At 36.8% G+C, this 71,911-nt stretch overlaps 3 protein-coding genes and 2 long non-coding RNA genes across 16 annotated transcripts in view; 2 read left to right on the top strand and 3 right to left on the bottom strand.

Annotated features, from left to right (window-relative positions):
• LOC114473822 (uncharacterized) overlaps window positions 1-9,775 on the bottom strand; it is a 28,785-nt gene extending 19,010 nt beyond the window's left edge. The window contains exons 1-2 of the long non-coding RNA XR_003675299.1: window positions 9,405-9,775; window positions 4,533-4,634 (exon numbers count right to left, since the gene is read on the bottom strand). This is a non-coding gene — a long non-coding RNA (uncharacterized LOC114473822). The remainder of the gene's footprint in view (window positions 1-4,532; window positions 4,635-9,404) is intronic.
• LOC114473821 (alpha-synuclein-like) lies at window positions 9,550-20,242 on the top strand. The gene is made up of 6 exons (XM_028463646.1): window positions 9,550-9,862; window positions 10,134-10,280; window positions 10,905-10,934; window positions 13,294-13,436; window positions 18,507-18,578; window positions 19,741-20,242. Exons 2-6 carry the CDS (start codon window positions 10,160-10,162, stop codon window positions 19,756-19,758), a joined length of 384 nt encoding a protein of 127 aa, XP_028319447.1. The 5' UTR covers window positions 9,550-9,862; window positions 10,134-10,159; the 3' UTR covers window positions 19,759-20,242.
• LOC114473823 (uncharacterized) lies at window positions 12,514-13,213 on the top strand. The gene is made up of 2 exons (XR_003675300.1): window positions 12,514-12,581; window positions 13,071-13,213. It is a non-coding gene; the product is annotated as an uncharacterized LOC114473823 (long non-coding RNA).
• Window positions 20,243-24,622: 4,380 nt separating the features above from the next.
• nop14 (NOP14 nucleolar protein homolog (yeast)) lies at window positions 24,623-41,754 on the bottom strand. 3 transcript variants are annotated; one of them, XM_028462752.1, is made up of 19 exons: window positions 41,602-41,754; window positions 40,385-40,567; window positions 39,168-39,302; window positions 38,940-39,081; window positions 37,586-37,731; window positions 37,304-37,441; window positions 36,098-36,308; window positions 35,901-36,049; window positions 34,964-35,291; window positions 34,752-34,882; window positions 33,069-33,154; window positions 32,855-32,990; window positions 32,641-32,742; window positions 31,765-31,918; window positions 31,049-31,208; window positions 29,201-29,348; window positions 27,938-28,056; window positions 25,742-25,897; window positions 24,623-25,075 (listed from the first exon to the last, which is right to left on the bottom strand). In XM_028462752.1, exons 2-19 carry the CDS (start codon window positions 40,565-40,567, stop codon window positions 24,979-24,981), a joined length of 2,721 nt encoding a protein of 906 aa, XP_028318553.1. In that variant the 5' UTR covers window positions 41,602-41,754; the 3' UTR covers window positions 24,623-24,978. The 3 variants fall into 3 exon arrangements, with proteins under 3 accessions (XP_028318553.1, XP_028318554.1, XP_028318555.1); XM_028462753.1 differs by lacking the exon at window positions 41,602-41,754 and having other exon boundaries at window positions 24,979-25,075; window positions 35,901-36,032; window positions 36,186-36,308; XM_028462754.1 differs by lacking the exons at window positions 24,623-25,075; window positions 25,742-25,897; window positions 27,938-28,056; window positions 29,201-29,348 and adding an exon at window positions 30,158-30,200.
• Window positions 41,755-42,936: 1,182 nt separating this feature from the next.
• Window positions 42,937-70,944, bottom strand: add1 (adducin 1 (alpha)). 10 transcript variants are annotated; one of them, XM_028462337.1, is made up of 18 exons: window positions 70,808-70,944; window positions 63,531-63,739; window positions 62,497-62,659; window positions 62,157-62,308; window positions 61,681-61,761; window positions 61,249-61,398; window positions 61,004-61,147; window positions 60,444-60,542; window positions 59,991-60,164; window positions 58,856-59,206; window positions 55,682-55,777; window positions 55,492-55,584; window positions 52,022-52,178; window positions 50,842-51,177; window positions 49,290-49,361; window positions 46,698-46,713; window positions 45,928-45,981; window positions 44,412-44,547 (listed from the first exon to the last, which is right to left on the bottom strand). In XM_028462337.1, the coding sequence occupies exons 2-17, from the start codon at window positions 63,723-63,725 to the stop codon at window positions 45,930-45,932; spliced, it is 2,331 nt and encodes a 776-aa protein (XP_028318138.1). In that variant the 5' UTR covers window positions 63,726-63,739; window positions 70,808-70,944; the 3' UTR covers window positions 44,412-44,547; window positions 45,928-45,929. The 10 variants fall into 10 exon arrangements, 9 of the variants coding, with proteins under 9 accessions (XP_028318144.1, XP_028318137.1, XP_028318143.1 ...); XM_028462339.1 differs by lacking the exon at window positions 45,928-45,981 and adding an exon at window positions 47,616-47,649 and having other exon boundaries at window positions 44,434-44,547; XR_003675211.1 differs by lacking the exon at window positions 46,698-46,713 and adding an exon at window positions 47,616-47,649 and having other exon boundaries at window positions 44,460-44,547.
• Between the last annotated feature and the right edge of the window lie 967 nt (window positions 70,945-71,911).

Raw genomic sequence — 71,911 nt, 5'->3', positions numbered from 1 at the left:
GTCTATCATTTACAAATAAAAATGTAAAGATTATTGCTCTGAAAGGAGAACTTTAAGTCATAAAATATTATAAAATATAAGCTGGTTTTTACAGTAAAAGTATGAATTAGAGGTCGACCGATATTTGGACCGATATTTGGACTTTTTTTTTTCTTTTTATTTGGCACTTTAGAGTAGCTATTAAAGGAAAAAAAGAAGGAACATAATAAACGTCCATTCGGATGTATGAATATACAGAAACAACAAAAAAATTATATTAATAATAGCATGTACATGGGAGAGGTAGAAGCCAATAGACTTCCAAATAAAAAGCCAATATAATAGGGTAAGGATGTAATATAATAGTGGCTAATCAAATATCCTTATCCCATTATATCCTTCATAGGATAAGGATTTTTGTTTTACTTGGTTGTGTACAAGTATATTTAAAGTTCAATAAATGTTAAGAGTTCCATTGGTGTATTTAATTTAATTTCTAATTCATTTCATTTATATTATATGAGTGTTTCAATTGTCTTTCAATGTGCTTTAAAATAAAAAAATATCGGCTTCCAAAATCGGCTTTAGATATCGGCCGTTGAAAATCCCATATCTGTCGACCTCTAGTATGAATTAATAAGACTTTTTTTTGTATTTCCTCTTTTGGTTCCTTTTAATGTAACAATAATGTAATGTTGGTTGTTCTCTGAACCTTAATTAGTTTACTATAACATTTTACTCAAAATTGTACTTTATGAGCAGTTTCAAACCCCTGTTCTGTATTGTTTGTGTGCATACCCTTAATTTTGGTCTTTATTTCTATTAGTGTAAAACTTTTTTTCTTTATGTTGTGAAACGGTTACACCATAGTGTCAAACTAAAATAAGAAATGCAGTCACGCTAGACGCTGCGAGCTAATGAATGAATAAATGTGTACAGACGTAAATGCATGAATCAAAATATCCATTTGATCACAGCTTAGTAATCACCCCATTCATAATAGCCTCTGTACTAATACGACGCAGCCTGACGACACCATTGAGTCAAACAAAGAACAGACCGAGTACCAGAGACTAAGCAGATGATCACTTTTTACATTTTTTGTGTGGCTGCACCCACTTCTTCGTTAGAACATCCACCAACGCCCAAACAGTGACTAACTGTCATCTTTTCTCTATCGTGCTGTGCCGTGTGTGGGATGATTCAAAACATGGACAATGTCCATGCGACAAATGCAGCGCCGGAGAGAGTCTGAAGGTTATTACGTGGATGTGTGTGTCATTGAAATGAAAAGAAGAAAAAGGTTTAGAGATCACCGTGTTTTTTTTTTTTGCATCTCTAAAGAAAAAAGCTCCATTAAACTTCCACAATGAAGTTAAACACAAAAGGATGAAAAGCATGAATGTTCATTTCATTTCAAACTCTGAGTTTTTCTATTGAAACCTTCAAAAACAAGTGTTTGTGTGTCTTTGCACAAATCTTTGAATCTCAGCTATGAGTCAAATAATCCCAAACATTCAAATGACTCATCTCGCTTCGTTTGCAGATTTGAGTCATCTCCCTGCATTCTGAAAAAAAAAAAGTGACAGTAACAGTTATCAACATTCCCCTCAGCCAACAGTGAAATTAGGATTTCTTGCTCACATTCTTGCAAAAACAGTGTGTTTTATGAAACAGTGATGTGGATTCTTGGTTTTTCCAGTTTTCTTTGTAGAAATCATGGGAGTTAGCAACAGGTTTGCTTACAGTGGCGTCTTTGTGAGGAGTTTCTCTGGTTCCTCTGGGTGTCACGGTTTAATAAGAATGTGTCTTGGCTAAGAGATTATAGGTTGGCTCCTACAGTCATAGGTTGATTTTAAATGCAGGTGGCCAATGTGGATAAATGTGTCAATTGTTGCTGCCTCTTGCTACTGGTTCTCAGTGACTAACGTGGTAAAACAAATATGTTAAAGTTTCATTTATTCAAACAGTTTTTTAGGAAAAGTACTTTGATCTCCTGACATATTTCAAAGGTTTTCTTCATAGGCGTCTGCTGATCGCCTTGATGTGTCCTCAACTTCCGCATAGTAATTCCAGCAAGTTGTTTTTGTCTTCTTTTTGAATAATACGTTAAGGTTTCATTTATTCAGACGACTGTTTTTCAGGAAATTTACTTTGATCTCCAGACATGTTTTGACTGTGGTAAAATAAAGGTTAAATAAATACTGGTAAATGATGAACTACGGCCGGGCCACGTCCCGCGGCGAATAGCACGTACCACGTTCCCGAGAATTAAGTCAAATGACTCGGTTCCTCTAAGTAAAACAAATGAAATTGTGCGACGTAAAATTGTAATCTACGTTGAATTGCCTTTGAAACAATATATTGTTACTCCGTGGCACATACAAGTAATGGGCCCCATTCATATATTGGTATGTGTCAATATGTGTTTGTACCACCAACTGTCGCAATAATTGACTGACAAATAAATGAGAAAACGACTTTGATGGAAATTGCCAAATAAAAGGGGGGTGGGCCCTCGGGCCCCTACTCGAATTGCGCGAGGCATAATCGTAATCTACATTGAATTACCTTTGAAACGATATATCACACAACTATGTTCCCATGGATATGGAAATAACGGGCCCACCCCCCATTTTTGGTAATTTCAAAAATAGGGCTCTGAGCGTCTCTTCATATTCATTCATAGAGTATCCATACCAAACTGGATTCTGATCTAACAAGAACTAAGGAAGGAGTAGTCATACGGGGTACTGGGCCCCATTTATATATTGGTATGTGCCAATCCGTCCACGAATAACAGAGGAGTAGCAATTTTAACTAGTGTACAGTACAACAACAACAACAACAAGAACAAAAAGAAGAAAAAGAACAATAACAAGAAGAAGAAGAACAAAGTAAGTGGCGTTTTGGGCCTAAAAATAGTATATAGTAACAATAGATTAATTAGATGCTGTGTCTGTTTTGAAAGAAATGTGTTCCTACAAAATACTTCTGTTTATTCACACCTAACAGCAGTAATGAGCTACATTTTGGCATTTAGATTAAATAATACATGACAGTTTAAAGGACAATGAATAACACTTTTTGAGTTTTTTGAAAATACTGCTTCTACTTTTCTCACTAAAATGCACTTTTTTGGATTCAATACACTCTATAGATAATAAATCCATTCAATAATTTAAACAGCTTCCTTGATTCAGTGACACCACAGCTTGTTTTTAAGGCACAATAGTGAGTTAGGCAAGACCCCCAACCCCAGATCAGACCACAGTGGTCCTGCATATTGTTCCCTGAAATTCCCCAGGATACATGGGTGAGAAATATGCATTGAAGGAATGACTTCTGACCTTTATAAAGTGAACTCTTACAAGCTGATTGTAGGCTAAAACTGAGTTTAGTGACCTCTGGTTCTTAAATGAAAACCAATAGATGAACTGAGTTCTATTGTCAAGATCGGTGTCCCTAAGCCATTACTAGGAGTTTACACTAGATGGCACTGCTTGATTAATAAAATAAGACCAACACCCTATGAGAACCAGTATTACCATCACATACAAATAAAGGTTGTGATCAAGAAAGACTGACTTTTTCTGAGAATCATTTCCAAAATAACAAACTTTTAACACTTTTAGCATTTATCAGTAGACACACCCATAAGACAATTTGGTTCCCAACCTTTTTTTGCATCATCATATCAAATTTTTAGCGACCCCAAAGACTTTATTTACTTCTATAATTATTTTTTAATCATGTTTGTTATACTGTGTCACAAATACAGAGTAACCAGGATTTGTGCACAAAGTTTCCTCTTTCTTCACTTAGAAAGTGAAAGTGCAGAATACAGTTGTTTAACATTGTGTGTTGTGTTTTAGTTTGAAAAAGAATTTTTTTTTTTTTTAAATTAAATATTAAATATATTCTTATTCAGTAAAACATTTTATTAATTACTAGACATTTCAGGCGACTATGACTTTACCTTACGGGGATTAAAAATAATTTATTTTTAGGTGATTGCACGTGAATTAATTGGAAATAATACTCAATAAAATGATTCTTTAAAAAAAAAAAAAAAGAAAGAAAAAAAAGCAACCACCTACATTAACTACGTGAAATATTATGACTTATAGACACATTTAGACCAGGGGGGATTTACCAAAGTCCATGTTTTGGTAGCATCAGTGTGAACTCCATCAGGGTCTGAAATTGGATGCGTATGATACATCGTAGTGATTTGAGGCGTTCAAACACAGACACTAATGATCCCGACACGTCCCCAGTAGACTGTGATAAATGACACTGGCTGTAATGGCTCGGGCAGCTGATTGACTGGACAGTAAATTGCAGCTTGGTTTTGTTAACACTGGTTGCTTTTGAACACATTGTATTGTTGTTAAAACATGAACGGCTCTTTTATTATTGTGTATGTATTATTGATTTAACAATGACTGATGTCCGTCTCACTTTATATTAAGGCAGATAGTATATGAAGCCTTCTAGACAGACGAGCAGAGTTTGAGTTTCTATGTTTCAACGTTGAGTGTTTTTTTTACCTTGACTTATAGACGCCAGGCTCTACCACAGCAGATCAAACCCACAATGCCTCTGAGACACTCCAGCACATAGTGGAACAGGGTGGAAGATGCAGGCATGATCTGCATACACGGAGAAGCATTTTTAATCAGTATAATTATCAAAATGCTACAACAGGCAGTGACATGCATCTCTCTATAAAAGCAAGGACTCGCTATCAAATATCTTTGTGAATCAGGATCAGAGTGACCTGAGACTTTCAACATGGCTGCTGCTTGGTTCAAGGGTGAGCAACGTCGGATTTGTTTGGACGCCCCCACCCCTATGCCCCACCTCCTGAGTCGACGGACTCAGGGATGATGTCATCAGTACTACCTCTACAGTGATGATGTCATCAGTCCTACCACTACAGTGATGACGTCCCACCTTCAAACACAACCTCAATTGGCCATCCATGAAAAAGCCACTTACCCTCCCACTTTTTTTTTTTATAGCAATACATACTTCCTACGGGCACTGCAGTAGTTCAGAAAAAAATGTTAATTATAAAAGAGAATAACTGTTTATATTTGTCAGCTGATATGTATTATAATTATAAACCTTTTTTCCATTTTTGAATCCAATATTAAGTTGTTTTTTTTTTTATTTTATTTTTTTAATTAAATTAAAAATAGCAGAATTTTCCCCTGTTCCATTCAAATATAGGGCGATGCACCGTGAGGCAGCACTTTGCTGTGCCACACAGTGGATTGTGTATTTTCTCACAAACTGTGCTAATACTGTATGTGATACAAATAGTGCGTCACTGTCCCTCTGTAAATCGCAAATAAAAAGCTTTCAAACACTCTGATTAAATGCTGTCTTTTCGTAATGTGGAATAATTATGAAATGTATTTCTGTAACGTGTTTAGGCTTGCAGGTTAATTATAAAACCGTAGTAAAAAAAATTTTAAAAGTCACTCGGTGAGGCAAACAGTCTTCTTCATTCTTGTTTATATATATATATATTTTTTTACAATCTGCCTTTTAAAAATGGAAGATTAGATTTCCAAACTGAGAAAGTTCGCAAATCTGGACTTTGAAGAAAAGGTAAGACCAAATACTTTTGTTATTTCCAGTTTGAAATAGGCTTAATTGGAATTCATTTTGACCTTAAATGAAATAAGACCACATGTCTGTGTAAAGAATGCTGAAATGAGATATAAAACATAATCCATTGTCCTGTTATTAATCAAATAATGAATAAGATACTCTTTTGGGTTCATTTGTATTTGTAAATCTGACTCTAGAAGAGTCAGTGGCTCACTAGCTATGAACCTCACCACACGTCACTGACAACAGGAACAATGTTTATTGTATAAAAGTTAAATATAGACCACGCCTTGAAAACATCAGAAACTCTGCAGCCGTAAAAACTGCAATGAGCACAAATCTATAAATGTTTTTTTCAATATTCTAACATGCCTATTCAAAACGTGCAGGATATTTGATATTTTACTTTTTGCTTCTTTGATATAAATTGTGGGCTTAGGGCATTTTTATAAAAAATAAAATAAATAAGAACTGGAACGTGATGTAAATAATTCCAGTAAGTTAATTTTGTCTTTAAAATTTACTTTGAACTCCTAATTTGTTTCGACTGCCAAGTGTCTGTCTTCCTCAGAGGCGTCTGCTGAGCACTTTGATGTGTCCTCACATCAAAGTAAATTTTGAAATAAATTTCCTAAAAAAAAAAAAAAAAGTTGTCTGAATAAATGAAACCTTTACATATATGTACATGATATGGTTTGCTTATGTAAAGAAATTTGTTTGATTTACTAAATTTCTGCGCGAAAATATCAGACTGCACCTTCACATGACCTACTTAATGTGTGTTACAACAGACTGATCAAACCAGCTGTTTTTACCTGTACTTTAGCACTTTTCATATATCAGTAGATAGAGAGTTGCATTTAGAGTGTTTGCAAAATGCTGAGTGGTACAAAGTTTATCAATGTGCAAAGTGAAGCTGTTGCATTAGCATACCGGTCATCAATAATGTCATTAAACTTCTTTAATAGAAAGCATGCTTGTGTCATGTATGAGCAAATAAGTAGAATTCAAAACGTAAACTGTGGTCTGTAAATGTCTTGATGTAAATTGTGATTTGCATGATTTACATCGACATTTACATTCACAGGAAGTGGTTGTTCTGAGGCAGGAAGCAGCCTGTGGTTTGCTCTCAACACGCGTAACACGTCCAGTTTTATTCTACGATTAGATTCAAGCTTTAAAATTGAAGGACCCAATTACAATTATTACACTATCCCGTGCATGTTTGTGTGTGTCTGTGTGCGAGTGATGAGTCACTGGAAAAATACATAGCAACAGACTTTGGCAGTGTCTGCCTCTGTGCAGCATGAAGAGCTCTTACTTGGGGAAAGGCCATCTGGTTTCTCCACAAGAAGATGCTACTTCTAGCTCTGCCTCAGCGCTCACAAAGACACTGATTTCATTTTATTTGTAGTGCTTGAAATAGCAGGAGTTTATAGTTTTTCAGGGAAAACCTTTGTATCTTTATGTTATTTACTTTCTTACCCATCATACCTCGTGAATGGTATCAACCTCTTACGTCGCCTTGATTTAACGTGATGAAATAATCACATTTTCTAGATTGGAATCAATATCATCAACCAATAATGGACTATGACCAGGTGCAAAAACCTGTAGCCTGCAGTTCGGGGTGGCGTTCAACTTTCAAGGCGGCGTTCAACTTTTCGGGGCGGCGCTTAACGTTCAATAAACCAATCGCGTTAAGACTTACTCTAAACCTAACCGTAACACTAACCCATATCTATTTTGTATGCCTATAGAATTATGTAATTATGTATGTATTACTATGGAACGATTTATTTATTTTGAGGTTGATTATTTTTAACTGTATAAGAATCACACAGCACAATAGCAAGCCACATTGAGCTCCACCCCGAACTGCGGACTGCAGTCAGGGATACTTCAATTGACCGGTAGTCTATCCGTACGCAGCGCCCCTCACTGGGCAGTTTAGGTGACGTGATGGATGCACCAAGTGACTTAAAGTACCGTCAGTTTTATTTTAGTTTTTTTTTAGCTACCCTGCTAAACCTTTTATTTTAACCCTATCCCTAACCCAGGAAATACCCTAAAATATTTTTTTTAAGGGTGGAATATGCCATGTTAAATATGTTAAAATGAAAAAAATATATATGTCAAAAGTGGGATTCAAACTCACGGCAGCGGAAGGAAGAATCCTTGAGTATAGACCACTCGGCCATCCTGACACGGTGAAATCACAGGCACATTACACGTATGTAGAAAAGGTCCGGCAACGTCATCTTTTGTACGGATAGACTGCCGGTATATAGATACATATTACGAGCTAGGAGACACTTCCGTTAAAGAAAGAGTTATGTATTTAACTAAATATTGAATTGTCTTTCTGGTAAGACTTTCTTTTTTTTTTTTTTTAATTATTGAGATTTATATCACCATTTTGAGAAAAAAATATTGAGTAATAAGCTCTGATCCATATCGCCCAGCCCTATTTAGATTAGCCAGAATTAATGCACAAAGTGACAAGTGCACCACCTCAGATTTTTACACTACATTTTATTTGAACTAGATTTATATTTGAGAAAGTTCAAGTATAGGATACAGTTATTTGATATCTATTGTGTGTATATGTATTTGAAAAATATGAATTGAAAAAATGTCATTTTTTTCTTTTTTTTAAACTAATTACTAGACATTTTAGGCGACGCCATTTTAATTCCAGGTGATCCCGCATGGGGTCGCCTGGAATTAAAGCTGAAAAACACTGAGGTAAAAACATTCATTTCGTGAATTAAAAGGAAAATCAATATTTGGAACTGAACTCTTGAATTATGAGGACTTTAATTTATCTTTTTTCTGTCATTTCGGCTTTAAAAAAATCCTCCCGTGGGCCTAACAGGATCAAAGCTCTGGCGGGCCGTAGCCCACGTGCCTTGAGTTTGACACCCCTGGTGATAGTCTAATCCAGTGGTTCCCAATCGTTTATGTCCCGTGTACCCCCTTCATATTTTACTCAAATCACCACCTCTTCATATCATAAGTTCCCCCCAAAAGTAAATTCAGTATCTTTTGTAAAATGTTGCTAAATATTGTCTCTTATTGTCCGAAATGTGATAAAAATGGTCTCTACATTATTAAAAAATACAAGAAAATATAGTATTTTTTTTTTTGAATAATATTGCTGTTAGTTTTTGGTGAATTTATTAAAAAAAAAATTGTAGAAGAAGGAACTAGGAATATTTCCTGATTATTCTTTTAATTACTTGTAAAATCTTCCCAAGTACCACCTGCAATGTGCTCCTGTACCCGTATGGGTACACGTACCCCTGTTTGGGAACCACTGGTTTAATCTTTTAAAATCAGCTATAAATTGGTGCTCATTTTATGATTAAAAAAACAAATATATGAGGGTTAGGGTCAGTATCTTTTGTAAAATGTTGCTAAATATTGTCTCCTATTGTCAGAAATGTGATAAAAATGGTCTCTACATTATTACAAAATACAAGAAAATATAGTATTTTTTTTTTAATAATATTGCTGTTAGTTTTTGGTGAATTTATTAAAAAAAAAAAAAAAAAAAAAAAATTGTAGAAGAAGGAACTAGGAATATTTCCTGATTATTTTTTTAATTACTTATAAAATCTTCCCAAGTACCACCTGCAATGTGCTCCTGTACCCGTATGGGTACACGTACCCCTGTTTGGGAACCACTGGTTTAATCTTTTAAAATCAGCTATAAATTGGTGCTCATTTTATGATTAAAAAAAACAAATATATGAGGGTTAGACACTAGAATATTGGGACCCACATCTGTAACTTACTGTGACATGTCATGCTAGCGGTGAACGCGCCGCGTGCGTCAACTCGCTGCTGCTGCCGCTGATTGGTTCTTTGGCCGCAGGTGCGTTCGTTCAGACTCTGCACCCACGCGCCGTGTGGTCAGGTGGTCAACCCACATCCTGGAAAAGTGACGTCATACCGCGTGTGTATTTGTGCGTGTCGGAGCCGCTCGGCTTGTCTCTCTGAGCAGCAGAATCGCTCTCTCCATCCTCCTCTTCCTCCTCCAGGGGCGCCTGTTCGTCCAACCTGTTGAGCGTCAGTCGGTCTGTTTCACTCGAACTACCAACAACACCGACCTCATCTTTGCTTCTGTTTTGTTCTGTTACTGAGTGAAGTTAGGAGACAATAAACCGGTTTGTCCGCTCCTCCGGGGGGAATCTCAGGTATCATCGCGGAAGACTCGCCTCATTATCGGCTTTAAGGAAGTTAAAGGCAACAGGTGGGTGAAACACAGCTTTGCTTTTCTCTGAATAATAGCACTTTTTTTTTTTTTTTTTTTTTTTTACATTTAGGCGAACAGTAATGACCAGCGTTGTATTCTCTACAATAGAAGCGCCTTCTGTTTTTATTTTTATTTATTTTATTTTTAATTCATTTAATTTATGGTTTGTAAAGCAGTTGCCACAGGTGGGGCTAAAAATGATAATAAAATGAGGGCGGTGGCGTCGTTTGTGAGTCTCAATGCGTATGTTTTTGACTTCCCTCCTTAGCCTTTTGTGCCTACAATCAGAGAACCATGGATTCATTAAGAAAGGGTTTGAACAAAGCCAAAGAGGGGGTGGTGTTGGCAGCAGAGAAGACCAAGCAGGGAGTGACTGGAGCTGCTGAGATGACCAAAGATGGGGTCATGTTTGTTGGTGAGTCCTTCATAACAAATATTCATCTCTATTCATTTATTATTATTATTTTTTTTTTTTTTGTGCAAAGAATGAGAAAATGTTTCTCATTTGAAGTCACTGGCGGATTCACCATTCTCAAGGTTCAACCAGAAAAAAAAAACTATGCAAAGAGATGCACAATCATTTAAAATACATATTTATATTACACCAAGCCAGTGGAATCGCCAATTGTTTTTATTTATTACTGTCACTGTAGCTTTAGAATTATTAAAAGAAAAAAAAAACTATAGATGTGTATGTTATATAGCTATGTGTGTAAACCTATGCTTATGTATGTATATGTCTGCTGTATTTAGTTATTATATGATGTATGTGGATATATATACTGTAAACACGTACATGTATATTCACCCTGAGATGGTGGGAAATTGTGGTTTGTGAGCAAAACTATCTTTTTGTCCATATTGGTTGTTTTTTTTTGTTTTTTTTTAATGTTTTGTAATTCGCTGTATGTGAAATGTTATATGTTCTTGGTCCCCTCTTGAAAATTAGATGTTGCATCTCAAGGGGCTTTCCATAAATACATTTCAAATTATATTATTACATCTGTATTTCTTAATCTTCCCTTAATCTTTGTTCCAGGTACTAAAACAGTGGATGGAGTCACAACAGGTAACAGCCACCATCTTTGTTAATTTCTTGTACTTTTCTATTCAAATCATTAATGAATACATGTACACAACATCAAGGACATGTTTTCTTAAAGGATCATCTGCTCACACGATGTGATAAGAGTCACGTTTCCTCACCTAAATCAGCTGCTCAACCTTCCCCAACTCCCCCCGGGGCCACACTGTGCCATTTCTCACACATAACAAGCAGGGAAAGCAAGGGGGTGTGGGGGGCGTCCAACAACATGGCCGCCTTGGATTTTTTTTTTTTACTCCCGGCTCACCGCAAGCAAAGTGAGAAACAGTATTGTTAAGAGAAATGGCGTGATGATTCATTCAACCCACACAGGATCCGACTACGCTTAATTTTCTAATCTTTTTTTAGAGGTCGACCTAGTGTTTTTGACTAATATCAACAAGGAGAGAATATTCTTTTTGTCTGAAAAATCTTAATAGTGTCAGCCTTGGTTCAATAATGAATCCAAAGCTTGATTTTCTCGCTCGTCACTTCAAACACTTGTAAAATGAGTGCTTTGCTCAACAAGTGAAGGCGTGGTGAAACCTGATAATGAAAGTCCATACACAAAGCTTTTAAAATGCGGAATTACCTCCAGGGTTATCCAAATGTGTCGGTTAGGAAAGAACATCAGTGAAATGTTTTGAATAACTTTGCTTGTGTAAAAGAGAACACATTTCAGCAGAGTTGTAAAGAGTACTGATATATACTACACAAGTAGAAGTACTGTTAGTTGAATGAAATTGTGCTTGAGTAAGTTGTACATAAAATACTCAAGTACAAGTAAAAAGTAGCTCAATTACATAGTACTCAAATTAAAAGTTACTAGTTACTTTCAACCCCCCCCCATGTTTATTTTTGGTATTACATCTCGCCACGGTTCCCTTGGTTACATTAAACATCCCATGTATAAACTTAAAAAAAGAAGACGAGATCTTGCACATTTGCAACTTAATTTATTTTCCACAAAGGCATCTGCATAAAATAAAATTGTTTTAAATAAAATAACACCAACGAATTCATTGCAAAATAAATTGAAAAAGTTCCCAGGCTCTAAGTAGTGCTGCACAATTAATCAAATTTATGTTGTGAGCACGATTTTTGTTGCCATGATTAAATTAACCCTAATTGTCTGCAATATTTACATTTAAAATATGGCTCTGTAATAGTGTATTTATTCATTATTGGTACATTTTTAATTCTTGGGTTAATTTATTTTGTATTATGTTTTTAGTATAATTGTTATTTAAAGCTCCAATTTGCACCGTAAACTGTACATATATTGTTAGTTTTAAAGTAGTGTAATAAAAACATTTTTTTTCCTAACATGATAAATCATTGTGACTATAATCGTGATTACAATATTGATGAAAAAAATCGTGACTATTATTTTGGCCATAATCATGCAGCCCTAGATTTAAGTATATCTATATTTATGAAAATAACCGGCATTAAATGCTGTTTTTGGTAGGGATCGACCAATATGAGTTTTTTTTTTTTTTTTTTTTTTTTTTTTTTTTTTTTAAGGCCAATGCTGATACCAATTTTTTTTTCCCATCAGCCTTAGCCGATGACCGATATGGACTGCCGATATTTAGAGCTGATACTACTACACAATGATGTCAACAAATGGTACGAGTTAGGGCTGGGCAAAAGAAATTGATTTATTGAATTTGTAGATAAAACAATTTTTTTTTGCACTTTTGACAATATATCTGATGTCTGCAGTCATTTTTAAGTGCATTGAAAAAAAAAAGAAAAAAGAAAATCGAATGGAAACTCAAATTTTTTTTAGGCACAATCACCCAGCCCTAGTACGAGTCTCAAATTTTAAAAAAGGAACATTTATTGAAATTAACAACGGTGATGTAGACCAAAAACAAGTAAAAAATATTTCTGTTGATGCACCGGCCGATGCATCGGTTTATCACTAGTTTTTGGCGCCGTGCATTACGTTTAATGTGGTTGGTCGGCTTTGATGTGTTGCATATGATTGTCATTCATTCTTTTGTAGTTTCACAATGTCCGTTGATTTTAAAACAAAAAATAATAATTTAGTTACTCAGTAACGGTTGGTAACGTGAGTACTTGTAATCTGTTCCTTTCACTTCTGCATTTCAGGGAGTCCATATGTCTCCTCACTTTGGGCACAAAATGTGTGAAAACAAAAACAAGAGTCCAGTCATTCAAAGAGCAAACAAACACTTTCCCAGAGGAGCTGTGTAGCTTTTCTCCACCCATACAATATAAAAGAAAGAAAAGAAGAAAAAAAAAAGCTTTGACTTGTTGGGAACGAAATGCTGTTATTTATTGATTCTTCTCCATTCTTCTCGTCCTCCCATAGTTGCAGGAAAAACAGTGTCCGGAGTGACCCATGTGAGTGGAGCAGTGGTTACCGGGGTTACCACCGTGGCCCAGAAAACTGTGGAGGGTGCTGGGAATATCGTGGCAGCCACCAAATTAGGCAAGAAGGAGCCTGTCAAACAAGTAAGAGCAATGAGCTGCTTCCACACGCCTTCTCCTATGTTATATAACCTACAGTAGTTGGAACATCACAATATATTCTCCATTAAATCTTATTTTATTACACACATTTAACATAATCCTTCTAAATGTTAGTGTTTTGTGTAAATTCTTCCCAAAAAGAAGAAATGCTCCCAGTTTGCTTTACTTGTTTACCTTTATACTCTGCAGTGCTGCAAAAACACCATTTTAATTACTCATGTGATCCTTTGTGCCAACATGTGAGAGATAGAAACATTCAGTCATTACTCATCACTCACCGAGCCAGTTTTTATATGACTATGAAAATGTGACAGGGATTAACCACCAGATCATCATAATCATTACAATTGGAGCAGTTTACCTGCACTGGTTAAATACAAGAATTAAAAACACTTGGTATTTACATTAATAGGGAGCTTATATGATATAAACACTATATGGATCTTATTGGGTTCCTTCTTTTTTTACTATGGACCATATATTTTGTTAAGCGCACTGAGATGACTTTGTTGTAATTTGCGCAATAAAGATAAAGTTGAGTTATATATCTATGTTCTGTAAGGAAAAAAATAAGGTACACCCTGAACTGGCCTATAGATGACGTCACAGATAATATTTGGGCTAGCAGGGCTTGGAATAGCCATATCTACCAGTGAGAGTCTACTGCACATAAATAAAAAATAAACATGTAAATTAATAGATCTATGGGTCTGCGGGTTCAATCCCTAGATCTCTAGGGCCTGAAATCTTAAAAATTCATATCTATATTTGACCAAATCTGACTTAGTTATGTTAGGTTGGTTTCATCTGAATCAGATCTGGATTATTTATTTATTTATTTAATGGGGTGCCTTTACATTTAGTCCTACTGTATAATTTTTCAATTCAACTTTATTTGTATAGCGCAAATTACAACAAAGTCATCTCAATGCGCTTATCAAAAATATAAAATTCATAATAAGAAAGAAAAAACCAACAAGATCCACATGAACAAGCACTTTTTTTTCTGCCGAATATATATATATATATATATATATGTATATATGAATATATGATTAGGTATGAAATATTGTAGTTTATTCATCCTAGTCCCACTCTTCACATTTTAGTCAAAGTATTAAAATGTATTGTTTTTAGTTGTAAAATGTCAGAATGACTGCCCTCTATGGGTTGAACGCAGGCTATTACAATTGAATTTAGCTATTAGCTAAGATTAAGATTAATCACTGTTGGCCCTGCCCCTCCTATAAAAGATGGGAGGAGGGACTAGGTTTCCTCAGCATAGCTAGGGGTGTCCCAATCCGATATCAGTCAGAAAACTAATATCGGATTTTATCGGACTGCATCTGAAATCTCCGATGTAATATATATTGTTTTTTTGGATTTATTTTTTCAATATCTTCTATTTAATTCATAAATTTATTTTATTTAGTCATAGAATGTTCTTATTTAAAATGTTATATATATGTAATCCATTGGTTTATAATAAATGGGTCTATTTTTTTAATAATAAAGTATTTTCTAACATTCCACACTACATAATAAGTAATAAAAGTAGGTATGATTTGTGCTGATATTGTATCGGATCGGTATCGATCAATATGCAAGGCTGCAATATCGGTATCGTATCGGAAGTGAAAAAGTTGTTTCTGGACATCCTACTCATCGTCCTCAGTGAGCATTGATTGACAGCTCAATGTGGAACTGTGCAGCGCTGTGGGGGCGGGCCTGCTGTGAGTGGGCGTGTCTTAACTACTCTAGGATCAAACAGAAAATGCCCATGATCAACTCTTTTTTTTCGTTTCCCCCTAGTGGCAGGTCAGCAAAAACCTGGGGGTGTTTTTTGCACTTTAATAGTGATAGAAATGTCATTTAAACCAGTGATTCTCAACTGGTGGGTCGGGACCCAAAAGTGGTTCGCAGACCTGTACTGGGTGGGTCGCGAACAGCTGGTCAAAAATAAACAAATACTTAATGTCTCTCATGATGGACTTGTCTCTTATCTTGAAAAAACCTTTTCTTTTGACAAGCATGCTGTAAAATGCAGGAAACATATAGAGATTTATGTTTTAAATATATAATATATAAGTGTATGTTTTCAACAGATATTTTTGAAAAACTACTGGTACGTTTAGTTTTTCTAAAAAATAAAAAAAAAAATGGTTGTGGTTTAATGACCGTGAAAAAATGTGGGTCCCATGGTGATAACAGTTGAGAAGTGTGAATGATCACTGATCCAGATTACTGCCAATATCTGATTTTTTTTTTTTTTAATTATTAAGTTGGACATTAGTAAGCACGTGTCAAACTCAAGGCCTGGGTGCCAAATTCTGCCCATCAGAGCATCCGATTCGGCCCGCTGGAGGAAATGAAAATGACAAAGAAAACATGAATTATTGTGTAAATTACCGAATAATTTTGTAAATTGTTGTTGGAAAAAAACTCTTAAATTTTTCTCCAAAATCCTGCAATTTTTTTCCCAAATTATTCCACAATATCTCCCCAAATTAAATAAAAAAAAAATTGGTCAAAAAATAAATAAATCAAAGGACATTTAAGTATCTGTCACTTATTATTTAGATATTCTTGATGCCTTCTATACTTAATTTATAACTAGAAGTGCAAACTTAACATTAATGTTGAACTTTGTTCTTTTATTCAAACCGCTCCGTATTTGGCTCTTGAATTAAAATGAGTTTGACACCCCTGGTCTAAAGTAAAGTGTAGATATACAATAGATGGTCCTTAGAATTACTGTTTTTTTTTTTTTTTTTTTTATATATATATATCAAATCAATGCAGTTCTTCCAAACTTTATTTATCCCTAAGGGGAAACTTAATTTAACAATCTACAAGTCAAAGAAATCCAAAGAAGTAAGAAAGGAAACGGGTCATATTCCAAGCCTTTAACCACCATCCTACTGTATATCACCTCCCTGCTGGAAGTTGTAGGATTTAATGAACCTTTTTATCAAATATTTCCCACAGCAACACAAACACAAACACGTTCTGATGCACAATAATCCAACACCTCTTAATTAGCCACGAAACCCAACGGGAATCCGACAGCGCAATTATCAACCCTACAGTCAAGCATGAGCTGTTTTTCTACCCCAGCTTTTAATCATCAATTAATAAAGGCCTCATTAGAAATAAAAAATGCAGCAGGTCAGGCTGCAGCTTTGCTTTAAACACTTTTTTTTATCATTACACTTGTGTACGACAGTGAATGATCCCCAGGAATGTCTATCCTGGGGTTCCCACTGAGTGAGTGGCAGCAGATTGTTCTCATTAAACCATCATTGCCATTAATCATCATCAATATTTATTCCATCTTAAAAAATGGATGCCAGGCTGAAAGAGTCGGTGGCTCCTCTGCTGAGTCTGACACACTCACAGAGGATCGCTGACTCCACATAAATCACTTCATCTAATTGTTCAGTTCATTATCTGTTGCTGGTGGTGACTCAGCGCAACACAAAGCAGGCCGAGAGGCTCAAAGACTGGAAAATGAGCATATGTGATTATGGCTGGGGTCATACTGAGGAATATAATAAAAAAGAAAAACAATACATGGAAACAATCACTAGTCCTTCCCGACCACAACATTATAAACAACTATAATAGAGTATAATGATGGAATAAATGAGTGATAACACACACACATTTTAAAGAATGTAATTTTGTAAATAAGTGGAATGAAACTGTATTTAGCACCTCCTGAATAGATTTATTTCTAAAGTTTCTCTCATCTACGATAATTTTTCAGTTCATGTTCAAATCAAAATAATTTCTATCATCATTTTGTGTGTTTTGTTGTTGTCCTTTTTATTATTCAGTATATTTCGCTCATATTTTGTGTTTTGTACGTTTCTGTTGTTTTTGTGTAATTTGTAGTGATCCTGTATGTTTTTCTCTCATTTAGTGTGTCTTTGTTGTCGTTTTGTGTGTTGTTTGTAATAATAAGTATGTTTCTCTCTTTTAGTGCGTGTGTTTTGTCTGTTATTTTTATCAGTCATTATATTTCTCTAATTTTGTGTGTTTTTTGGTGCCATTTTGTGTATTTTGTTCTTGTACTTTTTTATTATTCAGTATAGTTTTTTCATATTTTGTTTTTTGATGGTTGGTATTATTTCAATTATTCGCTCAGCGTGTGTCTTTGGTGTTGTTTGTCGTTTTGAATGTTTCTGTTTTTTTTGTGTATTTTGTAGTGATCTTGTGTGTTTTTCTCTTATTTAGTGTCTTTGTCGTTTTGTGTGTTTCTGTTAATAAGTATTTTTCTCTCTTAGTGTTTTTTTTTTTGGTGTCATTTTGTTGTTTGTCTGTTCTTTTTATTATTCAGTATATTTGTCTCTTGTTTTTTGTGTTTTTGTTGTTGTTATAGTGAGTAATAATTAGTATTAAAATATAATATTATAAAACCCCATATTTTAAATGTTTTCATTTGTTAATTTTCCTCTCTCGCAAGTACCCCTGTAGTGCCATCACTCATTCCTAGGGGTACACGTACCCCCATTTGAGAAACCCTGCTCTAAACCACTCGGTCATTATCCGTTCTTCATTACTGACTCACTTTAAGCAGCTCACTGCTTAATACAAGTGCAGCAACTGTCTTACAATAATAAATGGATATTAAAAAGAGTGGGCAGATCCTTGTGTATCTTTACATATAAAACTTCCCTCCAAAAATATCTCCTCCTCCTCTGATTTTATTCTAACACGTAGCTGAGCTACACTTCCTGTTTTTCCAAGAACCAAAAAGGTCCAGCTTCTTATTTGCAGCTCCTAAAACGACTCAGAGCTCATCAGTGTAATTATGGTACCGTTTTCTCTCAATCTGTGTTTAATGAAAATCCAATTACAGCTGCAGGTTAATCTGTGTTTTAGTAGCAGATTTATTTGCTCCAGTGATTGCGGTGGAGGCGCAGAAAGAAGTAAAAACATGGCCAGGCTTCATTAACAACTGGATACACGATCTTCGAGAATTTAAACGCAGCTGTTCACAAGAAAATTCTCATTAACTGTAAAAGTGATTGATTTTGTTTTTTCTAGAACAATGATGAATCGCCAGTGCAGAATCCGGCAGAAACGCCGACTGACACCGACACAGCAGATGTTACAGAGGTGAGACTAAAACAAAGATGGTTGGATTTAACACAAACTCATCACTGTTTACTTTGGTCATTTAGTATTTGTTCATCAGTCAGATTATCACTAAATCTTTTTTATTAGATATAATCATATAGTATCCCTCATTGATCAATAAATCAAACATCATTTACTCCAAAAAGAAAAAGGTTGGAATTGCCGTTTTGAAGGTTTTTCACTGTCAACACATTTTTGTGCATTGCATTGTGGGATGTGGAGTCCCATGAACAGATGCATGGAAGTGTTTTTACTTCATACTGTTATTTCTTGCGTTTCTTTTCCAGACAAGGAGAATAATGGCCACGTTTACATGAGAGGTTTAATTCAGAATAAAAGTTAATTCCTCTTTAAACTGACCTTGCACACACTTAATTCCAAATTCAACTTAAATCCAAATTATGTGACTGGATTATTCCGATTTTGTTTATTCTGCTCCGCGGAGGAAAGTGAAACCATGTTATTGTCGAGCTGCTGCTTCAAAACTACAATCAAATCGTGTGGTCTTCTATGTTGTAGCCGAAAAGTAAAAGTTTGTGAGTTTTTTCCGACAGACGTGAATATGTCACGTTTGCCCCCCGTCCAATCAGATCCCTTCCCAACCCCCAGACCTCAAGCAAAATTAAATAAACCTGTTTTCCATTCAAACATTAATTCAGAATGACGATTTATATGTAATGTAATAATTCCAAATGATTTTTTTGTAATAAGCAATTAGGAATTAGAAAACATCATGTAATCGTGACCACGCCTGTGATATCAGATTAAAGTAAGAACACTTCTATGCACCCGTCCCCACGACTCCACATCCCACAATGCAATGCTCAGGGTGGAGAATAAAACTAACTTTCAAGCAGCAATTTCAACCTTTTTCCTTTTCTTTGGGAAGTAAATGATGTTAAATAATTTAAACTGAGTCCTATATGATGATTTTATAGCAAAAAGGATTGTGGGTAACAGCTTTAAGAATATAGTTTTACTTTAATGACTTTAAGTAGCTTTAGGTAAATAAAACATCATGCTCAGGATCTAACAGGATAAAACCACTGTTGTTCAGTGGAGATAAGATGAATAAGTATATAAATCCTTTTCAGGCACTGCAGTAAAGTCTTTGTCGTTTTTTTTGTTTTTTTCTTTCCAGGAGGATTCTGATGACTAAACCCTCGCTTCTTTATCCTGAACGAAACATTCCATGTCGCTCTGCCAAGTCCCGTCGTGCCTCGTTTTTTTCCTCCTGTAGGGAGGTGTGTTTGTGCCTTTAACACATCAGGTGTGTGTTTTGTGTGACCAGCAGCCATTTACAGTGAGTCCCTCCCACTGGGAAGGGCTACTGGTCACCACAGGCGTGTTTCTCTGTTACTTTATCAGTTGTGTAGCTTCGTCTGAAATACACACCAACCTACAAACCAAGTCTCTGTTACATGAACAAATGATAGCACAACAATTATGTTTTATAATTATTTCTGTCTGTGTGCTGCTGGTGGACTAAAATCTGTGCCGAGCCATTTGTAAAATCTGTTTTTTGTTTAGCCTGCTGTAACATCATCATATGAGTGGAGCATGTAAACTACACTTCAGCTCAGCTGTTGTGTTGGTAATTAGATGAGATTTTAATGTTGAATAAAATCTAAAGCATGTCGTAAGCATCGTTTATTTTACTACCCGAAGTAAATGGATTTCTGACAAAGGTCAAGGATATATAAATGTAGATTTATTTTCAACTCATATTTAAGACCTATAATGTTACTAAACAGGAGGTGCATGTTGGGTTATTGAAGGTGCAAACAACTGTGGACAATTTTACTCTTTACTACTGTATGATTTTTTTATTTTTTTTTCTCCACGGTATATCCTTGCCTCCGATTTTTGGCGTTTTTCATATTTTTGTCATTTTTTTTATGCTTTACTGCAATCTCTCAATTTCTACACATTACTATATCCTTATCTCTGATTTTTTGGTGTTTGTCAGATTTTCTTTTTTCATGCCTTATTGCAGTCTCATATTTTCTGTAGTTTTTTGAGGCAAGGCACATGTATTTTGATAAGCGCATTGAGATGACTGTTATTAATTGCGCTATACAAATAAAGTTGAATTGAATTTGTATAGTGCATTTCATACACAAGGCAACTCAATGTGCTTTACATGATCAAAAAGTGCAACAGAAAACATTCAACAGCTTAAAATCAATAAGAACATTTAAAATCAACAAACACATTACAACATTACCAAAAATCTTCCTCTCAATCATACAAAGTAGAAAAAAAGTGCTTTTAACTTTGATTAGAGATTTATACGGAGCCCCAGACATGAGACGGTGATGAAAAATATTAATTGACCACAAAATACAAATTAAGTCAAGTTAACAATTTGTGGCCACAATTTACTATTTGTACTATGTCATGTCGGGGGCTCTGTAGACTTACTATATGTTTTATTTAATTTTTTTATACCTGATCTCCAATTTTCAATCCAAGTTTAGGTTCCAACATCCAACAAACTGGTGTATAGCAGCAGGCTACAATATTTGCTATGATTCCGTGAGGTATTTATGGCAAAGAAAGAAAACTCCAGTGTGCAGAAGCGTGGTGGCCTTGGTGATGTGCTGCAATGTCTGTTGTGTAGAAAAGTGAGGCTGATTCTCAATGATCTAGTCACATTCATATTGCTGTATCCTTCAGTGCTGCAGTGAATCCTATTGTTAGTTTTACATGTAATGGACTAGTAGAAAGCAAACATTTTGATGTACATTGTACAAGAAAAGATATTTTTTCTTTCAATGATCCAAATCTACACTTGCTGATACTCCCTCTTCTTAAATATCCCAGATTACCATTAATTACATTTTCCTTCCAATTCTTTCCTATTATGAAAGTTGATGTATGGAAGGTCAAAACTCCTCACCATCTATAGGAGAGCTTCACAGAAAATGTGCACATTATCTGGTAGGAATACTTTTATGTTCCACATGTGACACAGTATGTACTTTTTCACAAGAATTTCAACTAGGTTTGGACTTACTTTTGTCAAAATGCTTTTTACAATCACCTGTTGGGTTTTTTTTTTTTTTGTACAAAAACATTCTTTGGCCTAATGTTTATCACCAAACATGCTGCAGTTGATGTCCAAACATTAGTTCAATTATTTCTGCTTTTATAGCCTTCGTTAATGAGAATTGGCTTTATATTTGATGTAAATCTCCAGTTGTTTTTTTTAGCAGACTACAAATGTACTTAAAACATGATTCATTGCCACTCAGTATCATATTTCCAAAATTTCACATAATCTGTAACCACTAAGGGTCCTACTTCAATCTGAACAAAAAATTAGCCATGAAGGTCATGTAGAAGCTTAGAAAAACATTGTGATTTTTGGCTAAATATGCATAAATAGTGAGATGGAAAAAAAATAGAAATACTATGAAATCGTATACAGGACTGTAAAATAGGGCTGAAAAGAAAAAAAGAAATGGATTTAGAGTAATTTTAAAGATTTTTTTTCAAAACACGCACCACATGACATTTTGATACTTCAATTAACAGAAATTACATAAACCTTAAAAAAGAAAAGAAAATCAAGTGAGTGCATGTATACTATGTTACTACATAAATGGTATTTTTTATGCGTTTAAACCTTTTTTAACTGAAAGAAATGCAGTTGGATAGAATATTTGCGTCACGTGACGTCATACATTAAATCAATTCCCTAAGGTGGCTTCACTGATTTTTGGCGCCATTATTGCTACTTTATCCAGTTAATCTAATATTAAAGCTAGTGACTGACAGGCTGTCATTAGTAGTGGGGGGGTTATGCCAACCAGAATTGGGGTCAGTTGCATTTTGCAATTCCAATTACGTCTTCAATTAACCATGTTCAATTGCAACTCAATTATGATTACGGTGACTGGTATTTTTTTTTCCCAATTCCAATTTAAATTATTTTCCACCTGAAAGTCAATTACATTCTCAATTACTAAAGTTCAATTACATTCACAACTTAACCTTCCTCTTGTGTTAGCTTTCTGTTAGCATCTCTTATGATACTATGTTAAGGTTTCATTTATTCAGATAACTTCTCTCAGAGAATGTACTTTGATCTACTGACATGTTTCGACTGCCAACTGTCAGTCTTCCTCAGTGGCATCTACTGATGACTTAAATCAGCTGTAAAATACACTAAAAACAAACATGTATCATCTAATTTCTTTCCCATCTATTATTTACCTTGTTAAGCTTCCTAATCAATGAAAATATAGGTTTTAATATTTTTGATGAGCCTTTTTTGCGTCAGTATACCCCTCAATTTTTTTTAGTAGTAAAATGTTGGAAAGCTTGATATAAAACATATGTTAACTACACGTGTGTAGTACTGTGTATAGAACTGTAACTGGTTCCCCAGTTTTGTGTAAAATTATAATGAACAATTTTTATCAAATTTTCATGGCAATTACAATTACAAAGTCAATGATCTGAACTCAATTACAACTTAATCATGATTACGACAGCAACAGATTTTTTAAAATTACAATTATAACTATGCCATAATTGTAATTAATAATGAATTATGCAATTACATTTTCAAATTACTACAATCCTGGTGTGAACCATAGAACTGTAACATGGTTCCACAGGTTTGCGTTAAATTGGGGTTTTTTTTATAGAATTTTCATTTCCAGTTAAAATGACAGTCAATTATCTGAACTCAATTACAATTCAATCACAATGGCAACACATTATCCCCCGCCACAAAATGTGGAAGGGGGATATAGGTTTGTGCTCCGTTCGTCCGAGGTACAAGGGACAGCTTTTCTTAGAAATTGTTTAAGATAGGATAACCAAATTTAGTGTATGGCTGCAGGGTATCAATACCTTGATGGAGTCTGAAAATGAGAAGCGCGCAATTATTTTTTACGGAGTTATTGCCCTTGTTCCGTTTTTCTTTACTCTGTTCGAGGCATCTTCAAAGGGTACAGCTTTTCTTAGAAACTGTTTAAGATATTTAGTAATTTTATATTCTGATGTGATAATATTTTCTTATGTATACATCTAAGTTAGATTTAGGAAAAGGTTGAGTTACAATGAGAACCAATCTGGTGGGGGATGTTGATGACTGTCTTCTTGTTGCAATTAAAATTAAGTTGTAATTGTAATTACAATTATAATTGACCGCAACCCAGATAGCAACATCTCTTGTCACTTAACCTTTTTCTTTCTATGTGTGGTGCAACCTAACCCTTGATCCTTGACCTGAGCCACACACACACACTACTGATTAGCATTTAACTATAACCTGATTTACCAATTACACAGAACCCATCAGTCTCCATCCCTCGGTTCAAAGATAAGATCCACAGAGGAACTACAGAGGCAAACTCCGTCACTCAAAGGTCAATCGTGCCCTGTCGGTAAAAAACATGTGACGAGCGTACGGCAGCAGCAGCTGCATCGATCTGGAGGCTCAAAGAGCAAATCCGACATCTGAAATAAATGACAGAGATAAGCTCTGAACCAATGAGCTGTCAGTGACAGCACATCAGGCACAGGCTGAAAAACGATGCACAGAATGAAGAGCGGCAGGAAACACTGCAACGTGGAGAAACGGCGTCACATGGACACAATCAATAGTGTTGGAGGAGAGTTAATGGAAAGATACTGCAAAAAAACATCAGCAGTGAATTAGACACTATTCTCTAATGCTTCACACACTTGAAATAAAGTCAATGCAGCTTAGCTCATTTTTTAAGGCTTTTAAAACCCAAAGTGCAATAATAAACTCAATCTTCACATGGAAAATATTCTTGATCTAAATCTGAATCATTCTTCCATGGTCAATACCAGTGGAACGTACTTGAAGATCTATGGGTGGAACTATTGGCTGAAGGTCCAACTTCCAGTATAACAAATGAAGAACAGATTACTTTCAACATCTTCAAACACTAATTTCAGATTATAATCTATTTGAATACCAATGAAACGGTTATATGGCCTGAGCCGTATGAATCGCGTGTTTAGATTTTTCAAACAAGTCAAATGAATAATGGTTTATTGTTGAGCTCTCAGATTATTGCTTTAGTGTTGACCATTATAAAACATGTACAGTATGACTTACTGCTGCTTACTGTTGTGTTTACAGGAAATAAAAACAACAGGAACATTAGCATTCACTGTTCTGTTCTCATATTTATTAACAGGATCCAGTTGTGGTGTCAAACGCCTACACTGGAATATTTAGCTCAATTGTCCAACATTATATGAGTATTAAAGAGGAGATACAATAGTGATGTGCCCACACTAAGCAGATTGAACACTTGTATCTGTCCAGTGGGAAAAGTCTGGTAAAAAAAAAAAAGGCAGATGATAAAAAAAGAGGAAAGTGTGTTTTTCACTTTCTCTTCCTTCTCTTCAGTGCTTTCCACTCTCCTTCCTGAGTGGCTAAGCTTCCAAACAGCTCCCTCACTTTCCTCTTCCTCTCCGCATCCCTGAAACACAGAAAAAAAACACATGGATGTGTTAAAACACGTGTATCAAACTCAAGGCCTGGGGGCCAAATCCGGCTCGAGAGCATCCAATTCGGTCCACAGAAGACAGAGAATGAATTATTGTGTAAATTTATTCCAGCAAGTTCATTTTGTCTTCTTTTTTAAATATATGTTAAGGTTTTGTTTATTCAGACCATTTCTTTAGGAAATTTTATCTTGTGACATGTTTCGACTATCAACTGCCAGTCTTCCTCAGAGGTGATTGATTCTCTCATAAGGAAAGCATCAAAGCATCTTCTGATAGCGTTCATGTGTAAATGACTAAATAATCCAGTTGTAGATATCTCAAACTGACACATTCAATGAAATTGGAAAGAAAATCTAAAGTTTTTTTTGAAATTTTAGATTTTCTTTCCAATTTCATGCAAATAATTCCATGGAATTACGCAAAAATTGGTTACAAAATCAAGAACTTTTGAAGTGACGATTCTTCAGGGACTGATATTGAAAAATAGAGCACAATAATGTTAAATTTGGTGTTTTTTTTACCCCTACCTGAGGCCCACTTGAGATCGAAATGGTCCATATTTGACCCCTGAACTAAAATGAGTTTGACACCCCTGAGAGAAACCTTTTTGATTCTCTCTCTCGTCTTTTTTTCCGCACCTGTTCATGACCTCGCTGAGCTTCTCCCTGGCCAGGAAACGCGAGTCCTTCCTGATCTCCCTCAGCGCTCCCTTAAACTCCTTCTTGTATTTGTGCTTCAGTCGCTCCTGTTCCCGCTCCTCTCTGCTGCTGCCGCGCTTCTTCCCGTAGTCCAGACTGGAAAAAAGAGAGAGAGCGTCAAAAGCACATTAGACTAAAAGTATACACACAGTACACACCAACCCAGTAACACACCCAGGGTTGGGGTCAACTATAATTGTAATGGCAAAATTGATCATTAATTACAATTATGACGTAATTATAACTGAAAAAATGTGTTTCTGTTGTAGTTCAGATAATTGACTTTGTAATGAACATTCTATAAAAACTGTCATTTAAAGTTTAATTCAACTCAAAACTGGAGAACCATGTTACAGTTCAATGGCTTACATCAGTGTTTCTCAAATGGGGTACGTGTACCCCTAGGGGTACGCAATGGCACTACAGGGGGAACTTGAGAAAGAGAAGAAAATGAACAAATAAAGTCTCAGTCTTGGTCCCACCCCAGGCTATTGAGGGTCACCTGGAGTTTATATGGGGTCTCCTGAAATTTCTGAAAAATTTAAATAGACTTTTGAAATTTTCTACACTTTCACTTAATGAATCTAGTTCAACTAAAATGCAGTAAAAAAAATAAATATCGGCCCTCAAACATGATCAAAAACTTTAGGTTATGTATATAACCCCGGTTCTATGAGTAATATCAGTGAGATGTCTCACTATAGATACACACTCTGTAGTCCTCAGAAGCACTTTTCTTAATCCGCCAAACCCTGATTGGCTGGAAAGAACTTTCCATCCACCAGGGACAATCCCACCCTCTAGTTCACCAAGTCAAATTCCTCGTGTGTATAACATACATTACATGGCCAATAAAGTTGATTCTGATTCTATAAGAGGGAGGGCGGATGTACAGTTCCTCATTCAACATAAGCACCTCTTCTCACTCGCTCGAGCAAGAAGGGTTGTCTGGTAAGACATCTCACTCATATTATTCATCGAACTGGGGTTATATACATAACCTAAAGTTCTATCTCATAATATTTTGTGAGGTGTCTCACTACGGGATATGGCAGTTCCCATAGTGCAGACATGCTTATCAAGCGAAAAAACCAGCCCGCAAGGCATCAGGACAGCAAACAGTCCAGCATGTAAACCCTGACCAAACGTGAGGGGCGAGGATCAACTCGCCACTGCACAAATGCCCTGAACAGACACTCCACTGAAAAAGGCCCAGGACGTGGCGGGACATCGAGTCGAGTGTGCGTTAAGGCCCTCAGGCAGCCTCAGACCCCAACCCTTGTAGGCCAAAACAATGATTGTTGTTTTTGGTAATGGGGAGCCATTGTTAAAGCCATTGCCAAAGCAGCAGCCCCCCCATTGCCCCATTAACAACACCTGTGACAGGCGTTGCTTAGCAACAGGCTTCTCCCTGTGGGAATTAGCCCAGGAGACCAAAGGCCGATCTCTCCTCCTGAGGCCCCCTACATGTTCATGTACATGCGTAACGCACGGACTGAACACGACAAATTAGACCGCTGCTCATCCTGCGAGGCAGGAAGGCCAACATGTCAAAGGGATATGAAGAGTCCAACAAAGTTGGGCTCCAACATCATCCTCACATCGCCCGGGAAGAGCTGAGCAAATGACGGGTAAACCAAGAGCTCACGGATGTCACTAACCCGCTTAGCTCAAGCCAGCGCTAGTAGCAACACAGCTCACAGGGAAGCAACCCTAAGGCTAGCTTCCCCCAGTGGCTCAAGGGGAGGATGCTTAAGATCTCTAGGTTATATAAAGGTATATGACACAAAAAAGACACCCTCACCAAAAATATCCATACCAATAGTTTCGTGGATTATGAATAACTTTCTTTTTCTCTTTTGTATTTTACTGCTGATTTAAGACATGGGTCAAAACCGACCCCATTATTATAAGAGATGCGAACAGAAAGCTAACATATGGGCTTATTTATTAATTGAGAACATAACTGTAATTGACTCCCTGGGAGAAAATAATCATTGTAATTTTAATTGTAATTAGAAATAATGCAGGTCAACGTAATCGTAATTGAGCGTGGATAATTGAAGGCGTAATTGTAATTTAAAAATGTAATGGACTCCATCACTGGTCACGGCCTCACACTTGTCTTTCACTCACACTTCAACGATCTTCGGCGTGAGCAGCTTCAGAGGAATGGGCTTCTTCTTATCAAACACGAGCACACGGTGAGCAGCAGGAGCCGAGCTGATCATCTCTACGATCTCACTTTGAAGCTCCTACAACACCACGAATACAAGAAAACAGTCGGCATCACAACACATTTACACACTATGGCTGCATCATTTCATCCGTTTGTTTGTTCACAACTGAAGAATATCTAGTTTTATTTATTTATTAACGTTAAAGGGATCCTTCACTCTTTTTACAGATGTGCTCTGAAACCTTTGAAATGTCCTTATTAGAAGATCTATGTTTAACAAAACACATTATTTTGTACCATAATTGTTTTTTTAACTTTTATAACTGGGATTACTTTACCCTGTGCGCCGCCATGTTGAAATGACGTCATTGATGATGTAAATCGCCCTTTTCAGTCCATTGCGTTCTATAGGAGGTGAAGCATTTAGGATCATTTAGCAGCTTTTTCAGTCAAAATGACAACTTGTGCTGCTTTGGGTTGCTCTAAAAATCAGTAAAAGTTAAAAAAGTCGACGTATTGTAAACCTCTAATGTTTACTGAGAGACGATAAATTAAAACCGCAACCCGAAAAAAGCTGTGGCCACAGGGGGCGACAGTTCCCACTCTGCTGTTTCGTAGACGCCATTAAGGAGAGAAGAAGAGCTCTAATTCATCATCTCTCAGTAAACAATAGAGGTTTACAATACATCAAATTTTTTAACTTTTACTGATTTTTAGAGCAACACAAGTTGTCATTTTGACTGAAAAAGCTACTAAATGATCCTGTATGCTTCACTCCAATAGAACACAATGGGCTAACAGGGGCTAACCACGTCATCAATCACGTGATTTCAAGATGGCGGCGCACAGGTCGTAAAACGGTAAAGTAGTCCCATTTTTAAAAATGAATATAATTAATATGGTGCAAAAATAATGCATTTTGTGAGGCATAAATCTTCTAATAGAGACATTTTAAAGGCTTTAAGCCACATTTGTAAAAACAGTGTAGGATATCTTTAAGTCTCAGTTTTTCCAGCATCAACCACTAGATGGTGACATTTTGCGGGAAGTGAGGAACTATCACATTAGTAACTTGACAAGTTTATCTAATTTACTTTAGGAATGTAACGGCTTTCGAAACAGACAAAAAGAAGAAACAACAAAAAAAGGCACGGCTTTCAAATAATTGTCATTATTTTTTTAATTTAAAAAGGGGGCGGAGAGACCATTTGTGCACTGACCTGCAGCGAGTCTGGCAACGTTTGAGAGGAAAGATGCTTTGAGAGAAGAACCCTGATTGGCTGGAATATGTGAGTAAATGATGTGAGCTCCTTGTACAGCAGACAGCATCTCTTTACCAGATCCAGGCAGGTGGATAAACACGTCAACCTGGCAGAAATAATACATAAATAAATAAATAAATAATCAAACAAAAACACACCCCTTATCAATTCAAATTACAGAATAATAACGTAATAACTGGAGGTAGTTTATATAATTATGAGCCAACATGGGAATGGATTTACTAAGTTAGATACAATTCTTTCATTTAAAAATGTTTGTGATTTTTTAGTTTTTTCATATTCTGATAAAAAGTCAATTTAATTAAAAAAATGATATGAAACATATATCCTAATTACAATATTTGTATTAATTTTAACTGGTTATAATTGAATTAAATTTAATAATTCTTTTTTGAAAAGTGACATATTCTAATTCATGACCTGTGTTGTATATTAAGAGCCCTATTTTTGCTTTTCAAAATGTTGAAAGGTTAAATATTTTTATTTCTTTATTATTTTTATTTCACAACAAGAGTCAACATGTGAATGGATTTACTAAGTTAGATACAATTCTTAAGTAAAAATATAATAATTTAATTCCAATATTTGTATGTATTTTAACTTTTTATTTTTCAATTGAATGTATTAATTCTTAAAAAATTATTATTTTTTTTTTTAATACAAACTGTGGTTGACAGAATGTGTTGTGTAATAAAGAGCCCTATTTTTGCTTTTCAAAATGTGGAAAGGGTAAATATATTGTTTATTATTTTTATTTCACAATTAGAGCTTAATGTTGTCAGTGTGTTTTTTTAAATCTTGCTTTTTACTAAAGTGACATCTTTTGGAGTGCCTGGTGCATGTGTGCGTGCTTTGCTGTGAGCCCACGCACCAGCTGCTGTGTGAAACCACACTGCTGCCTCATGGGAGTCACATGACAGGATGTGTCAGCTCGCAGCTTTAAACGATTTCATGTAAACACAGTAAAAGACGAGCTCATCAGCAGCGACTTCATGAAAACACATTACATTTACGACTTCATTCAAAGTGACAAAATCTTCTGAATGGATGTGAAATAACTGATTAGAGGCCGTCTAATAATAGCTATAATAACATGTCTGTACAGCATGTATTTAAACTGATATTGAAATTAAATATCTATATATTTGCACATATATTGTCAATATTATATTTATTCTACTAATAAAAGCAAACACTGTAAACTGAACATACAAATACATAATGTTGTTATAAATAAAAAATACCACTATACAAAAAGTCCACTAGCTTCATGCTAACGTCTATAGGAAAACCCATGTACATGCTCATGCTAACATTGGCTGTGTCTCATTTGACACACTTCTGCTAAACTTTCACAAACACAGTTTTTTCAAGCCGAAAATAAAAGGACTTCGTTAGTAGGCCATGGCTTTTCAAGATGGCGACTTCCCACTACTACGGCAACAGTGTTAGGCCAAAACACAAACTCACCCAGACCTTTAGAGTCTATGACACGTTACCTTTTGTCTTAAGTTTGCCTTTGTGTGATTACATCATTGGAGTCAGTTTATTTGAAATGATCTTATACAAACTGTATCATTTTGATGCCATAATTTGCCTTAACACACTATGCACTGTATCAATTTTTGAATCGAGAATCGGTTAAAACAAGAATCGATTTTGAATCTCAACAAAGAATCGGAATCAAATCGAATCGTGAGACACCCAAAGATTCACATTCCTACTAGAAATGTATACATATTGTTATTGATGATTGTAGATCCTTGTTAAGCTGCTCATGTGTACCTGTGCTGGTCTCTATCACGGTCTTCCTCGAGCTCCAGATGTTTGCAGGCAGACAGCGGCAGGCTCTTCCTGCTCCAGCTGCTGATGGACTCAGAGTCCGACACCACCAGCAGGTCACAGTGCTTCCCTGACCGCCTGAAGGGCGGCACCACTGAGTAACCTGCAACACAACCAGTGTCAGCTCAGCTAACAACCTGACGCCTCATTTAAAAAACAATGACTCCCTTCTAAAAGTGTGTGCGTGTACTGAAAATCTAAAAATGTGTTGCACACAAAAAAAAAAAAGTTCACATCTATAAAAGCATGCTTGTACTTTTCCGTTTATGAATCACAGTCCAACTAGAAGTTTACACAGGTGAATCCACTTCATAATTTGACACACACATCGATAAATTTTGCATTTAAACAAGCCTGCACTGAGAGGGCTGTACACTTCTTCAACTAACAGGGACCAAAATGAAACCATAAGTACAAGTGAGGCCGTCTATAAGTGCTGTAAACGTGCGGCCGTAGAAGTGCGCAGCCCTCTCAGTGCAGCCTCTGGTCACCACGTCACTGGAGCGATTAAACGAGCACAAAGTGCGACTATGTTCAAGCGACTCATCACAGCCGATTTAAGCAACTATAGTTGCTGATGTCGCGTTTGGTGTGTAAGCACCTTAACATTCACACAACACACAAGTACAGAGATAAAAAAAAAAAAAAAAAGACGCTACCGAGAGACGTTTTGTCCTGCACGGCAAGATGCAGCGTCCCAAACAGGAAGTTGATGAGTTCAGGCAGGAAGCGCTTTGATAAAGACACGTACTCCACCGCCAGACAACACAGGACCAGTCCTGAAGTAAGGTCCTGTAATGATCTCACTGGACACTAAAACATACACAAGACAAACAAAACTAAAAACAGGAAGTCCATCTTTCTTTTTTTTTATTTTTTTTTTTTACTTGTCTGCACATGCTGTCAAAGGTCAACACCACAGGAAGTGCAATCATTATGAGACAGCAATGCATATTTTGTTATTGCAATAAAATACACTGATTTATTTTATTGCTTAATTGTGACCATCACCAGCCCTCCCTAAGGAAGGGTAAGAAATCTTTTATTATAGGGAGGATATAAAAAGGGAGAGCAGTGTTACACCTAAGTGGAGGGGGAGGGGGAGGGGGAGCAGGGAGGAGAGACTCAAGGCAGGAAATAGAAAAGGTGGGGAAGAATAGACTGTTTTGCAGTGAGGGTGAGATGTGAGGTTGTAGAATAAATTGTGCTTATTATGTTGTGTAATCCAGCCAGTATGGTGACAAGTGTGAAGCTTAGCTATAATGGTGGTGGCTGTGAACAGGGGGAATGAGTGAATGGTAGTACCTAAAGCAGGTATTTGGGATTAACGTGTCTAAGGTTAAGCCCAGTATGAGTTTTATCCCACATCCCAAGGCGTGCCAGTGCATCGTATACCAGTATATGTGCAAAAAAAAAAACCGCTACTGCAAACCCAGGAACTGCCCTGGGCCCGCAGGAAGTCCATCTTTCTAAAATCCTTCATTAAATAGATTTTTTTTCTGATAAAGAGCGATGGGGTAGTATGATTTGTGTACCTTGGTGAGAGCCTGGCCAATGAAAAGCAGCGCTGGAGTGGTAACGGGGTGTCTGAAGTCTGAGGTCGGGAACAGCAGGGCAATCACCTTCAAGTAGATCAGCTACAAACCAAAATGGAAAGTGTTGTTATCAAAGTCTATCAGTAGCTTTTGTAGCTCCATGAAAGGAAACAGTTGGTGTGATTCACGTTTAGATTTCTAGATTTTTAGTTACCATGTCTAATGTGGGGAAAGGAGCGTGACCGTTAACCTCGATCACTTCCTCCATACTGTGAGCTACATCTCCCATGATGCTCTGCAGGGCCTGACGTGCTGCCTCAGGAAACATCTGGCACAGTGTGTACAGCTCACTGCACACAGTGATAAGATAAACCTTTTACAACCCGTGGAGGTGAATCCTGACATAGACAATCTCCTTTTAAACTCACGGTATGAGTTTATCAACGGTGAGGAGGTCAGGAGGATTCCTGGTCGCGAGCTCACCAACATACTCCAACAGGAAGCCCAATAGGTTCTGTGTATGCGAAACACAATGAGGTCAAAAACACACACACGCACACAAAATCAGTGCTTCTCAAAGTGTGCGGCATGCCCAGGTGAAGCGCGACAAACAGTAGAAAATTTTCCATTTCATGCCAATCTTCTAAAATGCCTTTCTTCATTGATAATAAAGATCATTAACACCAAACAAACAGTAATAATGAGAAGCCTTAAATTGTAGCAGAAATTAAAAGAGTATTAAATGATTAAACTGCATTAGATATGGACCGGGAACAAAATGTAATCTAAAGAGCAAAAATAATTAAAGCCACAAGCCGTCCAACGGGCCGAATAAGTGGTCGGGGTCGGTAACCCAATGTCGCGTATCCCAATGTTGGGGATTAGGGTTTGGTCTGAGCATATTTGGTGCAAATTTGTAGAAAAACAGCTGAGATATTGCATTTAAAATGTTTTAGCATTAGCCTAGCAATAGAATTAACCTAGCAATAGCATTAATCTAGCATTAGCAATAATCTAGCAAAAGCATTAATGTAGTATTAGCATAAACCTAGCATTAACCTAGAAATAGCATTGACGTAGCAATAACCTAGCATTAGCCTAGCAATAGAAATGGTTTAAAAAAATATATTTCCTGTTTTGTTTTCTTAAGCTTTTTGGCACAGAGTGTAAACAATACCTACGTTTCCATAACCCTTGGAAATACACAAAATCAAAATAGAGCAATAAAAACTGGTAAAGAAACACCTAAATTTAAAAAAAAAAAACACTCAAATATCGCAAAAAAGTTTTTACGCTTTCATGAGGAGAAATTTCAGACGTTTCAATAATGTAATGTGACGCAAAAGTGCTATGGAAACACTTCTTCCGCAAATACACTTCACAGGACGTGACGTACCTGGTCACATGACCACTTCTCTCAGAGTAAACATGACGCAGTACGTGTAGACAGAAGGAGACCACGACATTTCTTAGTAATAGACTTAAAACATTATTACTGCCACATTAGGAGTGAAACAGCAAAGAAATACGCAGTGTCATAAGGAGGTTTGGAGCGTCCGTCTTCCTACGCTGGAGTCTCGCGGGATGAGATTTCATGGAAGTTGCGAGGCTCCTCCCCAAAAACAACGTTCAGTGGAAACACGATCAAAGTGCAATTATACTTTGTCGACATTTCAAAATATTGCTTTTATTTTGCGAAAATCTGTAATGGAAACCCAGCTAATATTTCATTATTTCCTGTATTTTTTGACTGCTGCATTTTTACATTAGTTTAAATTTAGTTTTGGAGTTTTGATTTTTTTTTATGAAACATGTTATTTGCGTTATGAAACTTGATGTTACTTTTTCCCTGTTAGTTAATTTCATACGTGCACTGAATTCAAAATGTATTTCCTTTTTGTTTTCTTAAGTTTTTTGGTGCAAAACGCAAACCATGTTTCATTAATAACTACAATTTTAAATTTGTTTTTTTAAGCAGGTGATTAGTTTAATTTAGATTTTGATTTATCATGAAACATGTTACTTGTTCCATGTCAGGATTATTTGGGGGCAATGGGCGCTTCGCTCAGCACTAAATGCTGCATTGATACTTTGTGGGCAGGTTTGCGTACTTGTAGTTTGAGCTTGTTTCCCACAGCCAGGCTGGGATGGTTGCTTTTCTGCATCCTGGCCACTATGAGGCGCTGATTGTCAGGTGTGTGACAATTGAGTAGATTCTTTAGACAGTTGTAGTTTTCAGGAGCTGTTAGGGGGAGAAAAAAAGTGTAAAGAACAACATTTTGAATGCGTACACTGATGCTGAAGGAGGATAGTGAATGTTTACCAGTGAACGTGTACGGGAGCTCAGCTTTAGCTGCTTCCTGCTCCTCTTTAGTCACGCTCTTCTTCTTTGGTTTGGGAACACTCACGACATCATCATCTTCATTTTCCTCTTCGTTCTCACTTTCTTCTTCTTCCGAGTCAAGGTCAGAGTGGCCATCGTCATCTTCCTTTTCAATGCTTCCCTCTCCCTCTTCCTCAGCACTCTCCTCTTTCCCATCTTCGTCATCATCCTCTTCCTCCTCAGCATCTGTTTCCTGGTCCTCTCCACTCTCTGCCTCATCTTCATCCTGCCCTCCCTCTGACTCATCCTCAATGTTCCATTTCCCGTCCTGTAATTAATAATAACACACATTAATAGTAAAAACATCAAGCTTCCAACCAATTGTTGCATTTGATTAAGTCAGATTTGGTTTAAAAAGACAATAAAACACTAATATATGTGTAAATGTGTAAAATATATCAGAAACAAGATTTTATTTTAGTTCCACTTTTCCACAGAATTACATCAAGTCAGTTTTTTTCTTGTAGTTTGTTATGATTTCTCATTGATCCCCTTAAAAAACATCTTAATCCGTTTATGAAAACCAGGAGCACAAACACAACACATTATAAAAGACAGTATCGTTGACCATCTGTGGAGGTCATCACAATTGTTTTTCAAATTTGTGCTGAGCTGATGAGATGGTTTTAAAATGTATTTTTCAAAGGTGAAACGTGTCAGAACTTTACCTCCGACTGTTAATCAAACACTGTTGATCACTTATATTGCACTGTGTTCATAAAAAGGATCATATCTCAAAATATGAAATGTTGTTTTTTAAACTAAAACTAGATTAATTTGGTGCCAATTTTGGATGGGGAAAAAGAAAAATTCATAAGCAACTTTTTACATTTTAAAACTTCAAAAAAAAAGAGGAAAGAGCAGCAGAGTTTCCTACTTCATAAGCCAAAGTCTTCTTGTCGTGTTTATCCAGGATGAAGCCGTCATTGAGGTCATCTGCAGACATGTGGACTTGGTGCTGTGAACTGTCCCTACCTTCATCTCCCATCATCCTCCTCAGCCGGTCGGCCTGTCCACAGCACGCACGCACACGCGCACACACACACACACACACACACACACACACACACACACACACACACACACACACACACACACACACAGTAATGATCAGAGGGAGAGTCGGGCTGAGAATCAAAGTGCTGATCAACGTGAGATGGACCTCCAGCTTCTGCAGCTTCTCCGTCTCCTCTCTGGCGAGCTCCTCTGGGGTTTTCAACTTCTCCGAGGGCTGAGCCTTCATCTCAAAGCCCAGCTCTCTCACCATCATGTCGTATTCTTCCACCTGGGAACAACAGCAGACGTGTCACTACACAGAGGGAAATTTTTATTATTTTTTTTTTTTTTTTAAAAGAATGGATATCGGCAGGCAGGGTTGTATAACATTGTAATCGCGTAATTAATAATTATTTACAATTATGGCATAATTATAATTGTGATTGTGATTGAAAACATCTGTTGGAATCATAATTGAATTGTAAATTAGTTTTTAATTGTAAATGGCATGGAAATTCTATTAAAACTACAATTTAATTAAAATTTAAACTGTGGAACCATGTTACAGTTCAATGGCTTTACGAATACAGTACGTAGTTAACAATAATTAAAATGTGTTTCACATTGAGTTTTCCCACGACCTGTCACTTCTCTTGAGAATCATTTTATCTTTAAAATAAATAAATAAATCTAGGGGTATACTAGCCTAATACGGTAACCAAGAGATGAGAAACAAATTGGTTGAAGATTATATTTTTGTGTATTTTACAGCTAATTTAAGACATGGGTCAAAACTGATCAATTATAATAATGCATTGGATTTTATATAGTGCTTTTTCATAGATACGCAAAGTGTTTTACATTGATGTGTATTATTCTTTCACTCCACACACAGTGGTGGTAAGCTACCATTGTAGCCACAGAAGCAAGGCTGCCATAGTGAACCATCAGTTCCTCCCACCAACAACACTCACTCACACACCACATTCCTACTAGGAATTAATGTGGTTAAAGTGCCTTGCCCAAGGACACAATGACAATGATTTGGCTAAAGCAGGATTCAAACCCCCAACCCTTCCGTTATTGGACGACCCACTCTACCGCTGTTCCACGGTCGTCCCACAAAAGATGCTAACAGAAAGCTAACACAAGAGAAAGGATATGATTTATGGAATATTTTTTTCAGACTCAGTAATCGTGATTAATTGAATTTGAACTTAAGTGAGAATGTAATTGTAATTGAGAATTCAATGACCCCAACCCTATCGACAGGTTCTTCCTCACCTTGGGTTTCTCCTCCGTTTTCTCCGCGTCAGCGTCTTTGGGCGTTTTTTTAACCATCAGAGCTTGAATGCTCTTCCACTCCTGGTCCAGCTTCTCAGTCAGTTCCTGAGCTTCTTCTTTCTTCACCTGTCGCTCCCTCTGAGATCAAACACACACACGTTAGCCTCCAGAAACGCAGATGCTCACATTTAACCCATAGAACTCCCCTCCGTCCATCATCTAACGTCTTCATATCAGCAGTTTATCGTTAACTACCTTCACAGGGGTTTATGCACAGCTCACCTTCTCCTGCTTGGATTTCTGGATCAGCTCCTCGATGAGCTCCTGCCTGGACTTGGTCCTCTGGCCTCCTTCCTCCTCCTGATCTCCAGGTCCTTTCTTTCTGAGGAGGCCTCCTCCTCCTCCAAAGTGGGAGGCAGTCAGCTCAGCTGGAAGAGAACAGAAATCAATTTTATCAACACGTAGCAGCAAAGATCCCACACAACAAAAGGAATGGTTATCTTCACAAACATCCCATTTAGTGGACATTATAATCACAGAAGGCTACAGTCATGGACAAAAGTAAAAAATACACAATTTTTCTTAGAAATTGTTGCAATTACAAATGTTTCTGGTATAAATGTGTTTATTTCCATTATGTACATTGAAAAAACATAAAAAAACAGAAGAAAAAGCCAAAATGTACACTTTTTTTTTTTTTAACCAAAATGTAAAAAACTGTCAGCACACTTTTACAACTGTGGAGAAATCATTTTATTTCAAGCATGCAATGGTTGTTCAATGCTGGAAATATAGAAATCACACCTGAAACCAGATACAATGTATTAAAGTCTTGATTGAAAAATGTGCATGGGACTTTAAAACGTTTATGAGAAGTGGAAGAAATGTAACAAGTGACAAAAAAAAAAAAAAAAAGAATAATTATGTTTTTTTTTTTTTTTTTTTTGCATTTTGTGAATGGCCTGGTCTATAATCACATCATTTTTCTCTGTAGTGTGTGTGTCTGAGTGTTTGTATGTCCAGCGCTGCCGTTTTGCCCAGCTTGCAATGAGACAGTCATCAACATCCCCCGCCAGATTGATTTTCATTATAACTCACAACCTTTTCCTAAATGTCCTTATATATACATGTAGATGTATACATAAAAATATATCATATCAGAATATAAAATTACTTAACATCTTAAACGATTTCTAAAAAAAGCTGTCCCAATTATAAGATACCTCAGACAGACTAAAGAAAAACAAAACAAGGGCAATAACACTGGAAAAAATATTTTCGCACTTCTCATTTTCGAACTCCATCAAGGTATTGATACCCTGAAGCCATACACTGAATTTAGTTATCCTTTTTTAAACAGTTTCTGAGAAAAGCTGTCCCATTTGAAGAAACCTCAAACAGAGTAAAAAAAAACAGAAAATGGGCAATAACTCCGGAAAAAATAATTGCGCGCTTCTCATTTTCGAAATCCATCAAGGTATTGATACCCTGAAGCCACACACCGAATCTGGTTATCCTATCTTAACCGGTTTCTGAGAAAAGCTGTCCCCTATAACTAGGACGGAGCTCAAACCTTTATATAAATATAATAAAGGAAAGTAAAGGAATAAAGGAAAAGCGCTGAGTCCAAACTCACCTGACAAAAGGCCTTTCTCCTCCGTTTCATCGTCGCTGTTCCCAGCATCTGTAAATTTCTCCATTTCAGCTAAAGACTGTCCGTAATGGGTTAGCTCCTCCTCTTCGTTCAGGTTGTAAACGTCCTTTTTATCATGACCTCGCTATAGGACAAATTGATTAAGGTTAGTCCCTGTGTGGGCGCTTATCTAAAGAGGAAGAAAAGCATGGGTGACTGACTGTCACTGACCTGCCTCTCCATTGCAAACCTTTGCAGGATTTTATCTTCTGGTGCCATTTTGGTGTCATACTCTCCAAAACGCCTGTCGATGAATTTGTTGGATTTGTTCTTCTGCTTGTATTCCTTCAGGAGGGTGTCCTTTCTCTGCAAACAACAAATACACAAATAAAAACATTTTTTAATGGTCAAATTGATTGTAAACAAATAAAGTTAATGAAGCCACAGTTAAGTGGTCCAAAATGCTTTTTTTTTTTTATTTGAATCTGAGCCAAGACCTACCATAAAAACATGGCCTGTAATGGACTACACATGGTGGACATATGCCATAAGGCAGACATAGGCAACTAGCGGCCCTCAGCCTAATTTTGTGGGTCCTTCAAATGAAATGCACAAAATGACTCCAAAAACACACAAAATGCCAAAAAAATACACAAAACAATTATAAGAATACACAAAAAGACAAGTAAAAATGCAAACAATTACTCGAAAAACACACAGAAAGATTTCAGAAATGCACAAAATAACAGGAAGATATCTAAAACAACAACAAAAACATACAAAAAAGACTCCGAAAGCACAATCTGCCAACAAATATGCAAACAAATGACAGAAACATCTACATAATAACAAAAACACAGAAAAAAAGACAGAAAAACATAAACAACACAAAAATCTAAATAAATGCTCAGATTGGTCATTATTCTACATGATGTAGCCTTCAGTTTAGACAACCACATTTCTGTGGTCCCCACTGTGATAAATGTTGCCTATGCCTACCGATGAATTGTTGATTCAACACACAATTACTCTAAAAACACACAAAATGACAAAGAAAATAGGCAAAACAAGAAAAATGAACACAAGAACCAGAAAATGCACCAAATAACCTCAAAAGTTCTCAAAATAACAGTTAAAATATATAAAACAACAACGAAAATAACTCAAAAGCACAATCTGCCAATAAAAACACAGAAAAAGACAGAAATATCAAAGACAAAATAAAAACACACTAAATCTAAATATATCATCAGATTAGTCATTATTATTCTACATAATGTGGACTTCGGATTAGACAATCACATTTCTGTGGTCCCCGCTGTGATAAATGTCGCCCATCGCTGCCGTAAGTGATGAGTTGTATGGAAACTTGATGCAACCATTTTTAAAACCTGACAAAAAGGCAGTGTTTGTGTCTGTGGTTAAATAAAACCAACCCAACCACGTACCTTCTTAATGGCTTTAGATCGAGACACTCCAGGCAGACCCACGTCATGCTTGATTTTCTGCCCGAGGACTTCAAACTTCTTCCTGTTGATTTTCACCTCAAACGGGTTGTTTTTGATCTCAGTGGACGTCTTTGTTTTGCGAACCTTGTCAGCGAGGCTCTTCTTCTTTTGAACCTTCCCCATCTCAAAGAGAAGAACACAGTTAACATATACACCTTTACCTTAGATTTAATCTTATTTTGATAAAAGATTTGTAAATAATGTAAACAAGGTAAGGTCAATTATTATAATTTTGACTGTTTTATTGAATCATGTGTTTTTGGACACATGCTTTCATACACATACACACACAAACACCAATGAGATTTTTACAAATGTCATGATAGTGGTAAATAACATTGGTATTTTAGTTGATAATATAATTTCAATAAATCTATTCAAAATAATACATTTAGTACTATTTTGACTTAAAATACTAATATCAGATATTATAACTGGAATTAGTTAGCCTACTTCAGAATTTCTATGATTTTTAAACACAAGCTAAAAACCTATTTTTTCAGTCTGGCGATTATGAACTGGTTTATGATTTTTTTTTAATAATTTATAGGGTTCTTAATTTTTCTTTTTTTTTTTTAAATGCTAATTTTAATGTTTTATATTTTTAAATATTTTCTTATTTTGTCATCTTTTTAATTATTTTCTGAAATTAATTATTTGTGCATTAGTCTCCAACTTTTGTCAATCACATTAACAAATGACTGTGCAGCCCTTAGATCTACAATTTAATTTGTAAGAAAGGTGATGCATAAATAGTTTGATTGAAAATACGCCACTTTAAATATTTACTCATTCCTGTGCTAAACAGTCCATAAAGAAACGTGTTATTAAAAGTTCAAACGAAAGCTAAATCTCAAATATTTTGAGCAGACATGTAAAAAAAATAAAAAATAAAAGTAAAGCCAATAAAATTCAACTAATGTGAGTTGCAGTCGCCACGTGACGACATTTTAAAACAACATAATTTGACTCATGACGTCAGTAATTTAAGGAAAACAGCCGGAAGTCTAAAACGGTCGATACATTAACCAAAAGCACTACATAAAACCAAGTTATAAACTGAAATATTCATTATGCATTTCCTCGTAGGTCTGAAGATGTTTTTCCGTCTCAATAATGTAAACAAAGCCTGTTTGTTGCTATTTAACTCTGCTCACCTTAGGGGACGGTCAGGTGTAAAGTAAAGAAACTAATTCTGGACAGTCCACCACTCCAACAGCCTTTTTTAAAGTCTCAGTTATGAGTTTAAAAAGGTTAAACATAGAGAGTCCACGTTTTTCTCTGGGCGTCCATCTTCCAGCTAAGGGGTCAAAGTTGAAAACCAAAGACAGCGCCTCTGGTGGACTGGCGGTGAACTGCAGTATTCATGGTAAATGGACGCAGATTATTGCTTGATTGATTCTTTACTAAAATATTAGGAAATCTCGACCATAACCTCTGAAAACTGTGTATTATGACCTATATGCATGTACATTTGTTAATTAATTTCCATATTTCATGCTGTCACTGACAACTGTTGTGTTATGTGCATACATAATTGTCTTTTGGTCGAGTCAGTCTCAGGGGTTTTAAATAAATACATAAATTCACCCAGGCTTATTTGTGCATCAGAATAAAATAAATACCTATGTCTTAACATTAAATTATATTTTATTTTTCTAATTACGAAGGGTTTAGTGCAGTGTTTTTTCACCTTAGGGTCATGACCCCATGTGGGGTCGCCTGAAATGTCTAGTAATTAAGACAATGAATTACTGAATAAAAATATATTTAATATTACTTAAAAAAATATATAATTCTTTTTCAAATTAAAACCCAACACACAATGTTAAACAACTGTTATAATACAATGCAGTAAAAAAAAAAAAAAGAAAGAAAAATGAAAAAGAAAAATAAAGATATGAATTAATAAATAAAATATTAAAATTTATGAGCTGGCGCATCTCATCACTTTGTGCACAAATCATTGTTACTCTGTATTTGTAACACAGTATAACAAACATGATTAAAAACTAATTCTACGAAGAAGAAAAAAAAGTCTTCGGGGTCGCTAGAAATTTGTGATATAAAAATAGGGTCACGCTGTAAAAAAGGTTGGGAACCACTGGTTTAGTGAATACACTGTTAAAGTTAACAATGTTCTAAACCACTGGTTTAGTTCATAACTGAGGCCACGAGTTTCCTTCAGAAGCCTCTGCGACAAGGGGAGGAGCTCCAAGTAGAGATACGAGTCCTCTATGACGAAAACCAGTGGATGAGTTTTATTTTAATTTTTTTGTTGAGAATGCACTTATGGTTCATTTTCTTGGGAGGCGTACCCAAGAAACAAATGGGAGGAGTCAAATATGACTCCTGTTTAGCAGATAACACATCAATGTCATTTTTTTTTTAATCTACAATTTTTGCTTCTAAGCCTTTAGGACAAAGCCCTAATAGGTAATTTATATAGCAACAATATGTTTTACTGTACACAGCAATAAAACACAACTAAGTATCAAAGTAGTGGTTTTTATTCATGGCCATAACAGAGGATGAATAATGAGCACAGATCACTGGAGTAATACGCCTGTAGATGGCTTTATTGATGAGACACATTTATAACTGGAAGTAGTTCAGACAGAGGTTATAAATCAGCATTAGATATGAGTTAAAAACAAATTAGTGGTCGACTATATGGGATTATCAGCAAACCAAAGACATGAGGAGATCTACAGGAATGAAGAGGTTACAGTCATCTTTCTCCCAGCTTTCAGAGGCAGTCCTTGGGCTCGTATATGCAACATCTCAAGTATAATAAGTATTGATTTCAGAGTTAGAAGTAGTGATTGATCCTTGTTTATGGTTTGAATCAGCATGCTCGCAGAAGCATCGAAACAGCAATGTCATTAGTAAATAATGCAGAAAGAGGTTATTCTCTTACTGCAAATGGAAAAAAAAACTAGTAGAGAAAAGAGTGTGGAGTTGATTTTAATCCGTAACCTTGTCTGTAACTGCTTATTAATGTCATTAAGAAGATGTAAAATAGTATAAGAAAAATGATAAAAGAGGTTAAATTAGTTTTCACAGCAAGCAATCATGGATAAATCAAGTGTAAGGGGGAAAAAAAATTAAAAAAGGGTTGAAAACAATCACAGCTCATTGCCATCAGCCATAAGTTAGTTTGAACTTGTCCATTCATTGTGAAGAGTCAGCAGCCAATAGGAAGCACAGTAAGGAAGCTTCCTTTGTAGTTTAGGCCTGAAACTGTTAAAGACTAACGTTCAAAGATCCGAGAAAGAACTACCATATAGCTTTTCACATGTGAACCTCAGAAAGTCAAAGAAAATAATCCCAGTGAGCTAGTAACTTAATGTGCCCACATGTAATAGAATAGACTAAAATCGATTGGTTAAAACCAGCACGATTTCATCTGTAACTCAACCTTCTTTTTCTGCATTCACTGTTTCTTTAAAGACACTTTTGACATATTTAGCTACAATCCCGATACATTCTAGTGGTTACAATGGTTAATCAATAGTTAAATGGGGACTTAAACCCTAAGTAGCGTGTGTGTGTGGGCCTGTATTAGTAGACATGCATCAAAGGCCAAGTGTTGTGGACAAGACGGAGCACATCACACACTCACAGCTACAAGCCTCTAACGACAGGTTTTATGCAGTAATCTTTACACTGTATACAAAATTGGCACACGCTAACGAGGGAGCGGCAAATTAACAAAGTCAAAACAACAAAAGCATAACTGCGTGTAACTGTGGTTCGCTCGATGAAAGCAGACAAAAGCAAAAGATGAACAGACTTCACGCTTCAATCTAGGGCTCAGTCTTTCTTTTTGTTCTTCTTCAGAAAGGAAGGAGTGCGGAACTTCTTCTTCTTCTTTGAGGGCGATTTGCTGGGAGAATCATCGCCCTCCTGCTCTGCAGCCTCAGCAGGCTCCTCCCCCTCGGCTGCATCTGCAGCAGCAGCAGAAGGAGGGGAGTCTTCGGCGGGGAGTGCGGGAGCGTCGGAGGCGTCGTCCGGGGTTAAATCTGGAAGGGTCTGTCTCAGGGTGGCTGCGTCGCTGTCGTCCTTAAATGTTTGTTCTCGTATGGATTCAGGTATGGATTCTGGAGGAAAGGATTAAGGGAAAACGTTAAGACCAAACTACAACTCAGACACACAGGGTCAGGGTCGCCTTTAATGACAGGAGTCCACGCAACAATAGCATCATCGACACACTGAGTTTCCTCTTCAAACACCCAAACATGAGCTCAAAACTGAAGAAAGCAGACAACATCAGCATCCAAACACTCTTTCATCTCACACCTGACAAACTAAACCCAAGCCCAAAGCTTTAGTATCAGACACGGAAACTCATTCTCAAACAGCATCACTCGTCACGATAATGTAATGACGCAAGAAGTAACGTTTTTATCTTTTTAACCTGACTAGTTAATGTTATATCAGCTTAAACTTGAGCGGAGAAGAAGACATCACATGTGGTGTTAACACAGCGATACACAAACATCTGCCCCAGGGTAAAATAAAAGTTTCCCACCAAACCAAACCTTATAGAATAATAGATACAAAAGCTGTAATAACCTGTAATCATAAAATAATTATTAAAGTCAATAAAAGTGAGTAAATGTTCAAAAAATACAACTATTTTAGATTGCTCGAGCCCACATGTGTCAAACTCAAGGACCGGGGCCCAAATCTGGTCCTTTAAAGCTCCAAATTAGGCCCGCAGGAGAAAGTAAAAACAACACCAAAAACATGACTCACTGTAAAAATCCCAAACAAATTTATTTGTAGATACTTTATCTCAGTCCCTCCAAATACACAAATTCAATGAAACTGCACAATTTTTTTCCCTGCGCTCACAGTTTTTCCATGATTACATCACATGATGGCAGTCATTTTAATCTGAAAATGTTGCAAGTACTTTTAATTTTGCCAAAATCCTACAGTTCTCCTCAAAAAATTCCCCCAAATGAAATAAAATTGGTCATAAAATCAAGAAAATTTAGGTAAAAGTTCTGCAGGGACTGATACTGTACCTGTCACTTATTGCCTTGTATACTTTCAATATTACTATATGTGGAAGTGAAATGAGGACACATGAACGATAAAATTACTTGTTTTACCTCCAATAATCTGCAGCTCACTTTAGATTTACGAGGTTCATATTTGGCCCCTGAACTAAAATCTTGGATAATCAATACAGGATGAAGTGTACTAGGTCTGGCTCATGATCAACATCTTAGATTAGCAGTAATTTATAGGTTTCTAAGATCAAATCTTCAACCCCTTATTTCTTTTATCAGGTTTAAGTTCAAACAAACCATGAAAGGGAAAAAATGGAGGCAATAACCTACAATTGAACCCCAGACACACACCAGTTACTGTTGGTTATTCAGTTTGTAGTATTTAGTTGAGTGTCGTAGTTTTACAAAGCACCTAGAAAATGAATGACACATCACATCACACCCACACCATCAATTTACCTTCATTTAAACAGGGAAAGCTTTACGAGTGCAGTCCCCTTGTTCATTTGTACCCTGTGTACAAACAATAAAATAATAAAAACTTTTAAAAAATGAAGGCCTATGTATTCATTTACTTCACTGAAGCAATAAGCATGGATGATTTGTTATTGGAGGAGTGGAGTTAATATCATTTTAAATTCAAGAAGCTTCAAGCCTTGAACTATTAGCAGTGAGTGCAGGATTAACCAGCATTGCATTTTAATCCAGATGCTGCAGGAATTTAAAAAAAAAAAAAGGATTCTCCAGTTTTTCTAAAGTAGAGGAGCCGCACAAAGAGCTCTGAGTTGTTCAAGCTGCCTTTACCTCCTGTTATGACTGACAACTGAATGACTGCGAGCATCCTCACATCATTAAATATTAAGTACTTCTGCTCAGCTATTAAAAATAAACTCACAAAAGGAATTAAACGACTAATACTCCCAGAAAACGAGAGAATTAGGCTGAATTGCTTTCGTCCACATTAATGAAACACATTCAGCCTCTAAAACCTGGGTTAAAAAGCTCACCCACTCATCAGCAAAGCACCAAAGCTTCCCTTCTCTTACATGCAACTGTAACCAGAGTGCACCACAGCCTGGAATATCACCAGCAACCGTCTTTGTTTCGCACGCACAGAAACGAGAATGGAGACATAGAAGCCAAGCGTTGAGCTCCAACATCGTTTCAGGCTTAAAAAGCCAGAAACCCACAGCAGTTTAGAGCCACACTCAAAAACAACAGTGATGTACCTGGTAAAGGACTCATCTGCAAAACAAAACATTTATAAGACATTACCTGATGTCGGAACAAATAGAGGTTTTAACGGTGATACATTGTGATAAAGTGAAACTGAGGTTGGTTACGTAGAAAATAGACAGTTAGCAAGTACAAAGGAGACGTAATCTAAAGTTAAGAGGGCTGTTGAGGTTTATTTCAGGTTCATCTTTTCTTGTAACATTGTTCAAATATCAGGAAAAGACATGTTTATAATAATGAAATAATAGGAAGCCAAATTGAATGTGATGAAAACCATTTGATTCATGTTCTCTATGCAATAATGGGCACTTTTAAGCAAAATATTTCAGGAGAACAGTAATTTACAAATTAAATAATTGTTTTTTTAATTATAAATACTGGCTCAGAATATTTAGAAACACCTATCCAAGGTCAATTTACTGAATTGCACACTTTCCTTTTATCCACCACCAATACAATAAGAAAAAAAGAGAAAATAGCCTTTTTCGCTAAAATAGGATGGCGGTCATTTTGGAAAATGGCAGCCATTTATAGGTTTGGTGACCATTTTGCATAATGGTCGCCAAAATGGACCAAGCCAAAATCTCAAAGGGGTCCCTATCTAAAATTGTTCAGAATACACTACTTTATACATGTACCAATTTTGGGGTTTTTATGCAAATTTGAACAATTCCAAATCTGAAATATCAATATATGCTACTGTACTATTGTGCTTCAAAGTGATGAGCTGTGAAATAACCCCCATCAACCCCCAGGAACAAGATTCAGAGGTGGTTAGAGAAACAAGTTGAATGCGGATGTTAGCTCTGCTACAAACAGCCATGCATACAGAAAGAAACGGGATCAGTGGTTGATCACAGGCGTGGAGGGTGGCGGGTCATTGAGGAGGAGGTGGAACTGTACATACTTACTATGGCAACAGGTACTCTTTTGTATTTCCATCTCCTGATTGTAATCGCAGGCACAAAGAAGAAAAAAAGCACAAGTAGAAACAAATATCTATGCAGATCAAACCACAGGCATTGTGTGAAATCAAAAGGAAAATAAAAACGTGAAAAAGAGAAAGGAAAATAAAAAAAATCACCAGAAGATTACACAAAAAAAAGAATGGTTGGGAACCATTCTTAGTTGACCCCAAAAAAGATGATCAATGAAGGTGAACGAGTAGAGAAAGAGAGGGGTACACTGCACAGAGAGACAGGTTATCAACATCTGTGAAGTTAAATTACACCTTCAGTCAATCTGCTCATTAAAACAACTGAATATACTTCATAAATTATATTTAAATACAAAAGAGCAGCTGGAGGTTTGATATGAATGATACAGCTGATGCAGGTGTAATTTAATAGTAATAAAGACCAAGAGGGAGAGAGTCAAAGTAAATTTTAAAAGGCCTGCTCAGCACAGGTAGTCGAAGAGATCCACACAGTGCAATATACTGTATCTACTTTACATTGATCATTAATCTTGATCATTAATAGCGATATGCTTTGGGAAAGCCTGTTAATGTACTTTTGGTTTCTCAGCTTGAAAGTCATGTGACTAGTCGAATCGTAGCCTTTTGCGGTTAGAAAAAAAACAGAACTTTTATTTTATTTGCAATTAATCGTTCAGCCTTAGTGTGAACACGTTTTCCATACACTTGCTGAAGTAGAAAACTAAAGTGAGAATTAACTGTGCTCTTATGTAGACTCACTGGCTTTTATCACTATGCACAAAAGTCTGAATGGCAAATAAAGTTTGTGCTTTGATATTTGCAACATTATTTAAGCTAGTATATTAAGGTTTCATTTAGTCAGACAACTTTGATCTCCTGACATGTTTCGACCAACAACTGCCCGTCTTCGTCAGCGGCATCTGCTGATCACTTTGATGTTTCCTTTGAGTTTCCATGATTTCCGCATCGCAATCCAGCAAGATTATTTTTGTGTTATATTTTTACAGTATATTAAGGCTTCATTTATTCAGCAAACTGTTCCTTAGGGAATCCACTTTGATCCCCTGACATGTTTCGACTGCCAGTCTTTGTCAGAGGTGTCTGCTGATCGCTTTGATGTTCAAACATTAAAAGCGATCGGCAGATACAGTTTTCTGAATAAATTAAACCTTAACATACTATTCAAGAAGAAGACAAAAATAATCTTGCTGGAGTTGTTATTTAAGCTGTCCATAAGTGAGGGATATATGTATATTCCTTAAAGTAGTGTTCAACCATTTTTTTCGCCACAGCTGACACTGATAATCCATTTAATATGATCATCAAAGGCCTCCCTAAAATATCATTTTACTTGGCAATCCCTAGTTTCCCAGAAATCACAGTGGTTAAGAAAACACTGCGTTGATGGTTTTCTGACTCTTTCAGGCCGAGTATGTTTTCATACATCCTCTTGGTCTTATTATGGAAAACACAGCACAACACTTGTAGTATTATTACTGAAAAACCACAACAGGAACAGACAGGCAGGTGAACCAAGAGCATCCGACACATTCCCTGTTAAGATCTGAGAAACACCCAAACTGCTCAGCCACGGAGCAGAGAAAGAAAGAAGCCCATGCTAGTTCAGGCGGCCCGTGTGTGCACGTACCTTCTTCTGCTCTGACCGGGGTGCTGGGTGGGGTGGAGGTGGCTTTTACAGGCTCCACTTCTGGTTCCAGATCTGAGAGAAAATAAACAAATATGACTTTGTATGACAGCACTAATTACAAATGAAAACTGATGCTATAATAACCCCAACAACAGAACACCAAAAACACACAAAATCCAAAAAGAGCCAAATCAAAGAGTAAGATTTGATCAAACTAATAAAATCCCTTTGTATGTCCTTTAGATCAGTGGTTCTCAACCTTTTCAGCCCGCGTCTATAAGGGGGAATAAAGGGGAGAGCCTTTTGGGGTCCATCCATAAAGTCAGTGAAATTATCGTCATTTGTTCTATGAATCTGTGATAATTACATTTATTTATTTACCTGAATAATATCCACCGTTAAGTTTATTATATTTGCTCCATGGTGTATAGTCATGTTAAATATGTAAATCAAATCAAAAATAAAATGGGTTAAAAGTGACCAAAAACAATGGAAAAAATGATGAAATGGGATTTTAAAAACCATAGAAATTGGTTAAAAGTTGCAAAGTAGAGTGGCCAAAAAGAGGGGTAGAGAGGTTGGGGTGATTTACTTGTAAATGTGGTTAAATTAGCAAAAAATAAGCATTCAATATGGTGAAAAAAGGCTAGAAGGGACAATAATGGTTCAACATGAGACATAACTTGGTGGAAAGGGTTTTTAAGTGTCAAAAATGTCTTGAAAGTGGAAAAAATGTGCAGAAAAGGCATTGAAATCTGATGGAGAAGTCACAGAAATGCGAGTAATGCAGCAAAATTGCATTAAAAGTGACGAAAAAAGGTTAAAATATGGCAAAATTGGTGTAGCTGCAGAAAAAGGGTAAAAATAAGTTCAAAAAATGGGCTCAAAGTGTTCTAAAAATATTGTTTGTTTCTTAAAGGCATCTGGTAACCCCCTCCCAGTGTCCTAAATGGGGTCTTGACCCCAAGGTTGAGAACCCCTGCTCTAAATCATCCCAAGGAGTTGATCAAAAAGTTTAATAGAAAATAGTCTGATAGGGGAGTTGATGCCAACTGAAACTTAACATGAGCATTGATTAGCAGGAACAGGAGGATGATCACTCTTCATTTTTCACACCAGACGTTCACACTGGATGATTGGTGGTGAACTTGTTCAGGAAAGCCCAACAGAGTGTTTGTTGTCTGTACAGTGAGTAAAAACCCAGAGGCAGAAGAAACCCTAATGTCGACCAACATTAGTCCAAACACCATGTCTCTCCTCAGCATCACATCCAATCAAACTGCAGAATCAGGGCTCTGATGCCTTTGAGAAAAGACATGAGGCACAAAAGGGGACGGGAATGAAACCAAAAGCCAAGCAGAGCCATCAGAGTTTGAACAGTGGGTATAGGGGAAGGGGGCGTGCACACTGTGACGCAATCCTTGCAAACCGCCAGAGGAAGGAGAGGACACGGTGATGTTTTACTACTCCCACTAAGTAATAAAACAGACCAGAGCCGAAGGGGAGGGAAGGAAGGAGGTGGGAGGTGTGACTCCCATTTCACACGGTGTACCTGGAGCCTGACCGGCCACGGCTGGCTCCGTCCCTGACGGCTCCTTGGAGAGGGCTCGCACCAAAGCAGAGTGGAACTCCTTTTGTGGGGAGCCTGGGCCTGAAACTGCCTCGTCTGTGGTCGAAAACACTTCAACTTCAGCTGAACTTGCAGAAGCGGCAGCGGACACTCCGGGACAAAAAGAGTCCAGCTCAGAAGCTTGAGTGGTTTCTGTCAGCAGAGCCTTTTCAAAGTTGTCCGAGTCTGCTGTCGAGCTTTCAACCTTTAGCATTTTCCCAGGCTGTGGATTTGGTCTACTGGATCCTGATTCCTTCCTACCTTCGTCATGCCGCTGAACTGTGAATTTATGAGTGTGTAGTGGACAAATAATCATATTTAAGCCAATAAAAAATTATCCTATTTTTGGCACATATTTTTTTGCATCTTTTCTTCTTGTATGGACATTTTAATCTTCAGAACAGCACAAGTCCAAACAAAAATACCTGCTAAAAACTAACAGTTATCAATTATTATGTTAAGGTTTCATTTCATACTCAGAGTAAATTTCAAATTTAATTTCCTGAAAATGTTGTCTGATCTCCTGACATGTTTTGACTGCCAACTGTCAGTCTTCCTCAGAGTCGTCTGCTGATCACTTTGATGCGTCCTTATGAGTAAATTAAACCCGAACATATTATTTTAAAAAAGAAAATTAAATTAACTTGCTGGAATTATAAATTATCTATGGGGCATCATTGAATGCAGTGGTAAAACATGAACAATCTACACCGAAACTTATCTTTTCTTTAAACTTTAATAGTGATCATACTGTATATGCACGTTTTCTTTATGCTCAACTTGACTCCATTGTAGGGTGACCAAGTTATCAAATACCATACACATTATATTAAAACTATGGATGATTAAACCTTGATTAAAAAACAACAGCTTTACAATGAGTTCAGCTACTAGTTCTGCTGGAGATTTCTTCCCGTTAAAAGGGAGTTTTTCCTCCCCACTGTAGCTGATGCATGTTCATGTGGATTAGTTGGGTTTTTTCTTTCTTTAAAAGATAGAAATTAATATTTTGAGAGCGCAAGTGAGGTACTTTGGAACTACATTTACATTAAGTTATTTTCTGATCATGAAATCCACAAAGATAGTGTGTTAATCAGAACATAAAACCTGGTTTCTGCTTTACCTTCGCATCCTTTCTGTTTCTGCTCCACTTCCCTGCGGTACTCCTCCAGCTCCTGGTCGGTCAGTTTGGTGAAGGGATTTGGGCCCTGCTTGCTGACGATGACCTTGGGCTGGTACTCCTTTTCAATGATGGCCTTGGATGCAGTTATAAGCTCGCCCTTTAAGGACACACAAATAGGGGGCAGGGCATCAGCAATAAACGGGTAGAACTCTCAATCAAAATGAGTAAAGTAGTCACTGATGATAACTGAGGTATTATAGAGTTTAGCTGCCAGCATTCCTTTTTTCAACTGATAGCACAAAAAACCTAAAGCAGTTAAATTTATATCTCAAACATAAAAAACACCAATAATTTAGTCTAAATAAGACAGAAAAAAGGATCAAAATAGCTCAAGATCATGCATTTTAAAACAACCCTTATTAATGTGAACTTTGAAACAAAAATAATTTCATAAAATGACCAACAACAAACTCTCCTGAACACAAATCCACATCCACACGACAATAAGAACAACTATTTGATTTCACCTGCAATCAAGTAAAAAAAAAAAAAAAAAAAAAATGCAGTCATGAAATTTTTATGTTAAGGGTGGGCAAAACTTTTCACTCTGAGGCCACATTTGATTTTAAAACTTTTGGAGGGTTGGCGTACCACTCGTCAGCAAGTAGAAAGGAGTAAAATGTGCAACGGATTTTTTTGTAAATAAATATTTCATCATTTATCTTTTTTTTATTAATCACCATTTCTTGTTTCTGGCCACCTTAATTGTTGAGAAATGTGAATTTCACCTTTGAAGCCATTATGTTTGAATCCATGACTGATGTACAAGTTGAATTCTCCCTCGTAGCTACTAACTCATGTATATGAGCAAATATGTTAGGAGCAAGCCCAGGGTAAATGGTTGGTTTGAAGAGCCTGACATATGCTGTGTCTTTCTATAGGACTTACTATATTAAGTTTATAGAACTTATTATTTCTGTTATCATACGCAAAATACATTTGGCAATTTTTGCTGAAAATTCCATAAATGATTATCAGTGCTTAATTTTGCTTCCTCTTCCTCGATGGTTGCTGCACAGGACTCCATTCACTTGATGCAGAACTAAATTTTAGTGATGGCATTCGCTTGGGTGCTGCTTAATCAAATGTTGCCGTATTGCTGCATATGGGCCTGAGGGTTTTAGTTTGCCCATCCTTGGCCTATCTGCTGACAGGCAGGACTGATCGGAGAATATTTAGAATAGGTAGTTAGGGGGAAAGCATTACAATAGCAAGGGTAAGTACCTTTCTAAATGTTTTAGCAGGACTAAACGAGCCCTCGGACACATCAAGGCCTTCAATAGTGTCTGTACAGTCAGACAGAGGGGCGTCCTGCAATGGTAAACCCAGTGAGGGGGGGAGAGGGAACAGCCCTGCTTTTCAACACCAGCACATTCATACTTTGTTGTGTGTCGGACAGCTGTGAACTCTCACTCTCCCACACACTCACTATTGGGGAGGGGGGGGGGACATCTTATTCAAGTGCAACACAAAAGAGCCAAAAGATTTTGTGTTGGGCTTTTCCAGTTGTGCAATCGCACACACCATCATAAGTACACACAATCAATCACAGGACGTCCATGCACACACATGATTCGCAACATTGCAGCGATGTGGCAGCCAGAATCATGCACTGTAGAGACATACTATGCAGACAAGCAGCAGGAACAACAGTTAAAACTTATCCTCCTCATGTACAACAAATACACTATAAGGAAAGATTAAAGTAATATTTCTTCTTTTCTTTCTCAAAATATTATGGTTTTTTAAACTTTGTGTATTTCTTTTAAAGGGTACCTGTAGCGGAAATGTGCATAACAAAAAATGTTTAATGTATTCCTAATTTCATCGCTAAGCAACCTCTCCCTCAGTGATGAAAGTGCATAATCCAGATTACGAGAGAATTAAATATCACCTTTCTCGCCAACTACCTGCTTCTTGTATCCCTTCCTGCACCCACTCTGCATGCAGAATTAGCCTAACAGTTAGAACTGTTGTTACCAAGAGAAACGAGCCATGGCTGTGTAGTCAGGTGTTGGAATTGCAAAAATATGGCGAGCAACGGTGATGAAAGCTGCGTGAAAGGAAATCTGTTCGATGACTTGAGGATGCACCGAGGTTCAGTACCTGGCAGCGCCCGAACAAACAGAGCTCATCATTTATCCACAAGGAAATAAGAGGAAACAATCTGGTGAGGATGCGGTTAGTGACATGACAGACAACCTAACAGTAGCATCCGCTGAAAGCAGAAACGTAGTAGTGCTCTGAACAACTACGTTAAAAGCTGAATTGTGAAGGAATTCTGTCGGACCGTGTCTGATTTCAGACCGATAGTGGTATTACATCTCTCATATGTATGTATCTTTGTTTAAATCCTGGAAAGTAAATCAGATTTTAGGTGGAGCTCATTTGTAGTACTCTTGAGGGCACCTCACATGGTCCATGCGGGCTACCTGGTGCCCGCGGGCACCGTCTTGGTGACCCCTTCTATAGACCCCTTAATGGCCCACGTCACGAGTGACGTGGCTGGAGGCAAAAACAGGAAACACTTGTGCTCGTAAAAAACAAAGACAATTGTGGTTTTGCCTCCAGGTTAAGCCCTGCCCAACAAAATACATCACAATGTTTACAAACAATCAAAGGGTCTATAGTTTATGCCCCAAAAAATAATTCCTTTGAATATGTATGTTTTTTGTTGTTTATTCATTTCCACCACAGGCACCCTTTAAGCACCTGATGTCAGGGTCGAGTCTACTCAGCAAAGACATGAGGGATTAGCTCAGTAAGGTGAAGCATGGGCAGTAAGCAAAAAAAAAAAAAGAGATAACAGGCTATTGCATGACACATTATTTATGTTCAAACTAAATAGCAGTTCATGCAGTCATCTAATTGGACTCATATTTTTGCGTAATTTAATTGCATTAAAATTATAAGCGATCAAACCTGCAAAACCATAAAACAATGAACAATGTATGAATATGGACGGAGCTTGAGTTGACGCGTATTCTAAGCACTACAAACTACTCACCTGCCAAACTGACAACCTCTGCGGTCAAAGATAAATGTCACAGTTATAAAGTCACCCCATGCTCCAGTCGACAACATGGAGGACATGTTTTTAACTAATCAACAATTTCAGATCTACACATTAAATTTAACTGCAAACACTTGCATACAGTTAGGTTAAGTTAAGTTAAGTTAAGTTAAGTTAAGTTAAGCGTCCAAGACAACGTCCTGTAAGATATTCACACATTGCAGCAGTTTGTTACTCAGCACCTGGAGAGAGTATGACTTAAGAGTTTTGATTATACAAATCTAAATAAAAAAATAGCTGAGTCATACTAACTGATCAGCATGAGTGACATTCCTCTCCAGGTCAGAGAAGCTGCAGGGCTGAGGCTTTTCTTACGGTACTGAGGCTGCACACTGACCTGGTTAAAGGTACGATCACCCACGCTGCCAGCACAGAGAACCTGGGACTGTGGGCCTGCTGTCTTTATATCCTGCAGGTTCTGCTCCCGGATCTACAAAAACAACAGAAACAAACAATGAAAATAAGAGAAGCAGACACAGCCAGATGCTAAGCTTGTTTACAGGAAGTGGAAGGAAAATCTGAGGTACCTTATTCCTCATCTCCAGAACCTCCTTAGGGTTCGTGTTCAGCGGGATGAACTGATTGGCTACGGCAGCCTGGCGTTGTCCTTCTTCTTTTGTCCACTGTAAACGCCACATTAAGTGTTAAAAGAAAAAGAAGCTACAATCAGAGAAGCAGGATCTTCTTTTGAGAAAAAAAAAAAACACATTCAGGCATATTATAGAGGTTTTACAGAACAGGAATCATGCTGAAATAAAATTAAAGACTTTGAATAAAAAAAAAAAATTGGAATGTAAAATCATTTAGCCATGATGATGATGCACATTTTAAAGTTGATGTGCAAGTTACAGGCTTGTAATGTTTTTTAATCTACCTTGTGTTATTTATGATTCTTTTAAAACAAGCTGGCAATAAGTATTAAAAAAATCAATATCAAGATAAACTAAAAAGCTACTGTTACAGCTTTTATTTTATTTAATTATCTGCCATTAGAGAGTCAACCTTTAAATACTTAATAAAAGAGTCATTGATGTTAGCATATCCAGGCTATAGATTATTTTAAAGTTGCAGAGATGTAAAGCTCAGAGCAGTGGTTACCAACCTCTTTTGGATTGTGACCCCATTTTGATATCACGAATTACCTGGTGACTGCCAAATATTTTTTTTTTTCTAGAATGAATTTTTGATCATGTAGTGAAAAGTTGTGCCAGCTCAGATATTTTTGAAACTCCATTTTATCATTATTATTATCAACTAGAATTATATTTGACAAAGTGAAAGTATAGAATACTGTTTCAGATTGTGTGTTGTTTTAATTTGAAATATATATATATATATATTTTTTTTTATGCATTTCTAATGAGTAATTTTTTAAAAATCAATTACTAGACATTTCAAGCGACACTAATCAAATTCTAGGCGACGCCAAATTACTTTTTGATCATGTTTGTTATACTGTAATACAAATACAGAGTATAGTGACAAGTTGTGCCAGCTCAGATATTTTTTAAACTGCATTTTATCATTATCATCAACTAGATTTATATTTGACAAAGTGAAAGTATAGAGTACGGTTTCAGATTGTGTGTTGTTTTAGTTTGAACAGAATCAATATTTAAAGAACATTTTAAAATGTAGTTCAAATTTTATTAATTACTAGACATTTTAGGTGACCTTATTTAAATTCCAGGTGACCCCACATGGGATTCTGACCCCAATGTTGAAAAACCCTGTATTAGAGTGAAAAGCACTTTTTTCCTAAAAAGGACTCTCTGCACAACAACAACAACAACAAAAAGTTACAAAGGGAAGAAACCATTTCCTCAAAATAATAGCACATTTATAATAATCAAACCTATTAATCATCATCATAATAGCGTGCTGTCACAACATAAAGGGTGGAGCAAGAAAGATCAATCAAATCAGAGATTGAAAACAGATCTGTTAAAAGAAAGGGAGGGGGAGGAGTAGTGAGGGAGAGATGGGAGATGGCTGAGCAGTGACAGAGACGATGAGGCTGGCTTACGAAGCGAGAGTGGCAGTGAGGGGTGAGCTGGCATCACCAAAGTCATTTCCCAGGCTGACACATGACAACAAGGACGACAGAGATAAAAGAGAAACACATCCCGATACACCCTCAAACTGGGGCTGATAAAAGCCATTTTTATACTACAGTAATTACAAAGTGTTAACTTTTGTCTGCAGTGGAGGGGAGAGATATGACTACCGCCGTGTGCCAGGGACTGAAGTACTTAACTAACCCTGGTCATGCTCAGCGTCTTTAAAGGAAACACCCACTTTTTGCAGAATGAGCAGCAGGTGAACTATCAAAAGGAAAAATGTCATGCAAAATTTTTTTATTCCCATTATTTTTTTCCAAGCTATAGCTGTGTAACTGCAGTGAAAAGCATGAGCTTATGACTTCATTCTTCCTTTTTTTTTTTTTTAAAACATCGAGTCTGGCTGGTTAGCAGTCAAACCAGGGTCTGGATGAGGAAGAGACTCGAGATGGAGTTTTGCTGGATCGGGGTTTGATTATGAGATGAACACGTGAACACGATATACTCACTGAGAGAGTTCCACAACACAACACTTCCTACTTTCCCAACAGGAGATAATTGATTCAATCAGTCACGACAAATTTAAATGTTTGTTTCCCTCCGAAAAAAAAACAAAAAAAAACAAACAAATAAACTCATGCAGGCTGCAAGAAGTTCAAACCACTGTCGGAGAAATTTGACCATAAAATTAAAATTGCAAAAGCAAAACAAGAAAGTAAACAAATAAATCTAGGATTGGTTGCAAGGATTTTATAAGGACTTTTCTTATTTTAAAAGCAGGCTGATTCGTCTTATTTCTGCAGACATGTGCACTTATTACAGATAATATTAATCATATTTTGTGAGATCTAGTATTCCACTTGAGAGACAAAACAAAACATGCCACGTGCCTTCTTTGTCATGGGAAATTTCCTTTTTTAGCTGAAAAACTCAAGATTGAATCTCACACTAATGCTTAATTTCAGCAAGATTATTTTTGATTAGTATGTTAATGTTTCAATTATTCAGACAACTGTTACTTAGGAAACCCACTTTGGTGCAATAAGCAATAAGCAGACGCCTCTGACGAAGACTGTCAGTTGACAGTCGAAACATGTCAGAAGATCAAAGTGGACTTCCTAACAGTTGTCTGAATAAATGAAACCTTAACCCACTAATGCTTATCTGTCAATTTACAAAGTTAGACTGCATTAAGATGCAGAAATAAAGCTAACAGTGTATTAGAGAGTGTGGTAAGTAAGAGACCCTGTGCTTGCTACACTAACGAGCTAAGGGTTCATGTCACAGTCCTGCTGCCCCCTCCTCTGGGAAAATCACCAACAATGCAGTTCACTACTGTGCATGCAGTGGGACATGCGGTGGGCAGCGAGCCTGGCATCATGAAGCATCGAGGAGACCAGAAAGAGATAAAAGGATGACTTAGATCAAAGTGTGAAACAAAGAAAGTTTTATTAATACTAAATCTTAAATTAGTAGAGATTAGAAAGATTAGATGAGCAGCCTTACAAAGATGTCGACAAGATGATCTCAAATATTTGATCTATAGTGTCTCCTAGCCGTCAGGATGCCGACTACCTGCCCTGTTCCACATCAAAGGTAGAACTAGAAATCTATACTATGAACAATAAGGTAGGCACAGACCAAGCAGTTGGTTATACAGCTTGGCACGCAGACACCGGACGAGAGAGACTGCAGCAAGGGTTTGACGTGATCGTGTGTTATGTTCGTCCACACCTTAGGCTTCGACTTGGGGCTGCTGCCGTCGGGCCCGTCCTCGTAGGGCTCGTCGGGGCGACCGGCGGCATTTTGCCAGCGGGTCTTGTCGCGCTGGCCGCGCTGGAAGCTGTGTTTCAGCGGGGAGCGAGCACCTGAGTCACTGTCCTCGCCGTACGAGTAACCGCCGTATGCGGAGGAGGCGTTTTCCGCGTCACTGTACTTTTTACCTTTGTCTCGTAATGCCGGGCAGCGGTAAGGATAGCCTGTTCTATAGCCCTGGTGATGAAGTGAAAAATAACAAAGTTACAATAACACTTAAAAATGTAAAAACCCAGTATGCTACCAGTCAGGGTTGGGGTCAATTTCAATTATCCATTTTCAATTACAACTCAATTATGATTACAGTGACTAAAATTTTAGCTGTAATTGGAAAATATTGCAATCATTCTTTCTCTGATAGACAATTACATTCGCAATTACTAAAGGTCAATGGCAATTAATCACAATTACTGAACCTTTAATAAATAAACCCATAAAACTTAACCTTCCTCTTCTGTTAGCATCTCTCATGATAACGGGTCAGTTTAACCCATGTCTTAAATCAGCTGTAAAATACACTAAAAAATATGATCCATCATCTAATTGGTTTTTCATCGTCTTCTTAATCAATGAAAATATTGGTATTAATATTTTTGGTGTGGGTGTCAGTATATCCCTCGATTTGAATTTATGTTTACATGGTAACATGTAACAACTCTCAAGAGAACTGACAGTGGGAAAAGATCATATAAAATATATTTAATAATTGTTAACTACGTATGTGTAAGCCATTGAACTATAATATGCTTCTAGTTGCTTGATTAAATTTTAATTGTTAGTTTGTAATTGTAATTCTATAACATCAATGATCTGAACTCAATTACAATTAACACAGAAACAGATTTTTAAAATTCTAATCACAATTATAAATGCGTCATAATTTTAATTAATTATCAATTACACAAATACAATTAAAATGACCCCAACCCTGCTACCAGTAAACAATGCCTGTCGTGCTCACCAAGTTGTCAAGCATCCTCATCAGTGCCTCAAACTCCTGCTCCCCTAATTGCCACTTTGGGTGTGTGCTAGATCCGTCCTCAGCTGGCTCGGGAACTTGTGGGCGAGATTTGTATTTTGCCGGATCCAGCATCACCAGATTGTCTGGGCCTCCAGCGCTTGCCAGCGTTCGCACCTGGGAAACAAAAGGGGGAGGGGCCAAAAGGCATGCAGACAGACGGATGCAGAATACACAAACAAAAGCAAAGTGTGGACATGGACACAGACGAAAACACACACAGACACCAACATGAGGACAGGTAAACAGACATGATCATGTATAAAGACAGTGACAGAGGGACATGATGCTAAACATGACTTTAATAGGCACACTGCACAACCGTGACCTGGATGTGACAAATATTAGCCCATGCCTGACAATAGAGAAGTGTTGTTGTGTCAGATTGTGTTGTACCTGAATTTCACAGGCAGCCACCAGATTGTGCATGTAATGAAAAGCTTCCTCTACTGTTTCCCCTACAGTAAGCAATCCATGGTTCCTCAGAATTAGCACCTGGAAAGAAATAAAATACATGTTTGATTTGGTTTTTATTTATTTCAAACATGTAAGCAGATTATTTTAAGAAACAAAAGGTTAAGATTAACACAATTTCACTATTCAGTCTACATTTCTGAAAAGGAGTGGGAAGAAGTACATATTTAATCTCACCCACATCTATAAATTCCGTTTTTGTTAAGTAACTAGCTTCTCATTATAATAATTAACAACATAAACTCTTCAATTCATTTTACAAAGTCTTACAAATGATTTAAAAACAGAAATTCACAGTGTATAATACAGAAAACAAACAAATAGCATCATAAATTAACAAATAGAAATCTACTGCAATGGATTAAAAATAATTTCTTTATATCTTTTTTAAAATTTCTTCATGCATGTTTCTGTGCTTAAATAATAAACCTGTTTCTTTTCTGCTTCCCATGCTCTCAAACACACACGCACGCACGCGTTACCTTGCTGCTTGGTCCGATGTTTTTCTTTATAAGAACACTTTCTTCCTCATCCACGAGGATGCCGTGGTAATCGTGGTAAGTCACCTCCCCTAGGGAGAGCACCTCAGGGGAAATGGGTAACAAGCCACACTTCATGGCTGAAACCTTTGAATGAAACCAAAAAAAAAACACAAATCAGGTGACATACAGTATGATCTGCTGTGTATCTTTTATTTGGGATGACGTGCTGACTGAGTGTCACTTACAGCTGCACCTGCAGCAGTGTGAATGTGTACGATACACTTAACATCTGGTCGAGCTGCGTAGATAGCAGAGTGGAGGGTGAAGCCCGCCTGGTTCACCCCGAGGTTGGTGCTTCCCCGGTCAACTATTTCACCCCGAAGGTCTATCTTGACCTGATATTGAAAATACAAAATGCAGCGATGTGAAGATGTTTTAAGACCTCTAATCAATCAAAAAGTAAACACATTCACTAGTCATTAGAGAGACACAAAATGTAGGTGATCGGGAGTTTACGTGCTATGCATATGTTAACGCAATTAAATGTTTTTTTTCGTTAAAAACATGATTTAAGAAATCGATTGACTTTTTTTGGTTCAATATGATAATCGTGCGGTGAAATACTGTGATATATCACTGATTCAATTTTTCTTACACCCTTATTAGCACGTTCTTACCAAACTGGATGCAGTGACTTCACTGTAAAGCAGCCCAAAAGGGACGATGAGGAAGCGTTCCTGGTCTGAGCTCACTCTGACCTACAAAGCAAAGAATTTAAAGTTTAAAGACAAAAAAACAGTGAAGAAGAAAAAAAATAGCAATAATCTGGCAAGAAAATTCCATTAATGCCCAACTAAAGTCAATTCTGCCTAATCGTAAGAGATGTTAACGATTTTATAAATGTATACGTTATGTATAAAAGACAAGCTTTTGGTTATAGACATTAACATAAACAGACTAAACTGAATTTCTTACACACATGTAAAAAACCATTTGATACACTGACAAGGAAAATCAAACCAAATTTTGAGCACAGAAATCGATGATGCTCATTAGAGTTAAATTAAAGACTATTGTGAGCTGCTAAATGAACTAAATGTGAACAAAAGGATGTTCTAGTGTGGCTCCTTCTGAGAGAGTGACGGGATCTTACTGTGAGGTGGTTGTAAATGAGCTCCGACCATCCAAACAAGTCAGCGAGTCGATAGAAGGCAGCCAGCTTGCAGCGCAGCAGCTTCTCCCCTTTATCGTAGGAGATGGAGTCAGACCCACGCAGGTCATTGACTGGAGTGACCATTCCCAAACCTGTAGACCGGGGATCAGGTGTTCACTCAGAGTAAAAATAAACAGACTGGAAATCTAAGAAAAGAGCATTTAAAGGAAAAATATCTCTGTAAATCATGCAAACAAATAAACAAGCCTTTATTCTGGCACACGCTGCATTACTCAGAAGGTCAGATGGTCATGTAAAGCTTATGGTCTTCACTGCTTACTCATGTTGAGTGCTGCCATTCCTCCCTGAGGAGCAGCAGGATACATGGAAGGCATGCTGGTGGTCATGAAGTCAGCGATCTGTTGCAGTGCCAGCAGGCTGGTGGGCGTCTTCCCCTTCTTCAACTGATCCTGGATCATGGTCTCCAGCTCCTCACAGAAGGCCTGGTGGACAGTATTTCAAAAATAAAAACAGGAATGAGTCTGTGTGGATTACAATCCTCCTAAATCGAAACATGACGTGAATGAGCGTTACTGAATAAAACCTCCTATTATTAACATTTTCTATATCTTTTTACTTTTGCACATTTTGTGTCAGTTTAAGCTGGATCGGGGTTAATTTAGGACAGGACGTTTCCCATTTTTTGACTTTTCATTTCGATATACTGCATGCATATACACAGACACACTGTTCTACAACTTACTGTAAGTTGCACTAAGTTAAAAAAAAATTTTAAACCGCAACCAGACAAGTGTGTAAGAAAAAATTGTTTTGGTGATATATTGCGATATTTCATCACACGTTTATGGTATGGACCCAAAAAAAATGCCCAAATAAATTTTTTTAAATCATGGATTTTAACAAATGCATAGCACGTAAACACCCAGTCACTAGGTGTCAGTGAACCACATAAGGTAAAATAACAAAGTTAAATAAAAAAGCTACTTGTTATTAATTAATCAGAATCTTTCACATAGTTAATTTTTTTTTTTGAAAAATGTAATTTTTACAGTATGATAAACACACTACTTCTTTCTGATATTGGTACTTTAATTACAGCTAGTTACCATTTACTTGTTCTCGCAAGTTTAAAACCAATGAAAGTAATTGTATTACATACTATTTTGTACTTGTAAAGATGAAATTTGTCATATTGCGATATATATGGAATTGTTTTCTACAGGGGATATAACTTATATTATTGTCAGATTCAGGCAACGCACACCCGTACAACCAGATTATATTGACGTATAAGATCGTACTATGAGTTTGTAAAGCTATATTTGGAGTATATTAAGTCTCTGCACCACTAACCGGACTCTGTAGTATCATGGAGACTCTCTTCTTCTGCTCCATCATGTTGAAGTCCTGTCTCAGGTCAGGCGCCATGTTTCTCTCCCTCTGGTACTCGGGGCTGCTCTCGTCCACACGGTCAAAGTATCGCTCCTTGTGGGGGGCTGTGGTGGGAGGGGGGGCCGTCACCACCCCGGCACCTGAATCACCGTTCATCTTTAGCTGACAACCTTAGGGGCGGGGACAGACAAAAAAAAAAGTCAATTTAAAGACTTTACTAAATCTTTTATATTCCTTTTGCTAAACTATGTTCATTTGTCTTTCCTGACTGACACAAAAAGCCTGCTTTTGTGACTGGGTTTTCATGTACAGAGAAACATTCCAGGTTGTAAAGAAAGATTTTACCTGACGCTTTTCTTAACTGATAACCTTTAATTACTAAGAATATGTAGTTTAGACTGATAAAATTGAAATTGCTCTGAGGGAAAAAATGCTAAAAATCTGAATCCGTTGTGGGGGTTTTTTTTCCTTTAAGAATGACTTGATAATCTTGTGTTTCAAATATTTTAATGACTCTAGGTAATTTTATTCTGTTTACAAGTTTATACTATTGACCCCTGTTCAAAATAGCATTCAAACAAATAAACACTATGGAAAGCTAAGAACATTGGTTGACTTATAAATACTAACTCACTTTAAAAAATAAATGCAGAAGCATCATCTAATTTTGAAATGTATACACGTACAACAAGTTTCTTTTCACAGAAACTACTGTGTAGAAGTCTCAAAGTAACCGTGACAACATAATGACCACATTGTAACAACTGTAAGTGAGAACATTAAGGATAAATCACCCTGAGTTACTGACAATGCACAAAAAAAAGAAAAAAACAATTTTTCCTTTTGTATCAGTTTAAGCGCTGATCTGAACAGATTATATGAAAATTACATGTCTGCCTAAATGCTTTATTTGCATAAAAATGACAACATGCATTGTTGATTTTCTTGCCAAGCCTCTAAGAAGATGAATTAAAGCAATTTAAGTAAAACCAGGTGAATGAATGTATTTAAGCATATTAATGTCCATCTACTGTAACTGGGTTTGTTTCTGTCTGCCACAGCAGCAAAGACCACTCAAATCCTGAAGGATCCACACCTGCTGACAAGAGCAGAAATGTAGATCTGTGTGTGTGTGTGCGTGGATGTGTCCATGTGTGTGTAAATTAATCTGTGTAAGAATACTGTATGTACATGTGGAGGAAATAACCAGTCATGACATTAGAAAAAACAAAAACAAAACGTTTTTCCCTGTAACCCTTCAAAAATATGTAGAAATTCCAACAGACATTGAAAGCACCACCCTAAGGATTAGACAACTACACTATGAGTTAACAGAAATCCATTTGACTTTAAAACCTTGCCCAAGTGAAAATGCAGTTGCAAAGCCCTGCGGTAGTGACTTAATGCAGTCCATTTGTTCACGTCGATAAAAGGCGGAACTGCCATGACAACAGCAGGCTGATGTTTAAGCATCTAGAGTCAAGTCGAGAGCCAAAAACCTCTCAGTTTCTGCTCAAACTCCTACAAACCAACATGTTGAATAACTGTGTTTAAGGGTATCAAAATAAAAGCACAAAATAACCCAACACTGACCGCTGTGGCAATCAATCAAAGATGTTAAGTGATAATGTTTAGCCCATCCTTCCGTAATATTGAGGTCATCAGCACAATATCTAAATGGGTAATGTTTTACCATAGAAGACTAGCTCATGTAGAAAATTAAAATTGAAGGATCAGGATTGAAACTCAGGACAGTCACTCATGATTTCCTCAAATTCCAAATACAAGTGACACTTTATTGTTCCCCATTTCTCCACAACCACATCTTGCTGTCGGTAGAGTATATTTTAATTAATCTAGATTTTAAAAATGACTTTTAAAGAACAGAGAGAATCTACATCCCTAAACAAGTCACAATATTTGTTTTGCTTGAATATTCAGCAACATTGCAGATTAGAGGGCCACATTTAGTCAATGTGGTAAGCAAAAACATTTCCTAAACCAATTATTTCTGATTCTGTTGACAAAGACACGACTATAGCAAACACACATTGCCCTAACAGACCTTGGCTTTTATGAAAGCACTCTGTCATGCACATTTGAAGGAGAATCAGTCAGACAACCGTACGAGTCTGACTAAGTAATCATGAGCTAATGAGCCCCACAGAGCAGTGTCTACTCTCTAACAGCTTCTGACTGCAGCTTTGGCAACATATCACATAAAAAATACAACAAACTGTGTTGCATTCCAATTATGCTTTTAAAAGGAATCATATTCCTCTAGAATTCATAATTTCTGCAAAGTTATGCAAAACTCCTGAAACACTCTGGCGATACACTCTGAAACACAAACACTTTCAGAATTTAGTAAGACTGGCATTGACCACAACCATCCAATGCATATCAAATGTTTTTTTTTTTTTTACATATTTTAAATGCAAAACATAATGTATTTTAAAGTTAACCACATATTCAACTTCAGAAACAATATAAATATTAATTAATTCATTATAGCTCTCCTACAAAAAGAATCTGTGCCACTCTGATTGACAACAAAGGGACATGACGCCTCGAGACTGCTTGTCACATCTTATTTATTAGTGTACTGTACAGACAAGACATTTACTGTGACCACTCTGGGTTGTTCACGTCAGTTTTATTCGTGCGCAGCAATGAGGCAAAACAAGCCTGTTGGGTTGACCTGTGAGGTTTAAATATGACTGATTTTACAGCCCACAAAGTCAGGTAAAAGATTAACTTAAATACAGATCTAATGCAGGGGTATCAAACTAATTTTAGTTCAGGGGCCAAACAAAGAGCAGTTTGATCTCAAGTGGGTCACAGATTTTGTAAGGAAAAATGAATAATTTCAACATTAATGTGCCCTAGTTTGCACTTACTACGTATACATAAAATACAAAATATGTAAAAAAGCTGAGCATATCCAAGCAATAAGTGACAGATCTTCCCTTTACATTTCCTAGATCTTGTGACCAACTTCTAATTAATTAAAGGAAATATGTCATAATTTGAGGAAAATTGAAGGATTTTGTAAGTGTTTTGAATTTTTTCATCAGTTTATCACAAAAAATGACTAGTGCAATCATTGTGATATAGGCATCAGGAAAAAAGTGAGCACCTGCAAATATTGTTGAGTTTCATTTAAACAATTATTCTTGTTTCCTCTGTCATTTTTATTTTCTCCTACGGGCCGAATTGGATACTGCAACGGGTTGGATTTGGCCCCTGAGCCACAAGCTTGACACATGTGATCTAATGCAACTATATAGTAATACTGTATTTCATTAGAATACACCTTCAAAATGACCCCAAAATAATGTCTTCTTTAAAAAAAAACACTAACACTTTCCTCCTCATCTCTGCATGAATGAATCATTCTTGCTGTGAACATTAAGACGCTCTTTAAGCCAAGAACCCTCCATCAATTCTTCCATTTGCATCCAAACAGTGCTTAAGTTGTTTATTTCTTGTGTCATAACAATGGTTTTAAATTACAGTAAGTTTACACAATCTGCACGGATTGCTGTCACTTCACACTCCTCTCATCCCTGCTCATAAACGTGGGTGGGATGCACTAGCCTCCACTCCTGCTGAGAGCATGATTACTATGGAAACTAAACACGTCACCATGGAAACATTAGATAACATTTATAGTTGGACTTTATGCAAGAGAGTTGTAACCAAGTTTAAAAGACACAGACCATTAAACAGACTGTCACGATTATTTAAATCGAATGAGCTCAAGTGCTTTTAAGCATGGGTTTTGTGTAGTTTTATTTTGAAATTAACATGGACAACCAATGAGGGAGGCTACAGTAATCCTCAAAGGATGTTATATTGTTGCAGTAAAGTGTTTTTAAAGGATATTGAGTCATCCACAGCATGTCCTGAGTTCATTGTGGCAAATAATCAAGATTTGCTGCTTCCCTTATCCTCTTAGTTATCACAACCCACAGATCTTAAAAACCTGGATTAATCATATTAGGAGGATGTGTGCATCATCACAGGTTTCCTAATTTGATGACGATGAGTCATCAATTACCTTACCATGCCGGTGATATTTATTTACCATATACACGCATTAAAAAAATACCATTTATTAAATATTCTAAAACACAATAAAAGAAAATTAAACCAATAAATAAATCAATTACTGCAGTGATTTGATATGTTTCACCAGAAACGTCCCTTAAAACTTCATATTGTCACGTCAATGAAGAGTTCTTTTATTTGACAACAATTTTAATGAAGTCTATTATTGTCATGGGATCAGCTGGTGTTTTCCGATGGCCTGCAGGGTTGTCTGTCCCCGATTGTCTCACTCGCTGTCTTTCTATCTGTAGTTCAAAATAAGACCCCTTCTGCACATCATAAGCACCAGTTCAGGTTGGGTGTATGGTCTCACTTTCATGACAGTGAGTTGCTATTAGTTTCTCCATGTCATGACATATCTCCAAAAGACAGCATTGCACAGCTGCAACCATAGAGAATGGATAAGGTCTAACCCTGACGCTCAGTCTTGTCTTATGACCTAACCCACGTGTGTCAAACTCAAAGCCAGGGGCCAAATGCAGCCTGCAGGAGAAAATGAAAATCCCAGACAAAACATGAATCATTGTGAGGCTCACATCTTTCCCGGTGTCTATAATGCACGATTGCAGTCATTTTTAATGTTAAACAGTTGGGAAAAAAACTCAAAATTCTTAAAAAATCCAAGTGAGCATTATTTAGCAGTAATACATTTGAACTGAAGTCGACAAGAAGTGAAAGAGTTTAAGAATAGTTCACATCTAGGGGTTTCACTTTCAAAATATTTATAAAAACTTTTTTTTTTGTTTTACAGTATATATAGTGGTTTAGTATGATAAAGCAAACACGTCCCTTAAAAGGCATTTGGTAATAAACCATTAACCAGTGCAAGCACATTCCCGTCATCAATAGTACAGAGGAAATGTATGACCTGTGACTTGCTGCAATGGCTGGGCGTTCCACCCAATACAATTTCCCCTGGTGTCCTACTACACCATACCATCATCATGTGTACTTTAACAATATGGACTTTAGTAGATTCCATGAATAGAAATTCATTAAAATTCTCTTTTTGGGAGTAACAGAATATTCTTCATGAATTGTTTCCATCTGAAGCACTAGTGCTAAGTGATCACATGTGCAATGTAGGAAAAGGGAAAAGTGGAAGAACATAGAGCTGAAATATGGAACACATGCTGCACTGCAGTTAAGGGGGTTGGTGGCATGGAGGGTGGGAGTTAAACAAACAAAGTGTGATATCTACAGGGTGTGTGCGTGCGTACGTGTGTATCAGGGTGGAAACATGGAGCCACACTGAGGGAGCCAACATTAATCATTTTGTTGTTTTCAGTCACTCAAACAGCAATCCCAAATGTGGGGACTTACCATCCCTATGTGCACACACACTGAGGAAACATAGATAAACTAAAGGCAGTGGCTATCCGTACTAGCCGTATCAATATAACAACATTCTATCCGTACATAGCACCCCTCATTGGCCAGTTTAGGTGACGTGATAGGTCAAGTGATTAAGATGCTACGTACTTGCTTTTAAAACGTAGATTCCTAAACTACGTTACGGACATGCTACGTGATTATGAATTGTTGTGATATTCAAACGTAGTGCCCCTCATTGGCCAGTACTTCTGTTGGCTATTAATACGTAGATTCCTAAACTACGTTAGAGACGTTAGATGGATTGCTGAGTGCATCCTAACCAATATCTTCTGCTAAACAAGCCACAATACAGAACTCACTGACACATGCTGTCTTTTATAAAAGCCTAAACTGGCACATATTAGTGGTGTAACAATAAATCGATCCACATCAATACATCGATTAATTAATTAACATTCCATATACATCGATGCACAATGAAAACATCGATAGACATCGTCATCTTTAAGATACGCCTTTATTTTGAAATTCACATAGCACGTCTGTACGTCCGTGCCACCATTTTCTGTGCTGGGATTGTGGCATAACTTAGCAAAAGCCATGCGACAACAAAGCCTTGCAACCCCTGCAGCCACCCCAATTTGTACACGGCACTATGCAGCCGCTGACCAGTAATGCCCCAATGCCGCTTCCTGAATGTGGAGCCAACTGCTATAAAACACCAACAAAGAAGAATCAAATCAAAATCGTATCGTGACAGACTTTGTGATATCGGCAAACATCGTATCGTCATCCAAACATATCAAAATCATATCGTATCATGATGAAGCTGGTGATTTACACCTCTAGCACACATTGTGCAACTGTTTGTTAAATGTTGCCTGTGGCATTTTGCATCAGCAAATTTAACCCTGAATTGTCTTTCTGGTCAGTCTTCATTTGAAATAAAATTATGGTGATTTATATCGTATATCGCCAATTTCAGAAAAAAAATATTGTGATGAGTTTTGGACCATATCGCCCAGCGCTAGGGTCTACTTCTCCCTTCATCATATAATCCTGCCTAATTTAAAACCACGCCCCCTTTAAATAATTGCTAGATGCTTTATTGAGTATTTACTACATGTTATTGGCTAAATGTAGCCACATAGCTTAACCTATCATAAGGTTCATACTGCCACACTACAGTTTATCTTGCATATGTTGGAGAATATATCATTAGGCTTGGTAAAAGACAATCGTGAAATTGTATGCTTTAGCAGCAGCACATCGCCTGTAGAACACAGAAGAAGTACTATCTGCAAAAAAAGGGCCCACAACCAAACTCCACTTAAAGTCCCTGACTTCAGATTTAAATCAGACTGCAAAAGGGCATCCACTGTGAAACGCTACTACCCGATTTACTGACCCCAGTCACTCGGTATGGTGAAAAGCCACAATAACAGAAATGCTTGTGAAAAGCTGAGATAATACAACGGGCCTGCACGCCCACCTCGCTAACGACACACAGGACAAGATGGATATAAACACTCCAAAACACGCAGTATTTGGCCCTTGGGTATTGCTACTTCATGCAAGCAAACGTGTAGCCACTAGAAAAACCACTTATCTACGATAAAGAGCAACAAATGTCTATTTTACCGTGTGTAGGTAGGCGTACAAAGCTTCTGTCGATTGGAAACATTAGCAAAACAGAGCCCACTGCACCGAAACACAACACAGACCGACGCAATAAACACACCTTTAACATTAAGTTACACGTTATATTTATCAAATAATGCATAACTTACCCTCTGTTTGATGATATAACAAATAAAAACAGTGCTATGCGAGAAAAGGAGGCGCAAACGTTCACTATTTTTAACCCCGGCCCTGGCGTTCACAGAGCGGGTTTATCTCTTCTCTGCCTTCGCTCCGCCCACTTGCCACTATCCTGCATGGGTGCGGCAAAAAAACACATCCACAAACTACTGATTGGTCAATATGATGCACGTGACAGCAGGAAGGACATTGATTGGAGGAATAGGTGTGAGCCCGCCCCTCAGCTGCTGCAAAGGAAAAAAAATTAATAGTGTGGGACGATACAACACGACAGGCGATACGATACGATGTACAATAATAAACTCATGATAACAATATGATACTATATTTTGGAAATGAAAAAAAAAGATAATTGTAGTTGGAAATGTAATCATAGTTTTATTGTACTTTAACTCTGGGCATCCTTACATATTTACTCTGAGACATGGTGTAACATTTTAAACTCAATATGAAAAAAAACAAGAAACTATATCATAGTGTGTTGTGTTTTTTTTGTTTTTTTAAATTCTCTAGGGATTATGTCATGCCTAAATACCTAGAAAACTTTATGACTGTCTTTCATATGTGTTGCAATTTGTTTGTGATTGTTTAGTAAATAAATAGATAAATAAATCAATTTAAAATATTTGCATGTTGATGTATCACATTGTTGTTTGTTTCTGTTTTTGTCTTGTATGTTGCAAAGTAAAATAAAAACATATATAAATAAAATAAATCAATATTAACATGATTATATACTGCACTGATGATCAAATATAATGTTAAAATCGGTTAAAACAAGAACATGATCTAAACTATTTAAGAGACTGAATTTCAACCACTTGTTTTAAAGATCTGGATGGATGGATGGATGGATGGATGAACTCATCCAACAGAATGTTTTTCATTCAGCCAGAGGGGGTTCTGTTTATATTCATCAAATATGGAATATTAATCCATCACTGTCTTCTTTTTTTTCTATTTATCCATGTTAAGAAGACATATAGTTTGACAACTAATTTCATTATTTCAATTACACAAAAAAGACTGAGTGCATATTGTAATGTTCAACATTTGTCACTAGATGGGGGTGA

This window comes from Gouania willdenowi, chromosome 12 (genome assembly GCF_900634775.1).
Source record: "Gouania willdenowi chromosome 12, fGouWil2.1, whole genome shotgun sequence".
NCBI lineage: Eukaryota > Metazoa > Chordata > Actinopteri > Blenniiformes > Gobiesocidae > Gouania > Gouania willdenowi.
The sequence above is the reverse complement of the archived record's forward strand: the minus strand, read 5'-3'. Positions and strand labels throughout refer to the sequence as shown.

What these genes read in the sequence shown, in the direction of transcription:
- add1 (XM_028462336.1), bottom strand. Translation starts at nt 63,725, where the DNA reads ATGAACGGTGATTCAGGTGCCGGGGTGGTGACGGCCCCCCCTCCCACC. An exon ending in CCATGATACTACAGAGTCCG is followed by an intron (nt 62,660 to 63,530) that starts GTTAGTGGTGCA and finishes ACTGTCCACCAG; the next exon opens with GCCTTCTGTGAGGAGCTGGA. An exon ending in GCTGTATAACCAACTGCTTG is followed by an intron (nt 55,778 to 58,855) that starts GTCTGTGCCTAC and finishes TGGCGTTTACAG; the next exon opens with TGGACAAAAGAAGAAGGACA.
- nop14 (XM_028462752.1), bottom strand. Translation starts at nt 40,567, where the DNA reads ATGGGGAAGGTTCAAAAGAAGAAGAGCCTCGCTGACAAGGTTCGCAAA. An exon ending in GATCTAAAGCCATTAAGAAG is followed by an intron (nt 39,303 to 40,384) that starts GTACGTGGTTGG and finishes TGTTGTTTGCAG; the next exon opens with AGAAAGGACACCCTCCTGAA. An exon ending in AAACGGAGGAGAAACCCAAG is followed by an intron (nt 36,309 to 37,303) that starts GTGAGGAAGAAC and finishes TGTTGTTCCCAG; the next exon opens with GTGGAAGAATACGACATGAT.
- LOC114473821 (XM_028463646.1), top strand. Translation starts at nt 10,160, where the DNA reads ATGGATTCATTAAGAAAGGGTTTGAACAAAGCCAAAGAGGGGGTGGTG. An exon ending in AGATGGGGTCATGTTTGTTG is followed by an intron (nt 10,281 to 10,904) that starts GTGAGTCCTTCA and finishes TCTTTGTTCCAG; the next exon opens with GTACTAAAACAGTGGATGGA. An exon ending in AGTGGATGGAGTCACAACAG is followed by an intron (nt 10,935 to 13,293) that starts GTAACAGCCACC and finishes GTCCTCCCATAG; the next exon opens with TTGCAGGAAAAACAGTGTCC.